We start from the raw sequence: 72,089 nt of genomic DNA on the forward strand, positions 1-72,089 counted from the left end.
GACGTAATTTAATAATAATATATACTGTATGAATTTTTATAATCATCATAGTCTGTTTATAGCGTCTGCTTATTTGTTTCCGCTTATTTACTTTTATTGACAAGTGTTGTGTTAGTGATCGGAAAGATTATAGCACATCATTTAGTATCAGCACTATTAAAATATATATATAAAAAATGATATAGTTTATGGTCCCAGCATAATTATCACCAAATGTGTAATAAAAACAATGCTTATTTATTATAGATTATAAGGCTTGACAGCCCTCTATAGGCCACTTTGAAATTTCATTATATAGAATAGATAAATATGACTGAACTGTTAAAATAATAGGCATGAGAGTAAATAATGACTTATTGTTTGGGTCAACTATTCCTTTAGAGTTGTTTAATAGCGTACAGTTTTTATATACAGTAATACATTTATGTGCCATGGTTCCTTTTGTATGTATTTCTATATTCTTCAAAGATATTGAGAACTTGTCTTTGAGATAAATAAGAAAACAACGATGTTAGAAATATGTTAAGAACTGATGTTTGAATCATAATCCCTCCCAGGCTTTCATGTGAGCCCACATATAGTGATTAGACGGTCCAATCTTCAAACACTGCTTATTTAGTCCTCTTTTTACTCATAGTCAGGAGTAACTCGATACAGATCCTTGAGCTTGATTGTGCCGAGAGCCCTGTGAACACACAGCCATCAGGCATGTATTATTAAATGGGATGAATTCGAATAATTGTTGTCTGCCTCAAAAATTAAACCACTGCGATTTATGTGTCCATTTGAATTAGGAATTGATAACGTCACATATTTTGTTTGGCATATCATGTTTGCCCCACAAATTGGGACTCACCGCAAGACTGACAAGAGCGTGAGGAGGCCGATGACTGGTGTGCCAGGCGGGAAATGCAAGGAAAATTACTTGCACTGGAAACTCATGAGTGGCTATAATATCTGCACTCCAACAGAGAAGGTAAAAACTCCTGCATTTCTTTTTAGAACCATCAGCCTGGTGAAGTAGACTTTTTAAGTGTGATTCCAATTGTTAATGGACAGAAACCCGTTTAGGCTTGATTTAATTGCCCAACTTGATTTTGCACATGCCAAATGATCATTGATGGAGCCTCAATCACATACGCCTGAAGTGTCATCGATATCTGTAAGATAAGCCGTAATATTCCACCCACTGCCTAAAAAGAAACCACAGCTCACTATGGATAGATGCTGTGATTGCTAATAAAATGCAGCTGTGACCATGAAATCAGGACTTAGTGTAATGAGCTACTTTGAAGTCGAGACTTGATACTAAAATCTGCTACAAAATACAGGGGGAACTTGTGCTACTTGATGATAATCTGATATCCAAACCCTTCATCTATATATTTTTCCTTTTAAGAAGGCCAGATTTTCACCAAGAGGCAACCTGGGATAGATTTGGACTGTCTATTTTCTGTCTAGGCAAATATACGCAGTGAAATTCCTGCCGGCTGAGCTTAACACAACACATGTATTCTTTAGGAAAAGAAAAATAAGCCAATATATGAAATTACAGTATTATTAGAGGGCATATTCTCTTACTGTACGTAAAGTGCTCGACGAAGGCATGTCTGAGGACAGAGCTTGAATTGATTTTGTATGCTTGCAATGCTCGAGAATGTAAGGCTGGTATGTAGCTTAAATAAACCAACGGGGCCGACAATTAGCCAGATCTGTCATGGGGCGAGTATAATCGATGTGTTTTGTGGATGATGGAATCAGAAGAACTGTGACATGCATGTCAGAAATATGGGCTAGACAAAAAAAAACTAAAGAAAAAACATTTCGGCTTGGACATGCTGCTGTTAAACCAATTTTTATACTTAAATGTGTTTTGCTAAATGTAATGTCTGCCACTACGCATGAACGTCAAAATGGTTTTAGCAATACTCCGGGTTCAGTACAAGTTAAGCTCACCGAACAGCACTTACAAAATAAGGTTGATTATATTATTACATCCACTTGTCCCTCATTTTCTCAAAAAAAGCATAAATATGTATAGTGATGCACTTACAATGGAAGTATAAAGGGCCCATGGATTCATGTTAAAATACCCATTAAGATAATATAGCTACAAGATGTAAACACTAAAATGATCATAAAACCTCACAGCTCAAATAACGGAATAATTCAGTTAAATGCCTGTGTAAAATAGTTTTTCACCTTTTAATCCTGGAAAAATGATCCCCATTCACTTTCATCGAAAGTGACTCACTGTAATATCCTTTTATATAAGGAAACAAGTGACAAGTCAAAGATTTTTTTTTTTTCACTAATCAACATTATGCCACATATGCAGTAATTGAGCTCAAGTTGTTATGAAACTGGACTATTCCTTTAAGACCTACTTGGCCATCAGGAGTATTTCACTAACCGGTGCTTTTCAAAATGAACCAGAGGGCTGATTCAGACGAAGTAATCCCTCTAAACTAGCAATTGGTTGTTTATACAATTATCCTAAAAGCCATCAAAGCTGATTTAAATGGCTTTTGCCTCTCAGATAACATTTGAGTTAAGACCGCAACAGCTGATGATGATACACAAACACAACCCTGTTAGGCCCCACCACAACAAACTCACCATGTCAACTGCTTAATGCCTGCGCTTGGAACAGCGGGGCATAGTTTTGGGAGCCCTAATTAAGTGGTTTCATATGTAAGGCCCTTTCAGACCAGGCCTTTTTCCCCATAGCACTGCACAAGAGCATTTAGGGTTTGCTGAGTGTTGGGAGGTTGAATCATTTATTTTCTGGTGTACGTTACCGCAGTGTCCAGATTTAATGAAGCTATGATATATTTATGGCTTGCCAAATCCTACCCTAATCCTACCCTTGATAATAAGCGGAGTATATTAAGCTCAGTGACTGTTTTGTTAAACACGCTTCATAGGGTCGGCTAGGACCCGAGGGCCACTGCTCTGTGTACACTACTGGGTAACCTAATTTTCACTTGGTGTGTAATGTGTACCTATAAATAGCAGGGGAGCTGGTTCTCTGGGTCAACTCTGAGGTTCCCCAGTGATGTGTGTAGCTCGGCGAGTAATGTTGTTTTAGAGTCATGAAGTGGGCATCCATTTAGGCACACCTGAGAGGGTACTTGGGAGTTTTTAATGAGGTGTTTCTGGGCCAGGCTCTCAGTTTAAATTACACAGATGTTAGGTATGTCACTTCAAGAGTGCAAACTGAAAACTGAATAAAGAAATGGATAAAGGTAAGTTGGCTTTATTTTTGGAATCTCATGACTTCTTAACTCAAATACGATTTTATATTTTACATTTGCAACTTAATTTTTTTTTTGTAATTGCTACTTTGTTACAATCTGATTTTTACATCTCACAATTATGACTCATAATTGCAACTTTAGATCTTGAAATTGTGACTTTATATCTAAAAATTGAAACTATTTCTCAGAATTGTGATTTTGTGTTTAACAATTGTGACTATTTGTAATCATTGTGACTTTATATCTCATAGTTGCAACTATTTATTACAAATTAGATCGTGCAATTGTGACGATTTCTAAAAGTCGTGAATTTATCTCAGTTGCAACATGATATCTTGCAATTATGACCTTTATAAATTGACAACTGTTTCTCAGAATATCTGTAGCAATTGCAACTTTACATACTAATTGCAATTTAATATTTAACCCTTGCAACTTTATATCTCTAAATTGTGACTTTATATCTCAAAATTATTATACATTTTATTATTGCTCAGAAATGTGATCATATTTCACATGCAATTTATTTTTAATTTTTTTTCCAATTTCATCTCACATTTACATGATTATTTTTATACTCAATTCTCTAAATCTCTAAAATCAAGGAAAGTACACAAATTAATACTAGATTAAATAGTATAAAATAGTTCCAGTGTCTTTGTACTTTTAGAAATCACTTACGATTACAAGTTTTTGCACGAGATGGGTCTTTCACACCTGGTTGAGGACGGGAAGTGTGATCTGAGCTGCAGTCACGTTGGGAGGCTCTTGGTCTGAGAAAGAGCAGAGGCCGTCCTGCAAATTGTTGATGCCAGCCTCAGCACACTGTTTATTTTCAGCATCTCACACAGGAATTTTAATTTATTTCTTCATTCTTTCATTTTTTTTTCTTTGCAAAGGCTTTGACCGTTGTTTAAGGATACCTCGTTCCCCTGTGCACAGCCCTGGGCAATTACTGTGTCAAAAGACTTAAACAACCACAATGGAGTGAAAGGGAGCTTTACATTTGGATTTTATGTGCCGCCTCTTAATGCAGCTTGTGTGAGTCCACCTCCCCGAAGCCCCAGAAACTGTTATAATCCCTGAAATAAAATCCTGATGTATTTTCATCACTGCTAGACGTTATGATAATATCAAACAAGACACTTTTGAATCCCAATCCCTCAAACGTGCAAGAAACTCAACTGCAAATATTAGCGAACTCAAAACAGCCTGTACACTTGGATGTGAACTGCATTAGAAAATTGCTGTGTGTTTATGCGTTTTGTGTGATCCTTATAATCAAAACCTTAAAACCAAGCCCTTTGGCTCATGATTCGTCCTTTTTTTTTTCCTTCTTCTTTTCACAGCTGTGAGAGAATATCCTGCTGGCATTTTTGCGGAGCCATAGTCGTGGCTAAAAGATGGATTAGCATTCTTTTACCAGAAATGTGCCTCTGTTAGCTCATTATCTTTTGACAATTTTAGGAGATATGCCTTTAGAGTCTGTCTTTGTTTAAGCTAGGAGCTTTCCTATAAGAGCCAGTCAGCTGGATGTATATGGCCAGTGTCAGGCATAATTAACTCTGACAGGGGCATTTAGTGGTTGTAATTCAAATCTAATTCAGAACATCTTAACCTTCAATCTGTCAGAAGTTGAAATGTGCTGGAAAACCCACGGCCCCAATCATGGCCTTGTGTAGCGGTACAATGATGTGTCAACATGCTTGCTTAGAAAAACAGCTTCCCCTGAGCACAGAAAACTCCCTTACAGTACACATGAAGGAAAACAAAGGCCTCAGATAGTCATGGCCAGGTTTGTGCGAATTGAGCTCGTAATTGGCTGACGCTGTTTAAAGTCACAAGAACAGAATAATGTAAATACAAGAAATCTGCTTCAGATTTTCCCATTCCCAGTGTGATTGGCTTTAACGTCTCATCGCCACATGCCGTACGTTCTGTACTTGCTGCTGCGCTCTTTTGAAGTAAACTCATAAGAACATCAGCGGGAGTGAGCTTAGCTTTGCCAAAAGGACAAAGATAAGGAAGAAAATGAAAGGTTGTGATGCTCAAACAAATGGCATGTTTCAATAAATAAAATTATACCATAACGTTTTTATTTATTTTTATTCAATATCAAATTTTCTTTTGGAAGATGTTCGTGACTCTACCTCAACAGAGGAAAAATACATGTTTTGAAATAAACTCATAAGAAGATCAGCGGGAGTGACCTTAACTTTGCCAAAGGGATGAAGACATAATATATTGATATCTTAACTATAAGAATGCCATTTTGATTAAAGCACAGATTGCCTAAATGGAAATACAGGAATATAAAGGTGAAGTGTGTCACTTATGCACAAAGCCATGCCAAAATAATGACTGCTTTCAAACAGGTTTCTAATTATTTATTTATCAGTATTCTTTGAGGACTGCCAACAGTGATGTTCACACAGCACTAATACATATCAGAGCTTAGCTTTGCCAAAAGAATGAAGATGAAGAAGTTTATCACATTTCTTTTAAAATGAAGAATACACAGAATAGCATGGCACCTAATATTGTAATATGAAATGTAGGTGTATCATTGTAATTAAAGCATTTATTATCTGAGTTGAAAACAGGAATGTAAAGAGTGTAATTAATGCTTAAAATCATTTGGATATAACTACTGTTTTCAAACAGGTTTCCCAAGCTCTCTTTATACTTTCCATTGGATGTCAAACCCATGTCCTTGCCTCAAATGTATACCGCTGGATGAGTCTGTGTTACATTGACATGCTGGTCGTTATGCTCAAACAAGAATAATGTTTTAAAAATAAAACCAAAAAAATGTTTATTTCCATTTCATTTTTTAAATAATATAAATTCTCATTAAACTGATCATATTAAACACAATGAACCAATATAACTCTTCTATTAATATTTTTGAGGACAGCTGTGATTTACCCACATCACTGCTCAGTATCATCTTTTCTTTTAGAAAATGTATTTGACTCAATTACATCGACAGGAGAAAAAAACCTCTTCTGCCGAAGGACAAATAATGTACCAGAAGACTTCTTGTAATTATCCTTACAGTAAAAACAGTGTGAATGCATTCAAAGAGAGGAAGTGAGCTGTCTGACAGTATTCATTCAGCTCAGCACACTTCACCCGCGTGCACGCTATTGCCCCGGCACTCAGTGACGGATGATTGATGATGCTAAGACCGGTGGCTTTTCTAACCCTGTTAAGTGCTCTGAAAACAAATTACACCTTTCATCCTGACAACATGTCAATTACTAGATTTGGTAATAGCTGTCGGTCTATCAAATATTTTTTGTGTGTCTGAATAATTCGTAGAAATTAAACTATTAATCATCCTGGAAAGAAGTTGGTGAAAGATCGTGCATTATGGCCATCTGAGAATGTGACCCCGGCTGCAATTCACTTAGAGGTGTTTATGGCTCATTCTTTGAAATAGTTTTAATTGCCACATTGCTGCTCGTTCTAGCTCTGGGAGTGAGGCTCTGAATTATCAAAAGTAAAACCAAATGCTGTTTCTGGAGTGTGTTAGCAAAATCAATCACTGTTTTTATTTTTTTTCCACCCCACCCATCCTTAATTTTGCAATAATAATATTAGAGGTGGCTTGTTTATCTCAGTAATGACCTCCTCTGTGTTCTTGAGAAGGAGGATTGCATTGGAAAGCAAAAAAAGTCTTCGCAGATGGTGGCAGGCCGAAGCGCCAAAGCCTGTGCCCTCGGCAAGCCATAGATATTCACTTAGACCACTCAGACTTCTTTTTGTTATAAAGCAGGTCCAATAAAAATACAAAGGGATACTGTTTTTTGTATGAGTAATGCATTAACCTGCTCGGGGAAAAGTTCACGTTGAAAGTATGGTCTCGGACAGCACAAGATTTATGGCGATGGCTGCAGAAATTATGCTTTTTTTTCCCCCATAGGCACTTTAATTATGTAATTATTAGCAGCTGGTTTTCATTTGTGGTGGGTTGTTAATTAGGGGTAGGGGTCTCCAGTTCAAGTGCTCTGACTCTTGCGATAAGTTGAGAATTGTCCGGGGGGCTTCAAGGCCTGGGATGATTAGCCAAATCTGCAGCAAACTCATTTGTTATTCAGGCTTTACCCAGAAGCCTCCCGCCAGGTCCACGGAAAAGACTTGGGTGTACCATTTCCTCTGAGTGGTACCTTCCTTATCAGCCGCTCTCATCAGCTACAATTGTCTGTAGATAAGATCCAAAGATATCGCTGTTTGTTTTACTTATTAAGCCTGAAGGTGGAGTAATCAGATTGGGTTTGGCTAATGGCGCTGATAATCTAAATTAATCTCTCAATCTTGGGTTATGGAATGTCTTCTAGAAGAACCGCAGGGGGGGTGTGGGGCTTGGAGCCGTCCCTTCCAGTGATCCCTCTGTCTAATTATTGGATTGAGAGTCAAGTCAAGGGCAGTCTACTTGAGAAGCTGCAGGGCTATTCAATCGGCTGTCTTAGAGCGCAGCCTCTGAGCAAACACAGATATATGTCAAAGAATTTGAAACAAATAAAAAGTTTTTCCCAGTATATATATATATATATATATATATATATATATATATATATATATATATATATATATATACATACATTTCCTGAACAAACAAATTTCTTTAATGAGCTAGTTCTTTTTAGTGAATTAAAACATACATGATCAATTTATTTTGATTCCTATGAACCCTTTTTTTTTTTTTTTTATCTAACACATATGGCTTATAAAGTGCATACAGATTCGAATGACAACATGTTAAAGATAGTTAAAGATGCATACCAAAACAGAATATTTTGAAAATATCAGTTTTTCTTTTTTTACATTTTTTTTTTTTGATATTATTTTAATTTAAACTTAAGCTGGACTGCATTTGATGCTGCCTCTAAAAAGACAGTCATTAAAAAGTCAATGTAAATACTGTCTACAAAATCATATTAGGGATGTTTTTTCTTCATTTAGCAACAGAATAAAGAAAAAGTAAAAAAAAAATGTTTATCCCTTTAAAGTATTTTAAATTAGCAATGGAGCTGTTGAAGAATTGGAATTGTTAAATTCTTTATGATAATCGCCATACATAGATAAACACAAATAATCCCTTCTACAGTATATTAGGTAATTGAACCATCCTGTTAGAGAAGCCTCTTGCTCAAATAATGCATTTGATACTCTCACAGATTTGAGAACAGACTTCTGTTGTCTGATAAATTGTCATTTTTATTCCCTGGCTGCACTTTTGCAGCACAAATGTGTTTTGTCTGTCAGCAATGATTATGAATTTAGTGCACTTATGGTCTGGTAGGAACAGTCAAAACATTTTCTGTGTGTATAGCTAATTCAATGAAAAATGAACACGAACAAAGTGCATTACTATTCGGTAAACACTTCTCCGATTTGTTTTCAAAGATCTATTTTGAACAAACTTCACAAATACATTTGAAAACGACCTCCAGGGACTTGGAGAGGAAAGCGTAGTGCATCAAAGTGCAGCAGACAAATGGCCGTTTACGCGAAACAGTCGGTGTGCTCGGAGAGTATTCACAGACATCTGAATCACAGATGATGTAGTGCACTCCGTGGCCTGACAACACGTGTTATCTGATACGTAGAAACAGTGAAATTGCGCAAAACAACATGAGAAAGTTATTTCAAAATTAGCTATAGTTGTCTCTTTGCTCTCTAATACATTATTTCAGTATTCTGGCAAGCGCGTTGAGAACATCTCGCTGGATGTGTTACTCTCCACCGCAAGAAAAAGAGTGAGGGATATTTATTAACTCTGGGACTGATACCCATCTGCTATCAATGATTTTTACAGGCGTCTTCATTATAGAACATGACATTTATAGTACACGCCATGACCAATGGATGTTAACATTCACCAGTATATTTTCTAAATCACAGTAGGATATGAAACATAGCTCTTTTTTGCTTTTTCATCTAACTCATAAGATTCAACATGGAAAGCGAGGGATGAGAAAGAAAAATAGTCCATAAAAACAAAAAGATGGAGGTAAATTGGTTTTTCAGCCCTCTCCAGCATCAGGCCATCAGATGTCAGTGTGTAGTGGAAAATGGACGAGAAATGACTTGCAGTGGGCTGAGTGCAGGCGGTTTTTCTCAACCAGCCGGGCCTGTAATAAAAGTGACACTTAGAAAGGACATGTCCACTGTGCATCCTGCGGCTCCTGCTGATATTTGGCATATGTGAATGAAATACTTCCCCCGTGTGCATTACTATTCATCTCTGCGTGGGCACTCAGCATCAGAAAGAAGCGCTGCCTTGATAAGTCTCTGCCAGTCAGCACGTGTCTGACTTTTACAAGGTTACACAGAAATGTTTTTGTTGTCATCACTATCAATAACATCACCTAATAATCACGAATCACCACCTAAAAAGAGAGATATCTGCCTTAATACTGTTATCGGGGAGTTAAAAAAAGTGATAAAGAAATATTATTATATGAGAAATGTTTCAAACAATTTGCCAAATAAGTTCTCATTGTATTGCTTGTTTAGTTTAATAAACCTGGGAAATAATCATGGTTATTTTGCTGCTGATTAAAATTAGCTAGATGTCAGCTGATCAAATAAAATTTATTTTATTAACTTTATTTCTTGAAATCGTTAATTTTGCTGCTTTGCAGCTTTGTTTTTTTCAGAACTGAGACTATCATAAGTCGTAATCCTTTTCTCTTAATCTTTTAAATGTTTTTGCTTTTATTTCTATAAGTCATGACTTTATATCTCGTAATTTGAGCTTTTTCTCAGAAATGAGATGGTATATCATAATTTTACTTTCACTTTTAAATCACTTTCTCTCACATCTTATAAATATTTCTATGAATGGAAACTTTACATCTCATAATTGCAACTTTGTTTCTCACAGTTTTGACCCTTTCTCTTAAATAATCTCTAAATATTTTTAATATGTCATATATATATATATATATATGTCATAATTTCAACTTTGTTCTTTTCAGAATTGAGAATCTCACAATTTCGACTGTTTTCACTTAATTGCAACTTAATTTTATTTTTTATCTTATTTGAAACTTGAATCTTGTGTTTTTATGAATAATAATACAAGTCTGGAAGTGAAAGACCAAGCACATTGCATTGTGGGATACGGTATTCCACGTTTCTTTTTGTAAATATTATAGGCAATTTTTTATGCATACAGAAAATTAGAATACTGTGCTCAGAATCCATATGTGGCAACAACAGTAGGACTACGATGTTATTATGCTATACTGAACATATAGCCAATGTCATATTATTAATGTAACAGTGCTAGCATTACTCTCCGAAAATAACATGATATAGTAAAGATATGTCTTGCCTCAGAATGTACCTCATTAACATTTGATGGGCAAGCATTCGTTTACATTTAGATCAGACCTGGGGTTTCATTGTTTTCTGTGTTTCTGTTTTATTATGTTTTCTTTTAATTTAAAATAAGACTGTTGGAAACTAATCTGCCAAACAAAACACATATAACTTAGGAACCAGGGCCTGATTCTTACAAAATCCAGACCCCAAAGCTAAAAGTAAAGGGAAATGCCCTTGATACTTTACTTTACGAGGGTCTGAGGTCCCTCATCATATAATAATATATAATGCCTGTTATAGTTGCCTGTGCCAAAGCTACAGCCTTGACCCTGGCGATTACACACAGGCATCAGAAAGCCTCCCTCTTAGTCAGCTCTACCTCAAATCCTCTGACAATGCATATTAACATTCTGCCAGCACGACGCAACCAGAGGGCTTACTCAAAAGCCTATAACTAGCTAAGTCTTGACATTCGATCATATTTGGAGAAACACTACATTCTGTGATGTTGTCACATACCAAAACCTGTGTCTATTCCTCAGGCTTAAGCAAGAAAGGTGATGAATTTGGAACCAGAACCAGCTATGACTGCAAGTTTTTATTGGCTTGTCTATTCAAAAACAAATGAATACGGCATGTTCATACACAGCAGATATGCCACGTGGCATATTATACTGTTGCCCTGTTCTTTTTTTCCCATAATCACGTATCTCATTTTCCTATTAAAGTTAGAGACATCTGAATTAAGTTATTTCATACTCGTTACTGTACATAAGGTGGTCCAGACATTCACAAGACTGAATACAGGGACTATGAAAAAGTCAATAAAAAATTGGTTTAATTGGTAAAAATGCTGCTGCACATCAGTTAAATCATAGTCGCTTTATCTATCGTCTTGTTTTACACATTGATATGTCTGTTTCCTTCTGAACCCGAGCAGGACCTCATAATGGTTTTATAGGGTTCAGCAGCTGTTTATGGGCAGCAGCTGCCAGAACCAGTATATTTTTATGAGTTGTCAGAATCTTCCAATTCAGAGCAGACGAGTAGTGAGTGTGGTGAAACCTAGAGGGGCGGGGCTTACCTGTCAGCACTCTGTCAATCACTACGGTTCAGTGAGAACATAAAAAATAGAAGGTTTTTTATTTATTGCTGCCATCTTGCATGACACACATCTGTTTTTTGTTGTTTTAATCATCTGATTATTCAATCATGTGCATGGTCTTATCAAATATTTAACATATTTCTGGTATGTGAATAATAGCAATTTGTTGATTAAATGTTTAAATTAATTGGAATTGACAGGCTTAATATCTTACACTTAAGATTTGTTGGTTGGTTGTGAGTGACTGGGTGATTTTTTGTTTTTCTTATTAGATAATTTACATAAATACAACACATTTAAATATAATAATAATGTTAACTTATATTTACATTTGTTATATTTATAATATATATATATATATATATATATATATATATATATATATATAGTTTAATTTTAACAAATGACATTTTTTAATAAATCATAATTTGCAATTTTTGAATGAATAAAACATTTATAAGTAATTTTTTATGTTATTTAATATCATTTATTATAACACAATTGATATAAATATAACAAATGAAATAATAATTACAACAATAAATTATAGGTGGGTTTAATAAATTACTTTTATTCTAAATAAATACAGATGCACCAAATGGCATAACAGGAATACTGCATACATTTAGTTACATTTTCTAAAAGCATTTTTTAATGCATGTTTTTTTTTTTAATCAAAGTTTTCATAAACATACAAAGACAGACATGAATAAGGTTTTTGTGTCTTGAAGTTTATTTATAAAATTATTATTTTTTCTTTTCTTTCTAAAAATGTGACTGTGTTGGATCACATGTTTGCTAATCCTGTGCTTAAACTGTTTTTGTTTTAGAATGAGAGCCCTTGATCTTCAGATGTCACTCTTCATGTCCTCTGCGACTTTTGCCCCGCGGCTGCGCCTCTCCCGCCGTCGCCGGCCCAGTGTTTACGCGACCGTTAACTTCTTCAACCCTTCGATGATGAGGGCTAATCACATTTGAAATGCAGGCTCTGCTCTGTGAGTTAGTGAGTCTGGAGTAAAACAGTTTGACTTTAGGTGTCTGTCAGAGCCCTGCTGTGTTTAGACAGAACTCAAACAAGTGTGTCTGCTCCTTGCGTGATCTCACCCCCTCCACCCCACCCCCGAGAACAGCCGCTCGGATACGTCTCCGCGATGCCTCCGAGGTGCTAATGAGTCCGTTCGCTCGGCTGATCATCCGCCGTCACTCCCCCGAAAATCAAATACGCAAATTCTGACCTTATCCATCCCCTCCCATCACCATCATCTTGATTTGTAAGTAAATCATGCCTGTCAGTATAGTAGCAACCCTGATTAAAGTTCAGGGGTTTAATAGATCATTTTAAATAACCCCAAATTACTCCCCTCTCCCTTGCCGATCCACCTGGACCTCTGCCCTGGATGCATGGCTGTTTTCAAGCAGCGCAGCTCAGGCCAAGTCCAAGCTCGTGGTTCCTGCCTATTCCCAGAGGGTCCCACGCTGCAGGCCTACACCAACATTCTCAGCTGCATTTAATCTGCCTTCAGACAAACTGGCTATGAGAAAATGCAAAGGAAAAGGCGCACCAGTGGAGACATGGAAAATCCTGGACAGTTGGTGTGCTTTGTTCACTTGGTGAACTGGAGGCCGTCCAGGAACACCCCCCTCCGCCCGCCTCGGCTCCCCTGGCGATACGAGTCCGTTCCAATTAATCGTGTTTAACCATTCTAATCACACTTTAGCACATTAATCCTATTTTCAATCCAAAACACATCTGAAACGGGCAGCATGTGGAGGGATTTTTCCACCCCCCTGCACCTTTATTGCCACCGCAAATCAGATGAAACCCAGAGACTACGGGGCCCTGGTTCAGCCTGCACTCTGACTGAACTTGGACTTCATAAAACACATGCTCCACACTTTTTTAAAGGTGGAATTTATTGTGAGATGGTGATTCCACAGCAAAAAAAAAAAAAAACAGATTCCCTTAAGACTTTTCGAAATTGCCTATGATAAAGTGGCAGTTAGGAAAATGCTATTATGAGGAGGGATCAGGGGCTTTTCCGGCCCCTGTGTTATTGCTATGTATCCCATAAACACTTACAGTCGCTGTGTCTTATCGTTTGCGCATCCAAAGTCGCAGAGAGAGTCGTGATCTTTAAACCCAATTCGTCTGTTAACGGACAGTTCCCCAGGCAGCCGGGAGTATCCAAATTCTTCTGTTTACTTAAAAAAGTACTAATAATTTAAAGCAAACGTCTCTCTTTCTGACATTGCAATGTATCTCTAGAGTCGATTAAATAAAAAGGAAACAAAGAGTTTCTCAAGGAGCTTTGCGTTGGCTTCTGCGAAGTGTCAAATTCTCCTCCAGGCTCTTCTAGCGAAAGCCTGCATTCGGTATATGGGGAGGTACTTAAATTTTACAAGCAGTAATGTAATAAATGGCTCTGCATTGTTAATTAAGGCCCGCAGAGCAAACAGAGAATAAAACGGTGCCCTAATTGCAGCTCTAAAAAGCACTCAACAGGCAAATAATAAAGTGGTGCATGTTAAACTGTGGCTCAGAGCAAAAAAGAGAGAGAGAGAAAGAGAGTGCATTGGCTTGATTAAATTTCAGGGGCATGTAAAACAGCCGGCTAATGATATTAGGAATTAGTGAAACAAACAGTAGATTTACTCATACAATAAACCCATTGCAGAAATGTTGGAAGCTGCTCAGACTTAATGACATCATTGACCTCAACCAGTAATGCAAAGCAATGATGTAATTACAGAGTGAAGCAGAGTCTCACCGCAACAGCCTCTTAACATCAAGGCCCTGGTTTAGATTCCGAACTTTATGACCCCCCACCCCCTTTTTTTTTGTTAAAAAAAAATCTGTATCTTATAAATATTTGTTAATTAGAATAGTAATAATATTATTATTATATATCATTTAATAATAATAATTAGTATTTTTAATAATTCACAAAAAAAATGAAGTTTATTTATTTTACAATAATCAAATGTTACAAATATTTTATAAAGTGACTAACATTTGTATTTATCAATGACGCATTGAATTGCATTCTTAATAAAATGGATCACATTTCTATTTCAAATTAATACTATTCCTTTAAACCTCCTCAAAATATCCTGAACAAATCTTAAGGAGCCCAACTGTTTTACACTGATAATAATAAAATGTTTCTTAAGCTGAACATCATATTAGATTGATTTCTGATAGATCACCAGACAGCAAGCAGTTTCAGCCCGCATCCGGCGCATCTGGACAGGATCTGGGCCGGATCTGGACCGAAACTGCTTGCTGTCTGGATGTCTTTGCCATCATAGGAATAAATTACATTTTAAAATATATTAAAATAGAAAAGTCATTTTAAATTTTAACACTATTTCACTATATTACTTGTATTGGTCACAAAAAAAAATTATTTAAACCTGAGTTTCTCCTCAATATATTATATCAGCTGTCAATATTCTCAAGCCCAAAGCAGGAATGACTTTCGGCAGAGCTTTGCTTTTCACAGTGGCTCCTCGAGAGGTGGGACTTATGTGTGGTTATGGAATTCTGATGACCCGTTTTTCCTTGGGTTTGCACTTATTATGTGACATCCAAATGGAGACCCGCTTTGCTTGGTTTGACAAGGCATTTTCCAGTTGGTAAAAGCAGTAACTCACAAAAGAGCTTTTTGAAACGCTGCTAGGCTTCGGGATGGGAATCATTTCTCTGATGTGTTTGAAAATATTCCACATGATATCTAAATATAAAATCTTGAGGTGACCATGTGTTGGCCTTTTTGTGGTTCACTGGTGGGGGGGACGAAGGGAAAAAATGCATTCCTTTTCTTTAGCGGTACTTGGGTAAACTATTAGACATCGTAGACAAACCAATGTGGACTGTGAAATAACATTTAAAGCCATGATCTGCAATTATTTTCTACTTTGGATGAACACTGTTGATCCAATTTATGATGTAACAACAAAAGATGCAAAATAAAACGTAAGAATATTACTGTCGGTACGAACCACACTCTCTAACTGCAGCACTAACAATAATTTAATGATAGTCCAAACTGTATTAGGGTGACAGATTGATGGGCTGGATTGTGCTTGGCCATCATTCTCAGTTATGACATTCCACTAAAGAAGGTCATTGGATATTGTCCTGGAAATTCAGACATGAAACAACTTTGGTTGACTATTTGGTTTCTTATGCCTGTAATACCTTGGTGAAAGCTATAGTTATGGTTTTAGCTCAGTCACAATGATCTATTTTCAGTAAATTATTTGGCCCGAAATGAAGATTTTTTTTGTTTTGTTTTTTTGCAACCATTTCAGTTCTGTACACTATACATACTCTGTTGAAAATCCCACAATTATAAACATTGTATTCAAGATATTACATGTTTCTTTGGATAACAAAAAGCCTGTTTTAAGTAATAGCTCTCTGTCCGGTTAAATTGTTGCCACGTAGCTATTATATTAGGTATATAACATGGTGGAGCGGTAGCACCAAAGTTAGACGATAAGAATGCAGAATCTAAAACAATATGATGTAAAAGCACATCTAAAAAAAAAATTTTCTACTTCGAGTTGTTGTTGTTGTTGTTTTTTCTCAAAGGAAACTGTTTCTACACAAAATAAAAATTCAGTGCATGTCTTCTCTTTTCCTAAAGCTAAATGAAATATGATCATGTTAAAAAGGAGAAAAGCCGACTTTTCTCCACTCACCGGAAATATGGAAAATGAAACTGTATTAACATTACACAAGCTTGCAGAATGACTCTTTGTTCCTCGACTCTCTTCTCAGCCACCACTTAGAAAGTGAAAAATAAATAGGTTGGCAACAGCCGAAAACAACGAGACAGAGAATGTGTACTCTGGTGGCTTTCCACCGCCCGGTTGCTGATGTGTTTGTAAGTAGGCCGCAAGTGTGAGCAATCACTGGAAATTATACGCTTTTAGAGGGATTTGATATAAGGTATTAAGCCCGGCTGAGATGTTTGGCAGTTCAAATCATGGAGAATTAGAATCAGGGACATGATGGGCACCACAAGCTGAGCTTTCGTGGGTCTCATCAAATCACATATTTTCCAACTGTTTGCCGAGATGAATTGGATCCTGGTAGATTTGGGTAATAGGATAAATGCAGACATAGAGGGACTTGCGTAGAGACGGGGCACCACATGGTAGGTGGGATGGAAACTTTATTCTAAAGCTGTCTCCCCTGAAAGAGACCTCTTCGACAGAAACATCACAGGAAATTTAAGACATTTCCAAGGGGCAGAGGTGGAGGATCGACAAGTAACGTACATCTGGTGCTTCTTATTCAGCCTATTCTTAAATTTAAATGCAGGGAGAATCCAAGGAGAGAACGGGTGATGTCTTTAGCGTCTAAAGCGGGGAGAGGGGGCATTTCTCATTCTACCATCAACTTGCACTGTGGTGAATTGCAGTGTGGGCGCAGGGCCGCGCAATCAGCTTCAAATTTCAGGCTTGGTTTACAGTAATGTCTGACATGGTCTTTCAGAGAGCGTGAAGACAGTAACTCATACGAAATCATTATATTACTGTATGGCTTTATCGAATTCTGTCAAGGGGCCTCTTGTTACCTACTGATGAAACAAATGTGTATGTATGTATGTGCTTTCTAGGAAATTACTGAGCTGCCGCAATTTTATTTTGTAACCAATCTTCGTATTTTGGAAATCCAGAAATGTCCAGTCCAAGATATATTTGATACACCCTCCTTTACTTTCACATGTTTTATGCATGAACATTTTTATGGCTACTCGAATTTCCCAAGGCATTTAATTCGAAATGTTTCCTGACCCCAGGAAAATCTTTGCGGTTTAAAAAATAGATAAATAAATACATCAATATCAGAGTCTTATATTATGAAGGTTTTTTTTTGTTCGTTTTAATCACTGAAATGCCAACGTGTTTTTTATTTGTTGGAATAAATATTTTTTCACGAGAAAGACTTAATGAGAAAGACTTGGCTAAATGAATTGCAGTTGAACACCTGGGCAGGTTTGGTTTCAGATGCACTCGAATCTGTGGTAATGAGAAACAACAGACATAGCAAATCGGCAAATAAAGTAATCAGGAACATATGTAATGAAAACCGAAAACAAATGAAGGGTTATGGCATGAGGAACTCCATTTAATTTCTATCTCTAAATACATCTTCCCTATCAATATAATCTAATCTAGGCTGCGCCCAGCCAAGAACAACATTCGCAAAGACAAGAAATTGCCTATTTGGACAAACAACTGTGTAAGTTAAGAGGTACAGTGAATAAAAAAAAAAAGAAAAAGAAACATTATGGGAAGGTTTCTTCATCAGTGAAGAGTAGCTATTAAATTCTTATGTTTGTAATGTGACTCAGCCAAAAGAAAGTGGAAAAAGGAGGTTGTGTGTGTGTGTGTATTGTGATGAAGCCAGGAGCTCGGAGCTCAAATGCATTTGTGAGTCTATACTGCAGAAAACATTACACTGAGCACTCTAAAAAATGATGTGTGTCTGACGTTCAGCCTAGCTTGTATTTTCAAAGAGGGAAAAAATTGTTCGGCAAACATCGGGTAGTGTTTAAAACTTTTCTATTGCCAGTCTTGACATATGGACGTGCTAAAATGTTGTGATTGTGTAGGACTATTTCCTTGTCAGACATTTTTGTGTCTGAGTAAAAAGGTATTTACGGTGCCATTACATATGTGGCATTTCTGCAGCCGTTCAAATCAGTTTCAGCGTTTAATGCATGGGCTGCCACTGTTGATGGAGAATTTTGTCATCTTAATTCATAAGCTTTTAATTAACACCTATTTATGAAGAGAGACTGAGACATCTTGTATCAATTTATCTATCTATCTATCTATCTATCTATCTATCTATCTATCTATCTATCTATCTATAGATAGATAGATCTATATATATATATATCTATATATAGATCTATATATATATACACACACACACACTTAATATTATACTAATATTAAATTATGTAATTATATATTATGTAATAATTTATGTATACTTATATAATTCTAAGTATGAGTATTATAATTTATATTTATATATGCATATGTGTGTGTGTGTGTGTGTGTGTATATATAAATTCTTATAAATCAATTTAAATACAAGGGGAACGCCATTGTCTTGAACACTAAAAACAAGTTCACCCCTTTGTAACTGAGGACAACATCTACATGGTGGGCCTTCGGTGGTCCAGGATTTGCCTGATTGCTGTTCTAAAACCAAGAAATTTGCCTCGGTGAGTATCTCAGCAGCCAAATGAAAGGGAGAACATTACTACAGAGGGCACGTTAAAAACCGGTCCATATTGTAAGTGATCTTAATCCCCCAATCTAACCACTTGTATTCCCTTTTTTCCCTTGAAATGCTTCCAGTCGCTCTTTGGCAGGGGCAGTCCACAACCCAAGTGTGGTGTGAAGAAGATTTCCAGATCTGTGCAACTGGAATAAAAGGAGGGGTCGAGGGGGACCACCCGTAAAGATCAGATAAGAGCATGGTAAGCCTGGCCTGAATCAGTTTGGCATTGGAAATTACAGTGATGTTTGCATGGGGGGAAAAACATTCCCCTCCGCTCTCCGCATAACCACACTATTCTCCGTAATAGATTTCAGAAGGCTTTTTTGCCCGTGTCGGTGGTTGTTTATTATTGTTCCAAATGATAGAGTGCAGAGCTGGAGGGAGGAGGAGGGGGGGCACTGAAAACAATCATCGTCAAACTCGAGTATGCTGACTGTCACTCTAGAGAAAGGCTTTTGGAACGGCCGGCGAGAAGGAAAGATTTATGGTGTCTTAAAAGACACGCTTCAAAAAGCAATGGTCTCGGTTTATGGATTGAAAACACTTTTGGAGAACAGGCCGTGCTCGTGCAGGACACGGTCTGCTTATGAAAACGTGACTACAGGTGAGGGTTCGCCAGTGACTTGCCTATAAACGCACTTAAACCGATGCTGACAGAAGGTACGGTCAAGTGAGTACGTCTGCACGCTAACGGCTGACCCTTTGTAATGCTGCAGAATAGAGAGGAAAAGAAAACTAAAGAGATTGAATTAGCTTCACAGTTACACACATTTGTTTTCCGGATCACTCCATTGTAAAGATGACTAGAAAAGCGGCAGATTAATGGGGTCAGATGGGTTTCATTCAGAACCGCAGCCTATTGTGCAAACCAAAGGACAGTGAGTCTGGAGATCACCATAAAAGTATTGCTCTCTCCAACCGAGCTGAATCTGACGTCTCGCCCACCCACTGCAAGAGATTTCTGAATGTGCTTCTGGAGTGTTTTTAGTTTTAGCCTACTTGTTTAAGTGCCGTCCACTTGACATGTGAGAATTAATTGAAGAACAAAATAGAACTGATAAGACTGTGGGGGAAAAAATTACATCTGATATAATTGGGAAAATTAATAGAAGCCTGAGGTTATGCATGGAAAAGTGAAATAACTGATTATTTCGTATCGTGACAGTAACTCATAGTAAATTCAATAACTGCAGGTCATTTTGTCTCTAAAGGATGGCGTGCAATCTGAGATGCTGACTTCGGGAACAACTGAATTTTTTTCAACTAGCATCATTCATTGCCGCGAAAGTACACAAGGTCTCTTTAGCTAGATGGAGAAACACTATCCAGATTCTCCATCACCAAACAGGCCGAGTGGTTGCATTTCACCGTTGATTTAATAGAAATAAAACAGGATGGATTTGGGGATATTTCATTAATCTTCCTTGCCTTTCACTTGAGAGGAAATTAAACCAAATGCAGTTCAAATCTCAACTTCACCATTGTGCTCAAGGCTGCCAAAGTCCATTCTCCCTTTGGCAAGGTACTTCTCAATTCGCTACACAAATTCCTTCCTGATCCCCATTTCACTGCGCTGGGTGAGGGCTCTGAACCCTGCATACTGTGCAGGTGCAAACTGTAACGCTGTGCAAGTATACTGATACAAATAGCTCAAAAATAGCTCCAAAAAGTCAATTGACCCCTTATGCTCTACCCCTTTAATTACTGTTGTCAACTGAGACAAGCTTTGAAGAGACTTGGATATTTACCTGAGTAGCAAGGTAAATAATGCTGATAAGGTGGAAATGTTACATTGTAAAACACTTTCTGCTTATTTTAAAGTCATTAAAGTTCCTATAACTAATGTAGGCTAAATGAAAGTATTCACAGTATTACGATATGGTTAATTAAGGTTAGTATTATTAATTTACCTTGGACCAAATGTTTTTGTGAACAAGGACTGATGACATAGCCAGCGTGTGCTCTTCTAAAGTTTTGATATGGGAACAAACAGACTTGCTTGTATCATATTTGTGTACGTTATGAATCTATTAACATTGCTTTATTTCATTTTGGATAATATCCATTTATAATAACTATCCAAAACAGGGTGTACCCAGGGTAAAGGCTTGTGTGGGAACAACATGGTTGTTAATGGTTTCTAACATAGGATTGGCCAATAACATTTTCCAGGCGGGGCTTAATGAAGAGTCAATTCAGGTAAACATCCCTTAACGTCAACCATATTTACTTTCTGAAAAATCCATTCTTTTACCATAAAAATTAACTTTTTTTATGTGCTTAATAGTTGATGACAGATATTATTTTGCATTTCATGTTTTTGTAGTTTAAATATTTTAGATAACTTCTAAACAACACAATTAGTCTGAAAACTGATTCAACTTTTAATCAAATTTTCTCTTGTTTGCTGCTCTGTGGATTGAAAAGGCAAGCTATTCGATGCTCTGACCGCATTAACTCAAACAGCGCTTTAAGCATTGCTGCACCAAAACAAAACTCAAATAGGCCTACACATTGTTTTGATTGAATCAGCTCACGATAAAATCAAAATCACTGCAGAGCCAATAACAATACTCTGAAGCAACCCTAATGCAATATGTTGCATCGGGGGTTGTCTAAAGGTTCCCGACATTAGCCTGTATTTTTAACCTGCACGGTTCAACTGAATAATGGCCGTTTCAGTGACTGGGCGAATCCGACGACCTTTTAAACAAACGGACAGAGCAACAAAACTTTTTATTTGTAGCTACTGAGGCATTGAAAATTACCCTGAAGCTGCACAGCGGACAAACACTCAGTTCATTGAATGGAAATGTGGGAAATGACCGCAGCGAGGAAGGGGAAAATAAATTCAACAGCTCTCCTCCGGGGCAAAACGCTGACAGTTTGAGGGTCGGAGGGCCACATTAATATGTATTTCCAATGATTATTGAATTATGTTTATGATAAATTTCCTTAGCCTACATAGCATTAGTGAAGCTTTATTAGTAAATCTGTCTGCTGCGCGCTCCAGTTACGGCTAATGAGAGTAATTATTGGTTAGCTTAACTGTAATACTGTATTTGATTCTCAGGCTCCTGAATAACCTGCATGACGCATCTCGCGCTCTAACAAAAGGTGCGTTGAGCCCTGGTGAGCGCGCGCTTTGCGCCCCAGGGTCCAGAGGCCAATATACTGATGCCTCAATAGGGTTAATACCGCACTGCATAAAGACGGGATTAGGGCCTAGTTTACACAATGACGAGGAAGAAAATTGAATGTTTGGGAGAAAGTATGCAGCTAATTCCATTCTGTCATCGGTGGATATTAAAGATTATTAGCTGGCACATTCATTTATTTGTAAATCACAATGGCAGCACTGTGTAATTCTCCCCGCACTTCCAAAGCCAAATGAAACAGAGCCACTCTTGTGCAAGGTATCGTAATTCACTATAGCCTCACAAATGACTGTCGTTATCTTAACATTTTACAAGGCTGTTGAGGTAGGCTTTAGCCTATTTAGATGATTCAATTCAGACATTTCTGAAAGAAAAAACATTTTTATTAAGCGCACTATGAAGACAATCTTTTTGTGAGAGTACACATATCAAAGAGGATTTGTATATGTAAACCTATGCAAAGAATGGAAAGTCATTTACAGAAAATATTTCAAATTAAAGGGGGACAAAAGGGAGGAATGACAAACAAATCTCCTCTGGTAGTATCAGCCAGGGCAGGGTCTTTGGCACCTGTAATGGATTAATGGAGACCACCAGCAGTAGCAGGCTGAGGTAAAGCTCCGAGATTGAGTTTCTACTCTAAGTTGCCGTCGTGGGTCCAGGTGCTCTCCCATAATACCTCCCAGATCCAGACAATATGGTTCTGTTTTACTGCCTCTCTTCTTTTCCCTCATCGTCCGGAAGTAGAAACCCCATAATAAATTACTTGTTTTATTAAGGAGGCCTTCATTTGCATGCACTGTGTATTTGTAATTTAGCAGCACTGCAAAGGCTTTCTTCAATATTTTGGCTGTCAATCATCTATCCTCATTGTGTTCATGTGGCATGAAAACACAACTCACTTAGTCTATGTTTTACATGAAATGATGCATCCACAGAAAAAAAAAAAAAAAAGATCTGTGGTATCTGTGGTTGAAGTGTTCTTTGCACACCTGTGCCCTCTAATGGTAAGCATTTCAGAGGCGCCTCTTTGTTGCTGTCCATGGTATTGTCCAGCCTTTAGAGTCATGTTAATGGCACCAACACCTAAGAAAAGTTCTATTTTATATAAACAGCAAAACCTGCAAAAGCAAATCAAAACTCGAACCACAAGTACCAACCTATAGAAGTAAATACCACTTAGAGGCTTTAACCTGTCTTTGAGTCAGGAAAAATTAAAAGAAATTAAAGTGTCACGGGACATTAAGAAGCCTGAGTTAACGTACTAATATGCTGCATTCAATTCATTTGTGTCACTCGCTGGTCTGATGTTTTGATGGATTGATTCTAGGTTCCATTATGATTCTGTCATGTCCTTCAGCACCCATTTGAAATTCTTGTGATTCCTGCATGGGTAAAGTAGCTCTTCACAATGGCTCTCTGACAGGAGAGAGAGTGCAGAGAGGGACGTTTGATTTTAAGATGTGTAAATGTGTCCCTGATTCCCATCTTAACGCTTGGTTAGATAACAGGCCATTGCATACGCTCCTGTCTCAGAGCGGTACAGCCAGAGCACCAGCTGCTTTTAATCAGTAATTACTGAGACTGGCTGATAGTTTCACACTAGAAATAATGATTAATAAGGCTGCCTATAGAGAGAGGTTCTTTTATGCACAATGACAGGTTCTCGGCATAAATTCTTTTGAAAATTGTGTAAAATGTAAGAAATTAACAGAGAGACCAAATTGGCAGTAGAGATATTTCAAAAACTGAATTTCAAAAATGAAATTATTTTGACTCAATTCAAATATTTCTCTTTAATGATAGAAAGGTTCTTTAGATTTATTACGCTATTTTTCATTTTATTTTTTTTAGCTTTGTTCTGTCTTATTGTCTGTATGCATTTGCCTACTAAATGTAATTATTAAAAGCACTAAATTAAAAAAACAGATATTTCTAAAATAAAATGAATATGTGAGATCTGTCTTAGTGTGGATTGTGTTGATAATTGCTTCAATTAACAATTCCATGCAGGCCTAAAATGAATACACAAACAGTTTTTTTAATTAACAAATAAATAAACAAAATGCAAAAATAAATAAATAAATAACTGATCAAATTATGTAGCTAAACTGTTTAATATATATATATATATATAAACATAAGACTTTTTGGAGAGAACTTCTAAATTGTATAGTGTTAACTGAACATACTGAAAAACAAAATCTAGTTGAAATTTAGTATAGAAATAGTGACCTGTTACTGTCTCAGAAATGACACTAAACACTTGTTTCACTCCCAAAATATTCACATTTAATTATGAAATATCATAAGCAGCAGTAAGTGTACCAAAGTTTTAGAGTGAATGATAAAGAGTGTTTTCTGATCTTTATGACAGGCTTTATGTTTCTAAGTCGCTGCATGGCTCTGGTCAACTGTCAGAGGCTCAAGGCGGCTGTTGAACTATTGCGCCAGTGGATGCCTGTGTTTCAGCACTGTAGAACTCAGCTCAGGGGGTCCTACAAAAGACATACTGTAAAACAGGCACCCGCCATATGACAGCTATGACATGAACAATAAATATGGATTTCTCGCCGGCACCAGTATGGAATGAAAGATTAAATGCAAAGAACCCCTTTTAATCCAGTGCCAGGTTCCCCCTTCCCTCTTTGCTGAAATACACAGGAAATAAACATACAGACACACACACACAGTGCTGTCTGGCACTGTTTGTGGCTTTGGCTCTGTCTAGCACTCCAAATTCAACACACATACACACCGCTTGGGTGTTTTATGGAGGTCCACATATATCTATCTACCTGTCTATCTTGACATTCATTCATCCACAGATATTTTCTCTCTGAGGCATGATGACATGTAAAAAAAAAATGAAATGGAGAATTGTGCTTGAGGCGATCTGGAGGTTCTGACAGCCTGTCTCGTCTCTGAGGTTTGTTTATGCTAGTTATATTACAAAGTCCCTTTTGATTTGCTGCATTATGATAGATTTTAGAGATCAAGGCCCTGAAATATATGTTGTGCCGTGAAGATGCCCGTGTGCGGACCCTCTATTGAAGAGGCCTGTCTACAGAGCCACCATTTACTCCCTGTGATTGATGCCAGCTATTCAGAATGTAAGTGGTGGCTTCACACCTCTTTCACGGCTTTTAATTTCAAATGGCCATCTCATTTTTTCAATCCTTTTTACTACCTCCTTTCAATGCCTTTTTAAAGTTGAGATACATGTACAAAAAGAGGAAATAATAATGATAGATGCCCTTTTTTGAATTACAGAGTGCCTAGAGAGCAGAGCCGAAAATGCAAGTATCCTTTCATTCAGTCATAATAGGCTAAAGTGTTTACATATCTAAGGGCTAAGGGCCAATCAGTGTCAAAATCATGCTAGAAGGGAAATGGTGTAATGCACTTTTAGTATTAAAGAAAAGTAAAACTGCTCCCAAAAAAAAACAAATGCAAATTTGTGCACGTTTTGTACACCTGCACCTAGACAGTTTTTATGTAGAACTAAACATCATAATTACGCACCTTTTTAAAGTCAATTTCAAACAATGCAGAATTAAAATATTCTCCGCTTAGGTTTAGTTTTAAGTACTTTGTTCCCGTTTTAATCATGCGATAAACATGCAATTATTTAAACAAAAGGCACCTATTGAAATGTAATCACCGCTCTTAATAAGGTAAACTTCCACGCGTTAATGGTCCTTCCTTTACGCATTAATTCCTGTGATAAGTTTTGACTATTGACAGCCCTTTATCGTGTCATTTGCGTCTATCATATAGCGAATCTTTTTGACTCCCATATCCAAAGTCCACTGCATGTAGGCGAGGATTGTTTTTACTCGTCCTTCTGCTAAAACAGCTTGTTTTAAATATTTTTTTTTTTTCAATAAGACAAAACAGTAGTGTCGATGGGTTAATTCCCGTAATTCAGATTTGAAATGAAATTACAAATTATTAAATTTAAGATGATGGATCAATTAAATAAGAAAATGTTAGGATGCTCAGTGGTTTCTTTCTTTTTTTTTTTTTTTTTTTTTTTTTCAAAATACGTTAAATAAAACATTTTAAATAGGCTATAACAAATTTAAATCATATATTAACAGGCCTTTTATATACACTGAAATAAATCAAATAGCCTATAGGCTACTTACCATTAAAAGTTTGCTGAGGCCCCCTAGTGGGTCCAGGGCCCCTGATTAAGAACTAGTGGTCTGTGGCAGGTTCATGAGACAGTACTATAATTTGATACATATTTGTTCTGGTCAATCATTATATGATTATAGTTTATCATTACTGGAGGTAGCAATTCCATAAATCTAAATCGATTTGTTTATACACTTTGGGTACAATGAGTAGGCTACACACAATATGACTGCGTTATTCATAGTTTAGAAATAATCAGCCGTGCCATGCCACGACTTCACTGCCTGAATATCCTCCGGTTTTCCAATAAACATTCAAACATTACAAAATGTGCGATATTGGTGATAAATTGAATAGCCAATATCACCAAGCAGCATCTTCCTTCATGCAAATTTCATTTGATCAAGGAATGTAATTGCAATAAGTATGTTTTAGAGCTGGAGAATAGGGCCGCTAATGGTCGTTATCTTATCACAGCGAGGGTCATATGTTCTTTGAGCGCGTGCTTATTGGAGGTGTTGTAAGTTAACACGCGCGATTTCCTCCCTACCGGGAATCCGCTCGTGATGGTGTAAACACGCTAATCTGCTCAGCATTATCTCCCGCGGACAGAGCGCGACAGTCGTGTCAGACCGACCGTTCTGCAAATAACATGCACTATTAAGCAATTTAAGATATAGCATAGTCCTTGATAATGCAGCGGAATCTGTGGACATCAGTTCAGGGGCTTTGCACCATGTTATTTAGTCCCTCATTTGAAAGAGAAAAAATAGTAAAATATATAGACGAGGCGTCAGGGATTGTAGTGGCCTAATATTTTGTTTCAGCGTTTTGAATTACGTGTCTCAAACTTTGATATAGACTAGGCCTAATACCGTTATTTACATTTGCTACAAATAGATGTAGTTCAGAAATTGTTTCAATAAACTGTGTAATTTAATTTCAAGTACAACATATAAACACAGACGTTTATTGTTTTCCCTTTTCTATTGAGGCAGTCAGATTGTCGCTTTAAATTGTAAATTTAGAACAATTAAATTCAAAAGATTAACATATAGAAAACATAAATTAATTGAAGTATTTGACTATATAATAACAGAGTGTGACAGTGTGTTATAGTCATTCTAACAGTTGCCAAATATTGCCTAATACACTACCTTTTTGTGCAATTTTGTATATAGCCTATTTGTGAGTCCAGTAAATATATTAGAAAGTGTTAAACGCTCCGCTCACACAAGATGTTTTAAGATTTGTACATAGCCCAGATAAAAAAGCTTTTTTTTTGACAGGCTACCTATCGGCTTTTAACATGATATCAAATTTGAAAAGGAGACAACTAGACATATATTATAAACGAATTAGGCTATACTCTCTTATTTTTCCTGCAAATAATTTATATATTCACACAGAGACTTACGACTACTTCTGTCACCTCAGGAGGGTGGACGGATGATTACCCCTTCGTAGATAACTTCTAATCAGTCACAAATTGGTTTAGCTGTTACAACACTTCCCGGTTTTAGAGATTAAAAAATGGTTTGATAGAAGTGACTGGTGATTTGAGGGCGAATTGTTAGGCTACATCTAAAAAAATCTAAATAAGAACGGAGCTCACCTGCTTGAACTCAAAATCTGAGTTTGGAGAAGCGATGAAGTCGTTGTTCCACTCATCCACACAAACGCATTTTACGCATAAAGACTACTTTACAGCTGTAGGGTATTATACGTAAAAAGCCATATTTTCCTTTAAAAAGAGATAAAAAAAAAACAATACCAATCAATTTACAACCAAATAATAATTGACTTTGTTGACAGGATTAATCTTATTGACTCATGCGAACAGCTCTTTAAAAACGCAGGCTGGAACTAAATTATTTGTTTCAAAAGTCAGCAAATAACTTAATCAAATTAATCCTCAATACACAGATCGGCGGTTTTCACGCCATTGTGTGCTAACCCTAAACCCAGCCAATCTCTTATTGGAGAAGTCATTCACAAATCCTTCAATGACGTCAGCGGGGTATAAAGCTGAGCAGGAGGTTCAGCTCAGCCACAAACGAGTCACTGAATCTGTTGCGCTCGGTCACTCTTTCCAAAGGAAAAAAAAAGCTCTGAGAATTCGCTTTTTTTTGCGACTATGAGGGAAAACTGTGATTTTTAAAAGGACTACAAGAATATTTACGTAGCCTACTGTTGGCACAAAGTCTCAAACATATTTTCGCTTGTGATGCCAGCTGGGATGTTTAGTATCGACAGTATCTTGGCAGGGAGACCCAGCTGCAAGGACTCGGTTCTGCTCCATCGGAATGCTCCGGTTGTGTTCTCCAACTTGACGGAATCCTTGTACACAGCAGCCGGCGATTTTAACGGACTGTATTCACACACCGGACCTCCAGCTCCTAACTTACAGTCGGTAAATGGAAGGATAGGCTACAACAACTACTACTATGGACAACTTCATGTCCAGGGGCCGACTGGACCAGCTTGCTGTGGCGCAATACCAACTCTCGGCTCGCAACAATGCCCGTGCATACCTACAGGTAGGCCTATGTTACTTTTATTTATTTATTTGTATGGTATTTATATTTTCATTGCATATACTGATTATTGTGATGAATGTTTCAGTAAACTGCATAGTGAATTTCGTGCCATTTTATTTTTTTTGTAGCACAACTTAAAAACAAAGATTCCAGTTACAACAAAAATAGGTTTTACTTTTACAGTCTAATGTTATTTTAAAGTTAAAGAAGAGTTAGGTTAATAATCTGATGAAACGATAATGTTACATTTATGCCTACTTTCCAAAATAAGAAAAGAAAAACTTAATTTAATAACATCACAAAACTCAACACACCCCATAATTGTTCTTGATAAGCAGACTCTTAGAAGAACTTTAGAGCCACTAGCTTCTCAGGAGAAATAAATAATAATAATAGGCCTAATACAAATACCGTTTTATACGAGTCCGTTAAATTTAAAATCTGTATGCCGTGCATTGAAATACAATGATTTGATTTTCAGGTTACGACAGCGCCGGTTCAGTACTCATTTCTCCAGTCCCACATCAGATGATGTCGTACATGAACGTAGGCACCTTATCCAGAACCGAACTACAGCTACTCAACCAGTTACACTGCCGGCGCAAGAGACGACACCGAACCATTTTCACCGACGAGCAACTGGAGGCACTGGAGAACCTTTTCCAAGAAACCAAATACCCTGATGTTGGCACACGAGAGCAGCTGGCACGAAAGGTGCACCTACGCGAAGAGAAAGTAGAGGTGAGTGAAATCAATTTATCGTTCACACTGTAAATGACAGAGTACACGTTATTTTATATTTACAAAAGGATGGTTAAAGTTTAAAGTAATAATGCAATCCGTGTAGGCCTGCTTAACCTATAGGCCTAATTATTTTTTTAAGCTGCCTATAATTTCAAAGTGCCATTGCCATTACTATGTTAATTATTTAGGGTAGCCCAAGACGTTTGTATGTGGACTTTTCATTCCATTATTTTTGTTGAACAAATTATTTATCGAAGGCCACACAGTTAATATAAATGGTATTTTAGGAAGATACAATATCGTTGAAAAAATAAATCCATAACTTTGTGATGAATTTCTTAAAAATAAATGACTTTGACTAATAGTAGAAATTTCAGAAAAATGTTACAAGTTAAACATATAAATAACTTGCCTATAAATAAATATAGGCAACACGAAAAACCTTTTAGCATGCAGCTACAAAAGTTACACTTGATGCGCTTAGAAGCCATGTTCCATTGGAGGTAACACTAGCAACAGTTCCATCTTCCATCAAATCAATTTTGGCACTGTCATTATTTATCACTTTATTTTTAGACGTAGACTACATATTAAAAAATCGTTAAGTGTGATGTCTATAACGTAGCTATTTAAGATATCTGACAAGTAGGTCACGGTGGCGAGCGCCAAATTACAATTTGGGCTGCGTCAGACGAACCCTGAACAGAAAATTACTGACAGTTAATTCTAACAACCTAAAAGTCAATGAAAAATTAGCACACTGCTTAAAATCAACTCGACCTTTCACGTGACGTGTTTTTTTCCTTTCATACCCTTGAAATTAAGCAGTTTCAATTTTCTTCGCTTAGGTTTGGTTCAAAAACAGACGAGCAAAATGGAGAAGACAGAAAAGGTCGTCATCAGAGGAATCAGAAAACTCGCAGAAATGGAACAAATCCACGAAAACAACCACAGAGAAAACCGAGGAGGGCAAAAGTGACGTGGATTCTGACAGCTGATAAATAGAATATGAGACGGGAAAATCTTGCACAAATAGCATATGATTCGGACTTTATGTACATAGTGTAAAGTACCATGTGAGTAGGAGTGAAAATGTGTTGTCATGCTGTTGCACAGATGTATAGTAAATGTTACCTTTAACAATGATATTGTTATTTATATTAATTTAAATGTACACAAAGTAACGTGGATTCTGGCCATAGTAATATTACCTGATATTTACAGAAAACATTTTTGAAGTCTTGTCGTATTAAGATATATCTAAATAAGATGTTCTGGAGTGGGCTGTAACTGAAGACATGTACGATGGCAGGACGATACATTTTGACATTGATTAAACAAACGTTTTATGCCGCCTGAAAAAAAAAGAACATAAGCAAATATTAAAGTAATATCTAAAATGTTCGATTTTTTTTTTGTATTTATTTAAAATACTGCAAATATTCTGTAAGAGCATTTCTATTCGTCGAGTCTTCTTAGAATTCCGGGGTTATCAGCATTTGTTGAACCGAGGAACGTTGTAATTTAGTTGTGTAGTATAAAATACCTTAATTACATTTTCACAGTATGTGGGGATTTATGTCATAATTTGTGAACTCAAAGAGTAGTTCGAGCTAATTGTCTATTTAGGCCTATTCCATATTGTCTGTCTATAATTTACCATTAGGTAAATATGGCACTTTGAATGGGAACAAGTTTATTAGAAAATTTAGCTTCACATGAAAATGCCAAAGGATATCTCTTTTTATCTCTTCTATCAAGTTTAAGATTTTATATAATATTAAGTCACACCAGGTCATGCTGGTTTAATAACCATCAGAGGATTCACAAGAAAAGTATTTAATGGTCTATGTCTTTTTAATTACCCAAGCAGAACCACTTTTTTTGTTGTTGTTGAAAGAATTTCCCTTTTTGATATTTAAATAAGCTACTTAAGCTACGTCTATCCTTATTTATAACTGCCGAAAAAAATGTTGAAAAGTAAAATCGCTATATCAAACCCGACATCTCTGAGAAAATAAATAAAGACATCATTGGCCACATTATCTATTGTTATTGTTCCTGGTGTTCAACGCTAATTATTAGCCTATAATAAAATGTGGTTAATTGAATTATTTAAGCTAGCATAATAGTTTGTTTTACATTCTAAATACGAATGATTAAAAGTAACATTGTTTCACGACATTTTGACGCATGCAGTGTTGTCAATATGCTCACACTTCCACTGTGTAGCACTGAGTACGCCTGTACACACACACACACACACACACACACACAACATATTTTTTCCTTTCTTTTTCTTAGAGCTATTTAATCACACCGAAGGCAACTGAAACGATGCAAAATTTCAACTGTGGCAGTGTGATAACAAGTTGATAAAATGTTTACGATGACCTATATGTCTGCCATTTGTAAATAGATGATTTTTAATTTAAGCCAAGTGGCGGGATCACGGTCCATTATTTTACCGAATGTCTCACACTTCTGTCCAGTGGCACTTGCTTTTTACAGTTTAATGTCGAGATATCTTTTCCCCCAAAGTCATTTTTATTTGTTAGCAAAGAAAGAAAAAAACCTTGTCAGTGCCTTTTTTATGTTTTAATGATAATAATAGTAGTAGTATTAGTAGTAATAATGTTAATGCTCTCAAACGATTAATCGCATCCAAAATTAATAAGTTTACGTAAGTTTACTATGTATATTTATGTATATATACATACACACGCATGTATATATAAAAAATCGTTTATATATTAAATATATTTTTATTATTATACAATTTATGTGAATATATATGCATGTAAATATTTTCTAAATATATGATGTATGTCTTTAAATATACATATTAAATATATACAGTACACACTTATACATTATGTAAATAAAAACTTTTATTTTGGATGTGATTAATCATTTGACAGCACTAAATAATATATAACAATATTAATTATTCCTATTATAATTATTGCCAGTATCAAAATGCATTTTTCTGACCCGAAAACAAGCTAAAATGTTTTCCATGAAACAAGAGAAGTCAAAATTCATTAACTGGACAAGCATTTCAGTTTCTGTGCTCTCTCTCTGCTAATGGGCCATAACATCTATCCACATGAGGGTGTGCAAGAGGAATTAAATAAAAAATACAGATGTGTGTGTTTTCCTGTGTGTGAGGAATGGACAGGTAAACTGCATACATATTTAAATGAATAATTTCAGCTTAGTCTCTTTTAAGCTTAAATATGATTTGTGAGGCTGGCAACATGCCAGTGTCTTGCCTGTAAGAGCACTCTTTTTTGGTTATATTGAAAATTTTCTCTTGATGAAACACAGATCTCGAGTCTTGAAGGGCAACAGTGTGAGCCGAATATTTATTTGTGTTTATGTGCTTATGCATCTGGGCTATTTATCATCAAATATAAACATCTATACCCAGTCTGTAAGTATATTGACTCAGGCCAGCGTGTTTTTCCAGACATGAAGCTGATTAAGTGAGATGTTTTTTACTAAACACTCCAGCCATCGAAGACATTGGTAGTTTCTTTACAATTTGTTATTCCTTCACAGTAAATAGTTAGTGGAGTGATTTTTAAACCATAGTCTGCCTCTCTGTGTACATTCAGTCTCCAGTTTTTTCTCCTCTCTTCTTCTTCATCTTTTTAATATTTTATTTTTTAAATTTTTTTAAACAGCGCACCATTCTAAAACCACACTGAAAAAATAATACTATTAAACATCTTCGGTGGCTTTTTAAAACAGATTATAAAGTAGGGTAGTGTAGGTACTTAAAGATTTGGCAATAACACAAACCAAGAAACAAAGCATGTTGCACTAATAATCCTTCACATGTCTAGTGTGATTTATAAAGTGTTTCTTCACTGAGTGCCAGTGAGATATACAAAGCACAGGACTGAGTCCATTAATCTCTGCTTTTCGTATTTTCCCCTTTTTTAGGCTGTAATTTAGTATTACAAAAATTTAATACACACAGTTTTTTTTTTCAAACCATTATTTCTTTGACCTTTTTATGCATAGTTCCCGGCACTTGGAAAAACACAAGTGGAGTCCAAGAAAAATCAAGCAGCCAGAAGTAGATAAATCTTTAGCCTTGTGCTTGTTTTCTAAGAAATGTTGCATATTTGCAGTTGTACATATGCTTTATGTTTCTCCTTGTTTTTCCCTCTTATATAATTAAAATCAGTAAAAAAAAAAAAATAATAATCTTTGTTGTTTACTATTTCATTGAGACAATTGCTGATGTTCTCAATTCTGTGTAAATTTAGGTATTAATTGAACTAGACCGTGCTCTCTCACGTACCTTTTTTTCTTAGAGATTTGACCACATGAGTGACAGCTTTGGGTGGATTCCCCCATCTAAAGATAGAAACGGGTGTTGGCCATCCTCTGTGGTGCATTTTAAGAAACTTATAAAATGGCCTCCTAACACAGGAAGGAACGAAAGAAAGACAAATAATACATATTTTTACAGTCATAAACATTTTCCTGTATCATTACCAGATATTTCAGTGGGATGGTATGTGGTTCGTACTCTGCAAAGCCCTACAATGCAACATCATGTTTTTTAAAATTACAAGTTAAAGAAACAAGCACACTTCGCCAAATTTTTTTTTTTCTTTTTGCGAGCTTAGCACCTGAATAGGCTTTAGCAATTGCGGCCCTTCATTCTGTGGGTAATTACTAGCCCTGTCACCACATTCATTCCAGCACGCTAGCTACCAGTTGCATTCGGTTAGCGTCCCTCCTCACCGAAACCACACGGCCGCTGAAAAGCAAGGGGGACCCCAGGTCAGGAACGCCAACTAGCAGCAGACTCTTATCTCTCTGAGGTAAACCAGGTAATTGTACACTAAAGCCAAATTTTCTTCAGTTTTACAGGGCTCAGATCACATTTTTATGTTCTTGGGGCCCTTAAGGTTTAGCTCTTTAGACAAGGCATAACGTTTTCCCTGACGCGTCCTGCCAAAGCAAACAAACACGAGCAATATGAATGAGCTGTATCTATGGAGAATGTATGCATATGTGTGTGTGTGTACAGTTATTTCTATGGCTCTGCTCTGGGGAACCGCGCTCGTTTGCTGGGAAATCAGGAAGGGCCCATCATACGGCACTGCCCTGGCTTCAGTGCTGATTAGCGGTGTGCGTTAACCTCAGTCCTCCAGCAGGGTCTGCCTCTGGTGTGGGGTGAGCAGGGTACCCGCCTGTGGGTTAGTGGGAGGAGGAGTGCACACTTTTGACCCGCTGCAAAACTTTTGGCCCTGGTTCAAAACGGCCCCTGGGGAATGGCAGGAGTGCAAGTCCACACTGAACAGGCATAGGGCAGGTTCGCAGCACACCGGGACCACACGGCCTACGACACTCTCCAGATAGTTTAAGACCTCTAATGCACTTGCAAGGACGCTCAGATTAGCATGCGTGTTGTTCTGCGACCTTCGGGCAATTCGCTCCCTCCAAAGTACACCGCAAATGACAAGCTGTTGCTGAGACCCAACAGGGAAGTCGTTGTTTTGTGACCTCATAATGCGCCCTTTGTCTTCCAGTTGGTGAGAGCAGAAAGTAAATAAAACAATTTGGGGATTAATGGTGGAATGATTCAAGCGCTCTGCTCATCCACGACAGGGGAATTCGCAGGCGTTTACAAGAGATAAATCAGAATTATTTGCTGTATCAACAACACGGGCAGCTCGGATTCTGGATGATAGATCATGACTGAAAATGAAAAGCTAAGCTTGGGCTTAAAATGTCATTTTCGATGACATGACAAAATAAAATAAGGCATAACCAAACATGCTGTTTGGGATATATTAAATAGGTCTCTCCCAGTACAGTATAAACATATTGAACACATCGAGGACAAATGACTGAAGAAATGATTTCCTAGACTTGTTCTTTCTGGCCAGAAAATTACATATAGCGCATATCATTTTACATCTGAAAAGAAAGGCAGTTTCAGAGGACAATTCCTGTATATAATAAAACTTAAGAATATGTGCCTTGAATACAAGGGATATATAATCTTCTATCTTTAGTTTTCAAGCCGCAAGGAATTTAAACAAGTATATCAAGAACTGTTTGAAATAACACGAGGAAACATGAATTTAGCAGAAAACCCAAAGGCACAATGATGTACGACACTCTGATAGATGAAGCGCAAACAAAGATTTAAAGCAAAGCATTTTCACAACAAATGAATTATCAATAAATCACAATGACAGATTTACATTACCGTGACAAATGAACTGCTCTGCGAGCGTTTGCTAACTTTTCGAGCCCCGTGTGCTTTTCCCAGAGACGGTCCTATAATAAAACCAAGAAAAGCAATATGTTATCTATCAAAAGCAATTTGTTATCTAACATGCAGAGGGTATTAAAAACCAGAAGATTAGTTCCACAAGATCTGCAAAACAAATAAAATGTGCAATGAAAATAATACCTAATATTGCAGATCATGTATCACCGTTTCAATGAAAGAAACCATTGATTTAAGGTTCAGGGGGATAAGATTCAAAACATTCAATCAACACATCTCAAAGACCTAGCATAATTATGAACACATTTGAACACGTGTGAACACATTTAAACCCGAGTCCCGAGCTGCCCTCTAGTGGATACAAAGGATGCAAAACTTATATGTACATTGGGGACACAATGACAACATATATGCAAATTAATAATCAACAGGTCTGTAAATTGATAAAAAAAACACTGAATTAATAATTAATGATCTTGGCCAATCATTAGAAAGTGGACTCAGCTGTAAAAATATTAAATATGTCAAAAAGTATTATTGCATGAAATGTTACATTTTATAAAGTTGACATTCTATGACAGCCCTAAAGATACATTTTGTAAGATTCCATCAAATTTTCCACAGACCCCCTTCTGGCTCCCAGGGGTTCCCATGCAGGCCCCTTGCTCTATTTTACTACAAAATCAAACTGTGATATGTAAGATTCATAACTGCAGCTTTATCTAATAAAAAATCATTCGTTTTTGAAACACAAACTACCCAGGTATTCTGTGCACCGTAAATAGCCTATGATTAAAGAAGCCCGGTGATGATTGTCATCTGATGCCAATTACAAATAGTGAATTTACAGTCAATGACTACAATGAAACAAAACACCAGGAGGCAGAGATAGTGTCCCTGCTCCCTCCCCCAAGTTCTGCTATTTTCCCCAATTAATTCCCTGACAGACGATATCCACCAAGCACCGTACTTTCCACAAAACATATCTTAGGTTAAACATGCAATCAAAGCACCAGCGCCACGAGAGAAGGATAGACCTCTTTTGGCAGCCTTACCCAGAATCCCTTCAGTCATAACAAATCTGCCCTGTGGCCGCTGATGGACAGCTGGTTTACAGCCAATGTCAGGCATTAACAGATTTGATCCGTATTCGAAAAAGGAGGCCTGGGAGCAGCAGAGGAATGGTGGGTGGCGGGCGTCTCACGCCAGGGCCTCTGCGTGATTCATGGCCCATGGAGGGTTTCCACTCATATCCACTGATTTAGTGAACCTGCTTTATTTTTTTCTCTTTCTCTGTAGCATCAATAAACATTATATGTTGTAACATATGCAAATGCAAATAATTAATTCTGACAGATAAAAGCAGGGGGACATCCACTTAGTAGAAAATTGCACATGAAATTTCACATGCAAATGTTGTCCATTTCCATTGTATAGCTTAGTCAGGTTAGACGCCATATTGAATTTTATGTGAAAAAAAAAAAGAGAGACTGTGAGCTTACAATGTCACGCACTATATACAATTTGAACATTCAAAGTCTTCAATTTTTTATGGAGTTTTTGCGAATTTATTATTATTTATATTTTTTTTTTCCCCAGAAAGACCCTTTGCCAATCGATGTTGTTAAATAACAGTACAATCCATTAAACGCACAACACTTCTTACCCCTCACAGCCCCGTTTTCATTCCTGTCAAAAATAAATATAATGCTTCCATGACTACGGTTATATCGATACCATAGAGTTGTATGAAGCACCTCTGGCACTTACGTGACTTTAGAAACAAAAAATTGCGAGTGACCAACGTGAATATGACCGTGGTGGACTTCTTCATCCTCAGACTGAACAAGCAACGCGGAATGACTGGATTTTTCCCGCGAAATTTCGCCGTATTTGACTACGAGTCAAAGTGAGTCGCTGGGTGGGATTCAGTGCGGATGGCTTTACACTTCTCTGCCTTGAATTTAACACACACAATCTGAGACTCGCGAGGGCCCTGTAGCAGAAGCGGGAAGTTCTCATTAAAGAACCCGTGTGATGTTTTATGAACTATGAAATTCACTTAAGACCCAAGGGAAAAAAAGAACTGCTCTAGAGTAAATATTTATCAGCGTTATGGGTTGACTCGAGCGGTAGGGTCAGGAGAGCGGGCTGCAGGAGAGGGAGTGAAAGAGAAGGCGATACACTAGCGGTTCTCAAACTGCTATGATTACAGTCTCACTCTCTTGACCCCGCGAAGGCAACGGTGTTGGCAGCTCCCGCAAACTAATCTTTCGTTGCTAAGTGAGTAATTGAATGTGAGAGCTTATGTATTTTTGTAATGAGCTGACAGCATATTTCCACTCTCTGCCCAAAAGGTTACCCTAATCAACATGGTCACGCTGTTTCTCTCGGAGTGACAGCACCGCGCCAACAACATGACAAAGCGTCCAGCCGCGCGGCTCGCGCAGATGTCGGCCGTGAGAGACTCTCTGTTCCCGTGCAGAGCGTGGACTCTTGGCATGGAACCAATGTCAGTGCACACTATTTTTCTCGCGACAGAAATTAATAGTATGTCTTAATTTCTGTCTGAGTGGAGCACATGGAGCTAGGAATAGGGGATTGTTGTGTGACAGTGACACCCACAATTTTTTTTTTTTTACTTTTTTTTTCTGGTCCCAAAATACAATCAACTCATGCATTTATTTTTGAATATTGATGGAGCAACATAACTGGTGTATATTAAAATGGTAAGATATGCACCACAGGCAAAAACCTCTAAAAGGGGCTTATGATTTCTCACTACAAATAATTGTAGGCCAAAATAGTTTTAAGGAGCATACGTGCATTCTCAAAATAAGAAAATGGTTTCCCAACCCACTAAATATTTCATAAGAATGCCTGTATTCTTCTGGTTTTATCAAAGAAACAATGAACATCTTTGAGCTGTAAGGTTAGTACGGGTAGGCTATATTTTAAAAATTTCCACTGGAGTACTAAATATAAGCCAATTTTATTCACATCCTTAATGAAGATAATTTACTTATCCTAATGGAAAACGTGAGGAAACAATTTATAGTAACAATTTTAAAGTACAGGCATTCTTCTTTGTGTGTTTTTCTTAGGGTTTTTAACCAAAATAACATAAAGGGACATGTAACAAAAGTGGAAATCATAAACTTTTTACTTATTGATCGATCAATAAGTAAAAAGTTTATGATTTCCACAAAACATACTATAACACACTTTCAAAACTCATGGTGAATTGGTGGCAAATTGTAATGAATTTGCATGTGTTCATACAACCTACTAACGGCTCACAGATTATACATTTTTTAAACTAGATTTTTGTATAAAATATGAATTTACCCAAAATTCACTAAAATGTAAATAGTTGAATTTTCACAAGATTTAGTTTGATTTTGGACTGATTCTGGGATTCTCAAATTTGCAATATTTAAAAAATGTTTAATTATAAAAAATTATATATATATATATATATATATATATATATATATATATATATATATATGTGTGTGTGTGTGTGTGTGTGTGTGTGTGTTTTTATTTTAATTTTTGAGTTTACTTTTCCCCCCAAATGCATACAACCTCATACATCATAATTTTGCAGTGCACAGTTACAAATGGGCAAAAGCAGCAACCTGATTTTATTTTCTCCCATAATACTACAGTACATAGCAGCAAACACCACTACAGGTGTTTGTTGTTATTTAGTGTTGTGTGTGAAAATAAAACCTAAGTGCCTTTTACCCCAGGGGGCTTTTAGCCTTGTTGTACCCTGTTGAAGGAGAGAGCACACATATTTCACTGCAACAGTAATAAGAGAGTGTATTGCTTGTGGGATTAACGGATACTTTGACCGAATGTGGAATCTGTGAGTGAAAACACACATGATATAAGCTGGATTCTGTCTTTTGCATCTGTAACTTTAGCTGACGGGTTGTGGGAAATCAGCACAGACCGTGGAGATCTGCATTGAAGGGCTATCTGGTGCTCTCACTTCGAGCGGGCCTTTAACCACAAATCCTTGTCCTTTCATTGTCCACTGTAGGATATAAGAGCATATGGAAGATTATTTTCAGTGACATACGGAGGTGTTCCATTTAAAATGCCAAGACAATTTCATTACGACTTTTGAGGTTGTATTTTGAACCCTTCTGAACTACTTCTTTACCCATAACAAATTCCAAACATGTGACATGGAAGAACTTGCATTATCCGGTGTTAGGATGGACACTAATGACTCAGTTGCACATGTAGGGGATATTCATTACAGGAACCTAATGAAAAAGAAAAGCATGTAGGTTCCTGAGTGTACACCACTGTTTTTTTTCCCTGGATAAATGCAATCAAATGCATATTGTGGAACTGACCTTGTGTCACGAAGCCTTTCCCTGGGACTCTTTCCTTCTATCTGCAGCGCACGAATCATCCACACATAACAATATGTAATGTAATCAAAGTCAGTGCTGTGTTTTATACAACTAATCAGCCTCAAACGATCTGCGAGCGAGGGAGACGGCCTGAGTGGTGTGGTACTCATCAGCTTCAATGTATTCGTTGTTTGGATTGCTGTGTTTGTATAAACCAGATTGGTTTGCACTTAACCCTGTAATATATGCAAAACAATCCTCTAGATAGTACTCTTAAGCTTTGCCAGTTACCACTCTGGCAGCTGCAGTAAACTTGGCTGTGTAAGAAAAATAGTGTGTAATAAATTATGACATGAACCAGCACACGTCACTCTGGCAGGCCGGCCTTCAGCTCTGATCAGCAGTCAGGATATTAAAAATGGCACTGCAATGCACAGATGCAGGTCAAAGGGTCGCGGTCTTTGGGGGACACAGAAGGACTGAGCTCTCATAAAAACGTATTTAAATAAACAGAGAGAGGAGGTGTGGCTAAGGGGCTTCGGCACTGATGATATATATTCAGTATGAAAACTCACATATACAAATGACTGGGGGTGAAGAACAGTGTATTAGAAATCAGATACTTTATGAGCTCTGTGGCAAGAAACAAAAACAGTTGGTCAAGAATCTTCACCGAATTACTCGCTTTGTAGTGAGGCTCAATTGTATGTAAAACAGATGTAAAAAGGGGCCTATTTTTTGTTTTATTTATTTTTGCAGTTATACTTGATATACAAAATAAACATGACCTGTTTCTTTATTCATCAGCCGATATGCTTCATTTCGGATGGGACACTGCCCAGTCACACAGCCTAACATTAGATGGGATCTCTGTTTTGGAACAAGTAGCCCTGTGGTTTTCACAGTCCACTGACACAGAGAAATTTTGGATTCCCTTGTGGTCCCTCATATTTTCTTCACTGAAATGTAAGAAGGGGCTGACCCAGAGAACATGCAAATGAATTCATAATCAAATCTGTCTGTTTCACAGAGTTCAGGTCCACCCTCGAGCAAACTCTGTCAGCGGGCCCTCAGTAAACCAAAGGTAATCCATGGTCTTTACACCCAACCGTCACTTATTAACTGGCATTTTTTTCCCTCTGAATAATGGCCACAGCTGGAAGCAATACAAACAGTCTTAAGATATTACTCAATCACTTGTCTTAACCAGTCAGCCATGCACCAAAAGATCCATCCATCTATCTATCTCTTAATTAATAAACACACATTATATATATGTGTGTGTGTGTGTGTGTGTGTGTGTGTCTCACAGGTCATAGTTGTAGCCAAACGCACATAAAGAAGCAGTAAACATAGAGATACTTTAATAAATATCAACACCCTTGGAGCATTCAAAATGACATTAATCTGAGACAAGAAACTCAGGAGAACACAGGCCTTGAATGGAGAGGAGACAAAAGGGATAATTAAACATGACAGGTGAACAGAATGAACCATGTTTAACTAATGACTAGAACAGGAACTAAACCAAATAAGGGCAAAAAGGAACAAAATGGGAACATACATATGACAAAATGCTCCTGAGACCCAGAAAATGTGTTTTTTTTTTTTGTTTTTTTTGTCATTACATTGTTTGGAGCATTTTTTTAATGACATTTCATTCATAAGTTTTGCCAATACTTCACCAATCACCAATACTTTTTTTTTTTTTTTCAGGATACATACATGTATCATGTACACAAAATTTGTATAAAGATGATAATCAACTATGTCATAACAGAATGATTTAATATGCCATTTATCCTTATGAAAAATGTGTGTAAACTGGCCATAAATGGGTTTCCTCATTATGTACAATGTATCTATAAACTAAATCTAATTTGCATATTAATGCATTTTTGAGACAACATGTAATGAAAGAAGAGGTGTTATAATGGGAGTAGTAACTCACAGGATTTTCATAATAAGGTCTTATATTTTATATGAATATTGAAATATAATTTCTTTCCTATTCATTTGTTGTGTCTCCTAAAATGCTTAATAAACATTCTTTTAGTCAAGGTGTCCTTACACGAGGACATCAATGAAGTCAATGTCCTGTTTCAGAAAGTCATATTTTGTAATAAATAAATAAATAAATAAATACACATACATGCACATACATGAATAAATTCCATCTAAGCTCTATATCATGCATATACAAAGGCATAAATCGCAATGCAAGGTTCTATTATAATGTGGAAGCAAAGGGACTGGTTTGTTTTAGCTTTCAAATTACACAAATTTTAATACAAAATTCAAACTATATGTATATATAATATATATGAAGCTTTATAATGTGATATTACAGATCTTACAGTAGAGAAAACTGTAATACTGATTACAGCTCTCGACCACCAGATGGCAGCAGTAAAAAGTGAGTAAAAAAGCATCTGTGGCCCAAGCTAGTTTATCAGATTCACTACTTTAATTAAGCTCTTATGCGGTGCTAGCTTGTCACTAATCACTGCTAATTGTACTGAAACTATATCACTTAGGAATTAAGCTGTGATCACAACTTGTATCATGTTGCACTGTTCCTAGTTCCAACACTTACATGAAGCACTTTAAGAACCCCCAATACTGAGAGTTAAGATACTCACCAACATCTGTCTGCTTGCTCATACTTGAAATAAACAAACATGTCACTGAATAAAACATACACAGCAGGGCTGTTGCTAGTGAGGTGAAAGGTGGTGACGATTATAGGGCCAGTGGCTGAGGGGGTCCCCCGGCTATTTCAACCGACTGGCTGAAGCCAGTTTAAAAAGAAGCTCATGACAGATGACGGCCACTTCTGCGGATCGTCTCAAAAGCGTATCATTTGCACCTGTTTTTAAGCCTTGCCAATTTAAACAGTCAAAAGAGTTCAAGGCATTCAAACAAAAACTCAACTGAGTACTCGAGTTCTGTGTTCGGGGCGCATGGACAGAGCCGCGACTCACGGACAGCAACACCGAACCGAGCTCTCCTTCATGTCCTCCTGCACCTGAACGAGCAAATACAAATCACAGTTTAAAAATACAAACAGAAAAAAGATGTGAAAGAGCCCAATTCAGTACGTGTAGAGAGAGGTGTATCAAAGCTCTCAAACCAAATATATATATTTACTTGTGGGTGCAGGACACTAATTTATTTATGAAAGTGAATAAAGCAAAATAAAGTAAACTGTGACATATACACAAGAATTCTTCATACAGTGGAGACTACCAGTAAAACTAATAAAAAAAAATTGGGACCAAAAATTATTCAGACACTTTGACCTGACCATGTTTTGCTTTAGTGTTTTTTTTCTTTAATTGCTAATAAGAACTTTTTAAACCACAGACTGAACAAAATTAAGCATTGCTTGGTCACTGGTCAACAAAGTGTAGATAGTTGTACAAATCTTGTCTTAAAAATCGTTGTCTGAATTTTTGGTTGATTGTAATCAATCACATACCCTTCTATCAAAGTTATCTGACATTATCAAGATGTAGAATTCTTGTCATATTTTATCACCATTTTCTAAACTATAGCACATAAACTATGATAATCTGTGAAATGTTGAAGGTGTCTAAATACATTTAGTTTTGACTGTATATTTAATTTTTACAATGAAGACTATGCAGTGCTATTTTGCATTTCATTATTTGGTTTATGTACCTGGACACCTACAAACTTGAAAAAAATATAAACATTGTGTAAACAGCACAAATAAATAAATAGACAAACATACAAATAGACAAATGGTACAACCTGCACCGGGGCCCCACAAGCCCCAGCTACGGCCCTGATACACAGTACCTTGTATCTGTGGACCTAGTGTAGAGTTATGCAATGGGTTTGGCTCTCTGGTTTTTATAAGTGGTGTTATTGGAGTAAGCAATAAATGTCATGTTTATAACAGAAGTTAATTGCTGGACTGGTTGTTTTCATTTAACATCACTGATGTGTTGCACATGTGACTGTTCTGCAGAAGAAGACAGGTTGTGTTACGGATTAGGAGTGGAAGAATATGGATTTGTTGGGTTGCTAGGTAACCTTCAGTCCAAGTGCACAATTAAATAAAATAATTTTAATATTATTATATCTAATTTTTAAATATTATTTATAGCATCTCTATGTCGAGATCATGACTTAAAATGACTTCATTTATATAAATAATAGACAGAATTCTCTTGAAGATTTGTTTTATTATTACTCTTAGTAATAGTTTTATCATTGAGGTTTAATAATTACAGCAAAAATGGAGCACTGTGAATGTTGGGTTTTCTCTTCACACTAGGTGGCACTGTGGAGTCATTCTGTGATTTTATCTCGACCTGTTTATTTCTCTGTCCACTAAGGTCATCACAGAGCTATAGAGGTTCATTCATACTTTTTATTGTACATTTGCTGTGACCTGATGTTCAGTGTAATACTGAAGTCTGCCCAAGGGCAAAAAGATATACAGGCAACCCAGCAAGCGAACAAACAACTAGCATGTACTTCCCGCCCCCTCATTCAGGAACTTTAGCATGACACAGCAGGGCTCCGTCTCTCTGATAGAAGGTTTCTTCACATTCCACTTTCATTCACTTTTAATTGGTGCTGTCTCCGGGTGGGACGGGGGGAGCCACTCTTGTTTAGCCCTGTCACAGAGTTGCAGCACAGCACGCTGTGCTCATTTCCCACACAACACACTTTCAATTAGTGGCCTGCCTTTCATAGCATGGAGAGGAGGCAAGAGCACTAACAAGTAGCCTGCTAGCTAATGAGTAAGCGCGGAAATGCAGTGACATGTGAAGGAGATGCCCATGAGACATCAGTTGCACAAACTCAATAGGACATTGACAGGATGCTGGGCAAAGCAAAATCGGTGTATTGTAATGGTATATCTACATTTAGTTATAGTGACAGATTCATAGGGTTCATGGTAATAGTAGAACATGACAAATGTACACTATGTAAATGTGAAAGGGCCTGATTCTAAGATGCAATCATTTTCAGTGTGCTTAAGTTGGTTTACATCACCTGAAATCTGATTTTAACAGCAGTCTAATTAAAGCTGTATTAAATGTGCTATTAAATGTATGTTAATGATGTACATTTGAATTTAAATCAAATTAAATTATATGCATATAAAATAATTTATAAAAACATTTCAATATTATGGCCATTGCCATGTTGAGATCACATGACCAGCCAAATATAACAATTATGTCAATTATACACAAAATATATCTAAAAGCACCAAATACAAATAATACAATTAAATATATAGATTATATATGCATACACAAATATATATGAAAATCAAATATATGTATAAAATAAAAAAATGGTGCATTAAATTTTTTACACAATATATTTAAAAGCAGCACAACAACCTAATCAAATATAATAATTACAAATAATTATTGTATGTACACACATACACAAAATAAATATTTATAAAAATGTATATTAAAATGAAATATTTTATGTGTGTATTTTATAACATTTTATAGTCATTATCATGCTGAGATTACATGACCAGCCAAAAAGAACAACATTTATTTTTAATTACACCACTGTAAAAAAAAACAACAACAACAAAAAAACACACACCATGCCTTCATTTATATAAAAGTACATACAGAATCCTATATATCTAAAAGCAGCAGATCAAATGTTATATTATCTAATTTACAAAGATGCTTCAGAGTTCAAGGAGAACAAGGCACCACATTTAATTCTTTTCTTAAAGCCGCAGGGGGCAAAAAATATTTTATTTTAGAAATAAAAATGTATTGTGGCATTCTGACTGAATAACTGCAGATATGATTAACCAAGATGTGACAGTCTAACCAGAAGCATGGCTTGAAGTGCGGCTAATCGTAAAGAAATCAGAAAATAAAAAAAGCGATTACTCTGTAAAGTGTCTTGCCTAGAGACATTTCATTATTTAATTAAACTCAGAGCCTCCTTCCGTGTCTCTTTTGGTGCTTACAGGCACACAGATGTTTTCAGACATGTCCTCATTACTGTTTTAGTTTTCAATGATCTGTTGTTGGATATGGGATCACTGATAAAAGGGTAGCGCACCATTTAAAGCGAGGTTTCCCTGACCTCATCCAGGAAAAGCTGTGAAACTGGTGGACATATTTCTGATGTTTCAGCTTTAATTACAGCCCACTGAAATGCACAGAGTAAAAAAGACATGATACAACACTATGAGTAAACAGGGAGACGTTTGTAACTTCAAAAGGGCTCTGATCATACTGGATGCTCCAATGAAGCATCATCGGCTTGCGTATGTTGTCAGTAGCTAGAATTTGTTCATGAAAGACAAAAGAGGTAAAAAAAAAAAGAAACAATCCGAGATGCCAAATTCCGACCAGCAACAGCTCTGCTAACAGTATTATTCAGACAGGCTCATCAGATAAAATGTTTGCTTATTGCATCTGTGCCAGAAGCACGGAGAGCATTTAAAAACATGTCAAAAAATGAATTAGAGAGAATATAAGAACATTGTGGGTGTTATGAGAGCTTTAGCTTGGCCCAATTTAAGGATCTTCCTTCGCCATGGAAAACCACACGCCACAAGTTTTTTCACATGCCTTTTCCCTGTGTTGATTTATATGGGTGTGAGGGTGGATATAGATTCAGAAGCTTAAAAAAAGCAGACCTGCATGCAGGCATTTCCTCCTTCAGGGGTTACACTGTTTTTAAGATGTGGCTGTCTTGGAAGTACGGTGCTGCGTATGTACTACAATGTATGTTTAAGGGTTTTAGATATCTACGGATGTCAGAAGAGAACATATGGCTATTCACAAAAGGGATTTTGGATGATCTTTCTTTGGATTGGAATACTTCAGTGCTGGTGAAATGACTTGCAAACAAAAAGGCACATAAATGCTTTATGCCTTCTGGGCTGTCAGCCTTGAAAAGAGACAAAATAGAGTTCTCATCAGTGCAATCATTTGCTTGCTCTTAGTGCTGTTTGAGTGTAATTAAGGGGCAATAATGGAGACAAAATGTTCTGTGAGATGCCCAAAGCCTTAATGGCAGTCAAACTACTGTTTATGGAGATCTTTTATTCCATATCCGTAGGGGCAAAGTCATTGCAGGTTAAAAGACTGCTGTCCATGCACACAATGCTATTTATCAATTCAAAAGAAGCCTGACACAACATATGCTCAGGGTAAAACTACTGAAGCAGAGAATTCATCATAGAAAGGACACATTGCCTGTCTCCTCTCAGCAGCTAGTCTGGGATTTAGATAGACTGAATGCACTTGGCTGGTGAGAAACAATAGTGTATGCTTGACACTGGTCGTAGTTCAGACTTTAAGCGGATTCGAGCGCAGAACACTGCGTGAATGCAAAAGCACAGCATGCCAAATGTCTGATATCTTCTGATGAAGTCTTACAAATTTGGTTGCAAGGGTTTCTGGGGCAGAACTGTCTTCTCTCTAATGAGCGTTTGCTAAATGAAGGCTCATTAATCTCTGCTCAAACAACAATGCAATTTTTTTCTTCCTGTCTCTTACTGAGTAGAGTTAACTCAGAGTTAAGTTGGCAGATTCTGCTCAACTTCATGGCTCTGCTTCTGATCTATTGTTATTAATTGTTTATTTGGGATTCATGCCACTATTCAATAAGTCTCAAATCCTTCCCAGAGTCTTCCCAGAGCACACTTCTCTAGCCAAGAGTAAACAAAACAAAAAGACACAAATCCATTTTCTGAATATGACAGAATGTATTTGTATCTATATCCTACAAAAAAAAAAGAAAGAGATAGAGAGAGAGAGAGAGATGTTGATTTAATTTTCCAATAAAGCTATTGTAATTCAAGTCTTTTTGGTCCTGTGAATAAAAATAAAATGCCAACTGATAATTATTAAAGGACACAGGGAACTCCAAGCTTAAAAAAGAAGAAGAAAAAAATATAGTTATAACTTTCATTTTATAAGTATTCTAAAAGTAGTTTTACGTTTATGCTCTAATATTGCAGGGAAATGATCACAAATCAAAAACAACAAATAAAGGCAGCAATCAGAAAAAGACCAGATGTATGCCAGATGAAACACTATACATATAAGCTTTCACTAAGCAGTAGAGCACTTGACCAAAACAGTGTAAAAGATTATAAGTAAATTTAGATGCACCATTTGTGCACATTTATATTCAGTTTTCTCAAATACCATCTCAGCTGCTCTCTATTCAGGGACTGCATCCTTCGAAGGACACAGACTTGAAAGGCTATTTCTTTGAAGGTTACAAAGGTCACACTGAGTGTTACATGGGATGGCCTAGCCTATGGAGGGTTACTTTTGTCGCGTATGACAGCTTCTTTTTTTATGAGCAGCAGTAATGTTTGTATTTGACTTTCTTAGAAGTTATATTCAACCACCTGAAAACAAAACAGGATTCAAGCTAAATATACATAATTATATCGAAACATACTCACCTTGGACCATTTAAGTGCCTAATAAAAAGTATCAACCACATTGAAATTATATCTTAGTAAGGTATTACACAGTATTACAATTATAAAATTTTTTTTTTTTTTTTTTTTTTACATTTGTATTGTTAGACATTTGAGCAAGTAGAGTAACTTACATTTAAAATGTAAATTGGCATTTTCTCTCTTAAGAAAAATGGTATCTCACCAGTGTACAATGAATCTTGGGATAGTCTGGGCCAGTTAGGATTCATTTGTTGCATCCTTTAAGGCCCAGGAAACAAAGGATGTGGGTTAGTTCACTCAAAAATAAAAATTACACCATGTTTTAATCACCATCAAGACATTCTAGGTATATATTTAGTATAATATTATAATATATTTATAAATTTTATTCACCCCCTAGAGCCGTGTGATGCACATTTTATTATGGATGCACTTGCTTTATTTAACTACTTTTGGACTGTTGAGCAAAAACACTCTTCTACCCCCATTCTAACACTTGGAAGAGCCAGCACAATTTTTTATATAACTCTGATTGGATTCTTCTGAAAGGAGAAAGTCATATACTTTTAGGACTCCTTGAGTGTGAGTAAAACATTGTGTGATTTTTTTAATTTTTGGGAGTACTAACCCTTTAAGGAGCCTTTGAAATGGGACAGTCTTTGTCACACTGCTGTTACACGTTCAGTCTTCGAATGCAGTCTTCGAAGGATGCAGCCTCTGTATTGGGACACAGCTAGACTCATTCTAATGGGTTCTATTGTTTTTTTTTGTCACAATGTGAGCTGTTTTCAGTTGTGTTCAAGCTGTAATTTTGCTCTACTGTAAAATTTGACATAACTAAAAAAAAAAAAAAAAAACATCAAAGAAGAGATGTTATTTCAAAACAGTGATATTTATGACATCAATACAATTAGGATCAATAGAGTGACAGAACTTTGTTGAAAAAAAAAAAAAAACATATACTAAATAAACATTAGTGTAGAATAACCATTAAAGGTTCATATAGCCAAACACAGCTCAATATATAATTTATTTAAAATTAATAATATAATAATGTAATTATGAGTAATTATGAGTATGTCAGGACAATAAGCAATGACACTGACCTTCAGCATGCTAGTCTAATATTTCAATGCTCATCTATTGTTTCATCGGTCTTTCCTTCTTTCTCTTTAATATCAGTGTTTTGCAAGGTTGTGCCATTGTGTACTTGCTAGTCCAGATATTTCAGCTGCCCACCTCTGTGATGACACAGGTAGAAAAAGATTAGTTCCCATTTACTAAGTCCCTCCAATCTGACTTTGATGAATGACCAGTACTTACCCAATCCTTACTGGTTCAAATTGAATGTAATCAAGATGAATGTTTCTTGTGGGTCCAATTATGTTCATGGTCTCTTGCTGGTTAAGATCCTCTTGCTTTACTATGAAAAAAGATCAATAAGTTATTTATTGTTTTCATACCACTTTCCAGAGGATGTAAGGGTCTACAGTACAGATGCCCCCTCAAAAATATCCCTTATTCAGGCCTCCGATCAAATCACGCCTCTGCATAATGATTCAACATTCCACTTCATTAGGTACTGCTAAAAGCATAATAGCCTGGGAAAAAACCCAATCTTAAAATGGATGACTAAGCTCAAAATCACATATTAGAGAGGAAAATCCTATAAACATCTGATAATATCGCTATACTGTACAAATCAAAGCCTTTTAAATCTGTAATAGGCCCATGGATAGGCTTAAACTTAACAAAAAATAAATACAAGCTCATGTTACTCACTATTTTTCCTATGCTAAATCCAACCATGTCAGCAGCAATCTAATTAAAGGCTAGATTTACTGTTAAAGGCACACTCAAAAGTTTGTCTCACTGGCACTTTTTTATCGTCATTGTCTTGGACTTCATTTAGGTATTTATTTTTGTTTCTTTCTTTTCATCTGTTCCATTTCCATGTTTCCATTTTTTTTAAATAATCAAATACTTTTACAGTTTAAAATAACTGTTTTTAATTGTAATATATTTTAAAATGTAATTTATTTATGTGATAATTTAATTTCCAGCAACTCCATGATATTGATTTTGGCAGAAATTGTTATACTTTTTTTTTTTTTCTCAGGGCTCTCTGAATGGTCAAAGAACAGCATTTATTTGAAATTGAAATCTTTTGTAACATTATAAACGTCTTAATTGTCACTTTGGATTAATTTAATACACACTTTCTGAACATTATTCCAGATTTTTGAATATAATTGTAGTCATATAGTTATATTTTACAGATTCAATTGTTTTTTATTATTATCCATGTGGTTTCTATAGTAGTAGTAATATGTTTTTGTATTTTCAGTCAATTGACTAGACATGTGAGCTCAACATGGACTTCTCCAGGAAAAATAAAACAGCTTTTTCTAGAAGATTAATGTGATCTCATAATAAATGTGCATAATTTGAATCATATTTCTCTAAAATACTTTCTAGTTAACAATACACCTGTCCAGGATACATTATTATTATTATATATACAGTATTAGAACAATATAAGAAGCTTAATATCTTATGGGCAATATATTGCTATTTTGGGAGGCTCAGAGTAAATGTCAGGAAAACAGACCTGGCCTCTGACACTCACCTGTGTTGTCTGTGAAGCGTGTGACGTTATCTCACTTTCACTTGTCTATGGCTCAGTCCATGGTGGCTCAGGCACTTGGTTGCGAACAGCAGCTTTGAATCAGGCGCTGTGCCTCTGCATTCAAATGGAGAGCTTGTCTCACGCTGGATCCCCGGACTGCATGCGCAGGGAATAATATAATGCTGTGGGGCAGACTGCTGGTGGTTGTTGATAACCAGTCAGACAAATGGCTGATTGTGTCTGTGTGTTATATGCACACTGAGGCAGGTGGGTGTTAGCAGCATTCAATAGGCTTGCAATTTTACCCTCTAGCACAAACACTAGACAAGCACGTACCCACAAGACATGGCTGGAACGTGGAGATATACACACAGAAACACATCCATATATGCAGAGCTCGGGAACATGTTACCTGACTTCAAGAGAAAATGACCATTAAATAAGCTATGCATTGTCAGCTGTATGGATGAGACGGCCGAGCTAGGTTTGGGGAGTGGACAGCGTACTGTCAGGAATGCTCCAGTCTCTCTCTGGCATGGTGTCAGTACCCATTCCTGGAGCAGTGATGTCTCACTGTCGTCGACAGACTGGAGGGGGGAGACGGGCCTTTCAAGCAGGTAGCAGGTAATCAGGAAGACGAGGTTCGAATAGCTGCAGCCAAAGAGGAAAGGATGAGAAGAGATAGAAAGCAGAGGAGAAATAATGAGCATCGCTAGATTATTTCCTCTGTCATTCAAACCAAGAATCAAACAACATGCAATCTACACTCTTGTCAAATGTTTTCAGAGGACTTTGAGTGCTGATGCTACAGTAAAAAATAAATAAATAAAATCAAAATGCAGTTTCTACCTGATTTTACCCTTATGGAGACTTTTGTTAGTTTAATAAAAATAATGGAGGCATCAAAAGTATGCAGTCCTGTTGATTCAGTCATGTTAAATCACATTTGAACTTCAATAAAACATCAAAGTAAATAGTTACATTAGATATTACTACTTTCATGTGCATTGTCGATCTATTATTTTTCAAGCAATAAGACATACATTTTTGCCTGGCAGAAAAAAAATAAAAGAAGAAGAAGAAAAAACTGATTTTGCTCCTTGTTTGACCTGATGAACTGATTAAACAACCACCCAAACAACCTAGCAAAAAACATTCCGATTTCCATTGCAACAGCACACAACGCCCAGCAGCTACACAAAATAGCTTAGCAATTGCATATCAACATGCAAAAAAAAAACTCAGAAAACCCTAACAACCTCACATCAATGCGCTATCAAACAATAATAAAATCTTAGCAACCACAAAGTAATGCCTGGCAACCACATAGAACACCCTACCAACCTCATACCAACAGGTTAACAACCATCCAAAACACTTCACTAATCTCATAGCAATGTGTTAAAAACCATTCAAACCATTCACAGAATCTTAGCAATGCTCCGACAACCACCGGGAACACCTTCGCTAGCTCATATTAATGTGCTTACAACTACAGACTCCTTAGCAACCATATACCTGTACCAACATGCTAAAATCCGAGAGTTTTCCATAGACATTGTTAAAAAGTGACGTCAGGTGTTTGGTTCAACCAAAGCTATGAGAATACTTTTTGTGCATAAATAAAACAAAAATAATGACTTCATTCAACAATTGTTCTCTTCTGTTTCAGTCAGTCATTATTCTCGTAGCTTCATAAAGTTAAGGTTGGACCCAGGGCCGTTTCTATCAACATGAATGGGATCTCATAATCCATGTGTATCATTTTAATCATATTTCTCTAAAATACTTTTTAGTTAACAATACACCTGTACAGGATAAAAAGTAATCAATGCAGCTACTTAATCCTTTTCTACTCATTAAAGCGTGAACTTCTCCTTTAAATAATATGATGCTCTGTCCTCTATGTCAAAGGCGCTGTTCCCATTCACAAGTGCTTTTAGAAGTGATTTAACCGATTCAACATTTCGACACCTCTGTTAGGATGCATTAAAGCAACAAAGCAGTTTAATAAAGGATGTATTGATCTTGTGAATTAGAGAATTTTACTATACCAATATTTTTTAATTGGCTGTTAAAGTTTATATGGGAATATTACATGGGACACTGATCCTTTACCAATGCATTGGCGCAAAAATGCACACCATTTGGACAAATCTCGCAGCATGATTTATCAACTGCCACAAATACTTGGTAAAAGAAATATTGATTTTGTGAACTTTATTTAAGGCTGGTTCACACGGCAGGATAATTAGGCCGATTTTAGCCCCGATTCACCCCTTCCGACAATCTTAGGATGCTCCGATTATCGTAAAATAATCTGATCAAATATTCCTGCCGTGTGTGGTGTGTTAAGACTGCTCTCCTCTGCTCGGAAGAATGTCGGGACCGCTCCGATCTCAAATCGGGGATATCCAACATGTTGGATTTATTTGGCCCGATTTCGTCTCGTGTGTGGTGTCCCCCGAGGACAAACAATCACGCAGCCTGTGGACTGTGGCGTGTAGCCAATCAGAAAGTGAGGTGACGAGGCAGTGATAGTACCGGGAAACAAAATCAAAACAGCCGGCGTATATAATATAACAAATACAAATAAAGTCGATGAGCATAACTACATCCACAACTGCAGTCCACCAGAGTACATGGAAACGAATATATGAACGTTTATTTCAACGGTTATTAATCTGTGTAGTACGTAACAACATTTCTATGAGAGAAAACAACAACTTATCTCCATATTATGATATAGCAAGTATAGTCCATGCTCGCGTTGTCTCCACCTCTTTGACCATCGCCTTTTCTTGTTTTTCTTATGTTTTTTTTTCGTTAAAAAACAAAGCACAAACTATGGCCACTGCATCCTCTTCGTCCGCCATGATTGTTTACTCTGAAGTCACGTTTGATCTCGAGGGATTTTGCGAGATTTCCCGTCTGACCTGGGAATGCTCGGGAGTCAAATCGGTTCGTGTGTGATGAGTTGATATTGCCGTGTGGCTGCACACCACACACGGAACGACCAAAACTGTTAAACCCGTGATTTTTTATCACTGTGTGTGGGGTCTCTCATATTTGGAAAATCGGCCGACAATTTTAAAATCGTCCCGTGTGAACCAGGCCTTACTGTACCAATATTTTAAACTGGCCTTTGAACTTAGTTTTGTTACATTCCAAAAAAAATAAAACAACAACAACAACAACAAAAAGCACTGACAGAGCCCATTGATCTAATGGCGTTGATGAATGCTCCAAATGGAAACTTTGCGCACAACAATCAGGCAGCAATTGACAACGCTCTGGTCCGGTCTTAGGCCCCGTCCACAAGTAGACGGAGCTTACCCCAATCCGATCTTTTTTTTCCTCATCTCAAGAAATATCTGTGTCCACACGAAACCGCCAAATGATATAGTATACATGCCAGACCAGTATGTGGCGCTGTAATTATGCCACAGAGATACACTAAAAACAGAGAAGAAGACTTGGACTATGCTCATAAACCTTGCGCGTGGTACACAAACGAACATGGAACAATACATTTATTAATCAGTGTTAATGTTAGTTAATAAAAAGACAATCGTTCAGCATCCACATCTCCGTGTGGACGGGGCCTTAGAGACCACCTGCAACACGCTACCTCCAGCTTAAACCATCTTAAGTCCGGACAACCAGCTGATTTTAGCATGCTGTTTTTTTTCAACAGGGTTAGCAATCACAAAGCAACGTTAGCAATCATAGTTATGTCTACAGAAATGGTAAAAATCATCATCTCTGGCTTGAAGATGCTCAGATATTATATAGGTTATCAGTCAAAAATTAACAAACTTGTAAACAAAATAATAAATTGAAATGCAGAGATACCAGAACCCAAAATATAACTAGTAACATATGACCCTACAGCAAGAGAAAACGCTAGCTTATTTGCTTTACTATGGGTATAAAATATTTACACATAATGCCTGAGGTGTTACAGCAATATGTTGCTTAAAGGCTGACCTCAGGCTAATGTTTCTCACCTTAATTGCCCAGGATAACTTAACGCACACAATCACACACATGCACACATAGTTTCTCATTCTCACAGCATGGAAAATAATTTCCTTAAAGAAAGTACCTTGAATTATTGATACGCTGTTTGAATGCCTATCTCTTATTGTTTTCGAAACATTGAGATTATCTATTATTAATAATGCTCCCATGTGAGTGATCTGTCTCACTGCAGTTCTGAATTAATGAAACATGAGATGGTCCACAGAAAACGCCTACACTCCCATCCTGTACTGTAAACCTACTGTAGCGTAAAATTGCATGCTATCAATAGAATGCTCGATTTTAATTGATGTAAAAAAATGTAACAATAAAAAATAAAACATGCATTATTCTATACTTCCATATATTTATTCAGATTTCGATGTCTGATAATAAGACTTACTGGCTCCGATGTTTCTGCCTGCCTTCATTTCGAATTCTCTTTCATTGAAACACAGCTCCCCATAGGACATAATTACTCACCAAACACCCAGCACCTATTGCCCCAAATGAGCTTGTGTTCTCTCTATATATGGTAGAATGTTATATTATTCTGATCTGGGGAATAGAGCGATTCACACTGAGTCAGAAACTAGACACATCATTAAGAAATGCTGTCTATATGACATCTTTTCAATTACGTTTGCGCTTGACTCACATAGCGGCATTATCTGATTAAGAACAGAAGGATGCATACTGTAACCAACAACAACAACAACAACAATTAATTTGACGAGCATAGAGATAGTCCAAATTAAACTTTTTAAGAAGTTCTTTCAAAGCCGGACAGAAATGGGCCCTCAGGCTCATGGCGGGAAACGTCTGCAATCAGATCAAACCAAGAGAGATTAATATTCAAAGCTCCCGTGTAACCAGACAATACGTCTCTTTACTAAAATGCAACCTCACTTGGTTTAGAAGCAGGCCAAGGGACATAATCTGGCCTAGTTCCCCTGATTTATGATGAGGTGTCAAACAAACTTTGGTAGACTTCTCCCCAGCTGACTTAAGTATGCAGGACTACTGTTTCTTACGTATAATTAGCATGGATCCGGGGTTGTCATGATGGTGTCACTGCACACGAATGTGGGTGTTTCTTTGTATTTGTGTGTGTGTGTGAGTGTGAGTGTGAAATGAGTAATGACCCTGGAGAATGAGCCGCAAGGCCGTGTCAGGGGCAATGCGACTGTCACATCTGGGACAGAAGCCTTAGAGCCGTGAACCGTATCTGTGCTGAAGGCATCCAGCCCAAGCACACATCAAAACGTAGGATGCATCGTTATCAAAGGAATAACAGTGTTGCAATTAATCATAAATGAAAAAAGACACACAAGAGGGAGCATTTCAGTGCTTCTACCATAGGCTTTAAAGAGATACATAAAAACGTGTGCTCTTAATTTGCTCTTTGCATAGCTTTAAACTGCTCCCAGCTAAGGTTGAAAACTCTCTGATGCATTTTAACCAGGCTTTCCAACAATCGTACGCTCGTTTGGGAGAGGAAAGAGCCATTAAAAAAAACCCTCCACTGGCTCCAAACCTATAAGTGATATTATAGAGATGGCAATCATGAAGAGACTTTTGCTCCAAAGTCCCCAAAAGTCCTGTTACGAAGCGTGGAGGGTAACTCATAGGTCTGACTCTAATGTGAAGCGTGCTCTCTCTCTCATGGTGCACAGCATCTATTTCCCGATCGCTCTTTTGGACACACGCAGCCATGCAGAGAGGCTTATAATAAGTTTCTTCACTGCGGGCTGGTCAACTTGGCACACAAACTCTTGAATCCCCGTGGCTGAGGGGCGCAGATGAAGCCCAGATCTCAGTCTGGTCTTTCAGTTGATCTGAGCTATGCACAACTGGGCAGAAGCCACTGTCAAATCTACATCATTCACTGGATTACAAAGATGAGCCTAAGAGTAAAGGGAAAGCTGCTTGTGGGGAATAACAACAGAACATCTGAGGGACTTGAGTAGGAATTTGGGCTAAAAAATATTTATTGATCAAGAAAACAATGCTGACAATTTTCAGGTTTGTCATGTAGCTCAATGATATAACAATACATTTTGAAATCAAAGCAAGTGTAGCAAGTGAGTTGGAGCATACTTTTTTGTGTGTTGGGTCTAAACTGATAAAATGGTTTTGTGGTTCAGTCCAAAGACTCAAATGTCCATTTTGTTTCAGTGGCACTTGCTCAATCAGCAAAAAATTAAGAAAAACATGTAGCATCACATATTGTGCCTTATGCCATATTATATATATATATATATATATATATATATATATATATATATATATATATATATATATATATATATATATATATATATATATATATATTTCCTAGCATTCTGTGGTGGAAATGACATTTTAACTTGCCATAAAGGCTAAATTACACTAATTATTATTATTTATTTTTTTTATTTTTTTTTATACATACATTTAGTCCAATTTGTAGTCTAGGTGAACTGATTGTAGTTAAGTCAGAGCTAGTCTGCAGATTTTAAGCAGTTGGAGTTTCACAGTATATGATGGGCGCAGACTCTTAGACTATGATTTCATCCAGTCAGAGGATATCAAACGTTAAATATGTTTGGGCAATTTTAAAACATTCTTCATTTGGCAGGTGTCTCCTTTTCTGTTTTGTAGCCTTCAGAAATTTTGCTGTGTTTCGATTTGCCTAGTTACTATACTCTAATTTATGTAAAAGTGCATACTTTTGAGTATGAAGCAGACTTTATTTATTTATTTATTTATTTATTTAAGATTTTAAGATTTTGATATTTTTGAGTATGGAACAGCATCATTTGGGACATACCAGAGGCTCTGCTACATACTGCTTTGTCATCTTTGTGCCTTTTCCTATAATTTTTCCTATCATCCTATAAACATTTAAAATCCGTCACAGTAAACATCATCCACATTTCTATCAATTTAATTTCTTACCATATTGGAGAGAAATGAAGTGGCACGTTCATCTACCAGTTGCACATCTTTCATGCATAATGATGCATTTAAAAGTTAATGACCAAATCTATCTGTATAAAATTTCACAATGTTGTTGCACAAGAAACAGAATGCATATTATATATATATATATATATATATATATATATATATATATATATATATATATATATATATATATATATATATATATATATATATATATATATGTATATATATATATACACGCAGCGGGTAAAACAAGTAATAAACACATCACCATTTTTCTCAGTAAATATATTTATAAAGGTGCTGTTTTCACAAGTTGTCAGTAACATCCCAAGTAATCCATACATAACAAGAAAGCAAAAAAAAAAGTGTGAATAAAGGGAGGTGGAAAAAGGCATGGAGGGCCAAGACACCAAAAATCTATCGTAATTATAAAGCAATCCTGCCCCTTGTCGGTGGAAATTAATATTAGTTGGTTCAGTCCCAACTGATGGCCTTTAAAAAGATGACCAACGTGTCACATAAGAAACGTTTCATGATGGAAAAGCAAAAAGCTTTCTCAAGACCTTCGCAACCTTGTTGTTGCAAAACATACTGCTGGCATTGGTTATAGAAAGATTTCTATACTTCTGAATGTTGCAGTGAGCACTGTTGGGGCCATAATCCTGAAGTGGACAGAACATAATTTCACCATAAACCATCTACGACCAGGTGTTCCTTGCAAGATTTCTGACAGCGGAGTGAAAAGAATTGTCCAAAAGCCTAGGATCACTTGTGGAGAGCTTCAGAAAGACCTGGAATTATCATGTACAATTGTTTCAAAGAAAATAGTAAGTGCAATAAGTAATGCACTCAACCACTGTAGCCTGCACACATTTTCACCATGCAAGGCTCTGTTGCTGAAAAAAAAAACATGTTAAAGCTCATTTTAAGTTTGCTGCACAACATTAAGGCAAGCCTGTGAAATACTGGGAGAATATATTCTGGTCAGATGAGACAAAAATGGTACTCTTTGGATGCCATAATACACACCATGTTTGGAGGCCAAATGGCACATCATTCCAAAACATCATGGTGTGGCACTGGCAAAATTCATATAATTGAAGGAAGGATGAACAGAAAAATGTATCTTGCCATCTACCAGGACGATGAAGATGCAATGAGGGTGCTAGAATGACCCAGCCAATCACCTGATTTGAATCCAATAGAAAATCTATGGAAATAACTAAAGACTTGAATTCATAGAAGAGGCCCATGGAACCTGCAAGATTTAAAGACTGTTTGTGTGGAAGAATGGGCCAAAATCACACCTGAGCAATGCATATGACTAGTTCCTCCAAACAGGAGGTGTCTTGAAGCTGTCATTACCAACAAAGGCTTTTGTACAAAGTATTAAAGGGGTCATATAATGTTGCTAAAAAGAACATTATTTTGTGCATTTGGTGTAATGAAATGTTTATGCAGTTTAAGGAAAAAAAAAACATTATTTTCCACATACTGTACATTATTGTTTCTCCTCTATGCCCCACCTTTCTGAAATGCATTGTTAAAAAAACAATTATAATTACTTATACTGGCTTTTTACGTGTTGCATTGCATTGCGCCGCGTAAACATACTGTGAAACCATGTCTGCATTTGTGATCGGAGAAACGAGAAACAACAAGTGCTACTCTACACTGCTCAAAACTCACGTTTGAATCATCAGAGGCGAATTCTTTAAATATCTAAAAATACTTACAGACAATGAGTCACAACATTGTAGTCTTCTCTCCCAGGATCAGGAAACAGTCCTCCATAAAATGTGCTGCACACATCTGAATATTTGGGTTGAACTGTTCTGGAACAATGTTGTAAATACAACTTAACCACTGATTTCTAGTAGTGTAATCTTTTGGAAGGCTAAACAAAGTAGTGTCCTCACAACATGGCGCTGGCGTTACCAGCAAGAATAAAAGTTATGACTTCTTTCTATGCGTGAACATTTGGGCGTGTTATGTAAATCTTCCAACATCATGACATAGACATGTGGGGAGCGTGTTTAAACGATCCGTTTTAGAAGGATGTGGACGAGTCTTAGCTTTTATAAAGAATATTTCTTTCAGTTTGAGACTTTAGTCTTGGCAACATTAGGGATCTTATCTATTCATAAACAGCTTGTAACACTCCAAAAAGAAAGGAAAATTTAAAATCGCATCATATGACTCCTTTAAATAAATTTCAGTAAGCATGTTCAGTACTTTTTCTCTGGGGTGAACTTTCAGGTTCATCTTTTAGGTTTAATGAACACTCCTTTTTACAGTTCTGACTGTAACCTATTTTCAAAAACTAATTTCTTCTTTTATTTTGTAATACTGCACTATTATGAATGTGAAGATGAATCACATTTTTTTTTTTGTACAAAAGACTCCGTAAGAGTGAGAGTTAGACAAGAGTTAAAGCAAGCATTAGCTTAATGAGGCAGTGCACTTCTCAGAGGAATGGCACATCATAACACAACAGCTTTTGTTAGACGCTAAATTCGTGTATTACAAAGTCAAAAATAGAAAAGAAAAAAAGAGCACGAGTCTGTGGAAAATCATTAAAAGTACTTTGCTTAGGTATAATCAGTTCTCTGTGACTGGCCGATATCCTTTCATCTGGGCGAGACTACGCTAGGTTAATTCCTCACTAGTAGCTCATTTTCGGCACCCCATCCCTCTCATAACACACCATGCATTTTCCACCAAGGAAAAAATAATCACTACAAGCCATGTCCCTGAAACATAAATCAGAGTTATGCAAAAATAATGCTGTCTAAAATGTAATGTTTAAGAGCATCTGAGTTCAGCGATTGCACATTTGTAACAACACAGCCTGTGTTAAATTGCAATTTTAAATACTGATTAATCATACAGATTTCCTGTCGGAATCTTAATGTGTCCTTCATCTTGCAGAAAGGACAGGAAAACATTCTGTGGCCACTCATGATGGGTGAATTAAGGCTCTCTCTGCAGGGCAAGGTGGCACACCTAGTGAACCATTACAAAGTCATTATTACATCTATAAATGATTGATCTTTAAAGAGGCACTGCGCAGAACACCTTAACAATTAACCCACAAGCTATTAAAATTTTGGCAGAGCTGTGAGACTCCAAATAAATCACACAGTTTTACATCTTCTGCATATCGGATGAATGAAAACTGCGGTGTTACAGCATATTGAATCTATTTCAGGCATGGTGAGGATCTTCCTTCAAATGTGTGTCACCCTAACCAGCAATTATATGTGACTCATACATAAAATATATACGACTCACACACAGAGGCCAGTTGTATAGCATTGTTTCCTCTGTAGGGGTTTTCCATATAAATATAGAGCTCATACAGTATGGTGAATGAGTACTTAAATATTTTCATTAAAACAACATGGAATATTTGATAATATATTTAAAAATAATATTTAGAATATTATTAACTTTGCAATATCTATCTATCTATCTATGTAGACCCCCTCTCTCTATAATTCATCCAATTTACATAATGTATTAATGTAAATTATAGAATTAAATTTATGTTATATATACATATATGTTTTAAATGTATATATATTTTATAATATATATATAAATAAAATAAATATATAATTTACATAATATACAGTCATTGAATATTTTAAAATATACATTTATATAATTAATATATAAATGTATATATTATGTAATATTTATATATTATAAAATGTATATACATTTTAAAATAGATGCTTGCCCTTTTCAGATTAATTTTCCTCCTGACACTTTTCATTGGCTGGTAAAGTGAAGGTGATCAACATGGTATATAATTTTATATCAGCACCAAGCAGATGAGCTTTTAGAGGTTCATTGGCAAAATGGGAACCCAACCGTCCCAGTTGCTCTGGTCAATGGGTGATGCTCCTGTGTGAATCTAAAGAGTTCTACTCCACTGACTGGCACTGTGGTTTTAAGAGTTAGTTTAATTACAGTGGTCTAATTGAATTTTAATTGCACAGTTACTCAGGGTCTGCTTGAAAAATAAAATTGCGCATGTACTTAAAATGCAAAAAGAAAGCACACCCATACACACTGTCGATGAGCCTCATATTGTGATTTTATTGTCACCGTGTACATTCTTGTGCATGCTAACAAAATGCTTAATATTGTTCTTAAAGTACCAGCCGGAATACTTGGCAGATGTTTGAGATGGTTAATGAGGGAGTTCATTTTCCACCTCATTAGCCAGCGGTGGTTTTCCAGGAGAAAGTGAATGCTGTCTGTCTTGTAGAAAAGGAAACCATAGTTTGGCAGGATGTCAGATATGTGATGTCAAACCCCCTGTTCTGGCCTAATCGTGCAACTACTAAAATGGTAAAAAGATCCTTTTTGCTACACATTTGAGAAACAAACCGTTAATTTATATGAACAATCTTTGCCAGTCATGAATCTGTTATATTGAATTCTGTTTTATTAAAAAAAAAATCCTATAGTATCTACAAAAAAAATAAAAATAAAAATAAAAATATATATATATATCTTTTTCTTTATGGAAAATGGAAAAATGATGTGCATCCCTGGATATATATATATATATATATATATATATATATATATATATATATATATATATATATATATATATATATATATATATATATATAGCCTGGTTCTTATAAGAGAACCTGGAGATTTGGTTTGGTCCTCACATTGCATATAGCATGACCCATTAAATATAACTATAAATATAAATATAATTAATAATAGTTAATAGTAATAGTTTTTTAAAATTAAATAATAGTAAATAAACTAAATAATATTTTATAATAATAATATTATTAAAAATAAAAGGCAGTCCTAGTATTAAATACAAATACGTTTATTTTAAAGTAAACTTAAAAATAAAATGCTAATATTTACTATTACCACTTTCTTTGTTTGCCTCTTTAAGTGGAATTGCTTTATGTATTCCCCAATTTTAAGTCGCTTTGGATAAAAGCATCTACAAATAAATAAATAAAATCATATTCAAACTTAAAATCAGTAGGCTTTTATTTTGGCAGGTTGCCGGCAAGTAAGTATACGCGCTTCCAGATTTAACACTGCTGATTAAAGTGCGTCAGTAGATGAATGTCACAGTTTTGCATTGTGCTTTGAAAACGGCATGGCATAGATTTATGCTTTCAGGTTGAAAATAAAACTTGTATAGTACAGTTTGTGATCTAAAATGGTAATTGTGTATTAACAGCTGTCAGCCATGACGGTACGCAAATGCACTGTAAGAACATATTTAAATAACGCATTTTTTATTTTGGTCACGTATGCGGACCTGCGGACCACTTATGTGCCCCCTGTTTATATATATATATATATATACATATATATATATATATATATATATATATATATATGAAAATTTTGTAATGAATTACTTACCCTCATGTCGTTCCAAACCTGTAAGAACCCCCCCCCCCCCACCACCACCACCCCCGTTCATCTTCGGAACACAAATTCAGATATTTTTGATGTATTCAGAGAGCTCTCTGACCCTCCCATAGACAGCAATGTAATTAACATGAACAAGGTCCAGAAATGTAGAAAGGACATCAGTAAAATAATCCATGTAACATCAGGTTTTCAACTGTAATTTTAGGAAGCTGCGAGAAAAAAAAGACTTTATTCAACAATTTGTTTCCTCCACGTCAGCATGGTGCCATTTTGGAGAATATCCACTGAATGTAAACAACGTATGCTGTTCTGTGTCAGCTGCGCCATGTAGATATGTTGTTTTCACTCAGATCAAAGAACGAAGGTCTTACAGGTTTGGAAAGACATGAAGGCGAGTAATTAATGACAGAATTTTCATTTTTGGGTGAGCTAATCCTTTAAAGACAAACAGTTCAGGCCAAGTAGAGTTCCTGGAGCTCCGGCTTGGTAAAACAGGTTGCTAGCAACACAAAACTATAGATTACATACTAAACACTATTATGCATGTACTCAAACATATATGGGGATATACAGGTTATTTTGTCTAATAGACTCTCTCACCTGGCTATGTAAAGAAAGCTGCAACAGTTGAGTGCATGCATAATAGTATCCATTCCATACTTTTTAAAATTAAAGTACATGTATCATCTGGGTATTAAAAGAGGACTAAAAAATGTTCTTCAATGTACCTTTCAGTAGTGGAATAATTTGAGGGTAGTGACATTTAATATGTAAATATTAATTTAAATGAATGTAAATGAAATTCATAATAATGTTAAGATTAATAAGCACACACTCATTTTCTCAAAGGTTCTTTTTCCAAAATTGAATAAATAAGCTTTCCATTGATGTATGGTTTATTAGGATCGGATAATATTTGAGCAAGATACAACTATTTGAAAATCTGGAATCTGAGAATGAAAAAAAAAAAAAAAAAATCCAAATACTGAGAATATCACCTTTAAATTTGTCCAAATGAATTCTTGAATGAAAATCAAAAATTAAGTTTTTATATATTTACGGTAGGAGATTTACTAAATATCTTCATGGAACATGATCTCTACTCAATATCCTAATGATTTTGGCATAAAAGAAAAATCAATAAGTTTGACCCACACTATTTTTGGCTAGGGCTTAAAATATACCCCAGCGACTTAGGACTGTTTTTGTGGTCCAGGGTCACATATGAATTAACTAAAACTGACTGTAGATGCTTTAAAACTAGGGGAGAGCAGGGGTGAAAGTACCATTTTTCAGAAAAACTTCATTTTAAAACATAATGTTGTATACAGAGATATATTTCTGCTGTGGCCAGTAACTCAGAAGTGTGGTCTAACAATAGGTGGTATTTTGTAGAAATGTAGAAAGACTTCAGTATAATTTCACTTTGAACATAAGTTGAACATTGTTACTTTCGACCCCATCGGTTGGGACGAAAGTGACACACAGGTGGGTCAAAAGAACACAACAATATAAGCTAGATTTTTTTCTGTTAGTCTTATTTTTCTTAAGTATACCTGATTGTGACCTTGTTAATAAATAACTGCAAACATATTTTGTCCTTTATCTTTGCAAAAAAATTATTAAATTACATTTTCATATTTTCATTTTAAATTTAAGTTTCATCCGATGTCTTAAAACCTGACTGTATTTTTTTAATTGTAAATTTCAATGTATTTTTATATAATAATAAAAAAATTCTACAGAATGCACAATATAAAAATGTAATCACATTAGCATAATGAAAACACTCTAAACATAATGTAACAGTATAGGCCTATTTATGTTTCCACCCAGTTGTTTTTATGCATGACTTGAAAATGTGCATTAAAACATCTGGAAACACTCCAAATTCACAGGTGGAGGTGTAAAGACTAAGATATGGCTAAAACCTAAATATAAATGTGATGTAGCAGCTGCCCAGAGAGTGATGTTCCTCTATGTCCAGAAACGCCCTCTCAAAAACATCTGGATAAAACCAGACCTCCGCCTGTCTTTCTGACCCTCACTAAGACATGTTCTTTTGGTATAATATGACATTAACATTTGTAAGAAATGATGCAAGACACATAAATTCACAATATAGCATGCACTGGAACAAAATAAATACTTTTTGTAACTTGTAACTTGTAGATTGATCATTACTTTGACACATGAAACAAGAAAAACAACACGACTAATAAAAAAAAATGTACCGCTTCAATAATTTACTTTTTGTACTCAAAAACAGTTTTACGGACCTAACTTCGGGAAACGCTGAGGAAATCACATGATATTTCTCAGCTCCGTCAAGGATTGCATGCTGAACATGCTGTCATAGCTGGGAATGCAAATGCAGAAAGAGGCTCGGAGAAAATCGCTTTGTTACTTTCATCCCGTGTTACTTTCGCCCCGGTTCTCCCCTACTTTACTGAGAACCACTTGATGCTGTCTTAAATAAACCAAAAATCTGTGTATCATTTTAGTTTTACTAAAACCTTGTATACTTTGTTTTAAATAACATGATTAGTCACTGCCATGTTACTTGTATTTTATTTGCATTTGATGCTTGGAAAGTGTTAATATTTGGTTGCTGTTGTTTAACTGGCTACTTTTACATTCACTTCAGATTCCCTACTGTATAAATATCCTGGGAACGCACTGATACATGACGCTGTAAGATTGCCAAAAAAGCACTATGTCTGTCTTTTTGAATTAGGAATACAGATATGGATTTGAATTGACTCTAAATTGTCACTAAATAGTTTGGGAGCTGGGAGCATGTGGGCCGTAGTCCCACTGCACTACATGAACAGCATTGCAGCAGCTCAGTCTGGTGGGCCACTGAATATGGAAACTGTGCAGAAGCTGCAGCATCCTCCATATCAAATAAAACTGATCACGTGTCTATGTTTAGAACATGCCATGAGTAACACCAAAGTCATGGGTTCAATTTCCAGGGAATACAACTGATAAAATGCATACAGTACATTGAATGCGAAATATGTTGCCAAATGCATAAATGTAATCGGCAAGTTAATGACAGGTTTTCATTGTGACTATTCTAAAACAGTCATAATTAAAGGAAAAGTTTATCCCAAAATTTAAACTTGCTGTAATTTTACTCTCCCTCAGGCCATCCAAGATGCAGATGATTTTTTTTTTTCACTAATGCATTATTATGGATTAATAGTGATATTATGGGTTCCAAATCTGTTCCAATGAAGAAACAAACTCATCTATATTTTGCATGTCCCGAGGGTAAGCATTTTTGGGAGGACTATTCTTTAACTTTCAACAATCTTGATATATTCAAGGGTTTTTGTAGCTATATCTGTCTATACAGATATTAATTTACTTAACCTATAAGTTATTATTCACCTGAGGAAAATTTGTGACAACATGGCCCAGTATCCCCTTAAATTAGATTACATATAACCTTATTTCACAAATAATTGTACATCCTTGTAATTTTTTTGCATTCATATAAAAATGACCAAATAAAATCAGACCATTTTGTTAAATATTCTGTTTCTCCTTTAGTTTTATTTAATACTGTTATGATTTAATGCATGGGATCTGAGATAATATTAAGTATGTTAAAGGTTTCTTCAGAACTTGAAGAAAACTTATGTCAGTGCCTATGAAAAGGAAAATTTTTCTCTTCTCTTAGGAAGTCATTAACTGATAAAATGTGCGTGACAAAGATTTTTAGAATTTTCTTCATATAAGACACCCAGCTGCTCCTTCCAAAAAGCAGTAAACCCATGCATGTTGAACTGGTGCACTCCATCCGAAAATGACCTTTAGCAAACCTCCAGGAAATGCACAACACTGGTAAGCACATGTACTGCCCTGTTTATTCATGCAGAACGTTGCACGCCATCACATTGTTATTTCAGAATGCTTGTCCATATTAGACGAAGAGTTATGAGCAGGGGACACGAGCGAACTGAATTCACACACGGGCGAGAAAACAAGTGAGTTGTTAATGCACGTATAATTAAACAGTCCTCCAAAGCAACTCAACACTCCGCCAAATAATTTTCTCAGGTTTGGAGGCTCAGTAGTGATGTCCAATTAATTGTTGCCAGCCGCATCTTGCTAGCTGTCAATGCATCTCTATCTAATGAAGCTCATTTTAATGAACCCACAGAAAAGGACGGTTCAGATATGAGGAGCATGAACACAATTGCCAACACACTTACTCATTAAATACATGGAGAGGAACACTAATAAATTAGGTTTCATCAGCATCAGTACACTGTTTGTGTTTACGCTGCCCCCAGGTACTTCATTTATAGTTCGTCATATGTGAAAGATAATATTTCACACAGAAAGTCACACTGCCAGCGGGCCGCTTACATTGCAGCCAGGCACACTATGTTTATTCATCAGCAGAGGGCAGTGAAAGAGTAACTTTAAGACAAACAGAAGTTGAAGAGACTACAGTGAATATGTTTTGCTTGCCTTGTTGTGTTTTAGATGCGGTTTACTGACTATGACCTCTGAGACATCTTAAATGTTGTGAGGATCCTTTGTTCGCTGAATGAGCTTTCAGTTTAAAGAAATATAGCCGCAAGCAGCAATTAGCTGGATCCAGTGCATATAGGAATCAATCCAAAGTTCAAAGTTGTTCATTGTTTTCTCTGACATCTCAGTATAGAACAATTTTTACTCTGTTTACCTGGTTGATTTTTTTAAATCTATAATTCTGTTGCTCAACAATGATGCCTCTAATAGTTCATATTCTTCAATTAATTTTCTTGAACCCCCCCCCCCCCCCAAAAAAAAAAAAAAAACTACTTAAAGGGGTCATGAGCTGTTCTCTGAGGACAATGTATAAGGTTATTATTTTTGACCCCCCTCATCTGAATGCTCTGTTTGAATAGGCTTTGCAGATTTTAGACTCCCACTGTAAATGTCCACTGCTTTTATTCGCTAACACCAATTTGTCAGACAACCTACGTCCTTCACCTTCACAGCTGCTGTGATTCAGGTTAAAAATACGTAAATACTCATATCCCATCCCATCTCCTCCTCAGACGTCAAGCCCTCAGAATGCTGGCATAACATTTGATAAAGCACACAAAATGGGAAACAAAAAAATAGGAGTTCTGAAGTTGTCATCTGATTGGTTACATTTACAGTCTTTCCAGGAGACATGTTTGTTGCATTCTTTAAAGTTCTGCCTGGAAACAAAGCCAATGTGACGCCATACCCCTTCCGGATGAAGAAAGTTGTTGTGTTTACAACTGTGACACTGTCAGTCTTACTTTATGGATTCGAATTAGACCAATCTATATGTTTATGTAATTGACTTCAAAATATTATGAGCAGTCTTTCATGTAAAAAATTAGTCGACTAACTAAGCAGTTTCTGAATACATCCACAGACCTACTGTCAGTCTAAAGTTACGGCTGTTTAAATAAATAAATAACACTGACTCTTGGTACTCTCTTTAGCTCAAACAAGATAATGGGGCTGATGTTCTGAATATTGCAAATTTAACCAGTAGTTGCTGAGCAACCATACTTCTCATCCATCCCAAAATCATCCCAAAGCAATTAGCCCTCAGAGCCTTCATGCATGCAAAGTTCGGTCACTGTTCAAAATGAGGCATAAGAATAATAATAAGCTAAAGGAGAAGCAACTCTTAAAACTATTTCTTTAAATCACTCTTTTCACCCATATGTCTGTAAATGGAGTATATTGTTTTGCCTACTGAAGAAAATCAAAAGTATGTACCAAAATGAAATAAATCACTCTTTCGAAACTCCCATGAGTGAGGCTGGCATATATGGGAAGCAAGTCCGACTGTTGTTGTGTTCTAGCTGTCACTTCACTGCCTCTGTATGACACTATCATTCTCTCAAATCTGTTTCTCTCCCCATTTTTAGCGCATTCTCTTTCAGTCACCTCCATCTTATGTGCACACACATGTACTCACAGACATATAAAGATACCCTTCGCATTCATCAGACAACAGAAGAGCTGAATGACAATGTCTTAGAAGCCAAGTCGAGGTGTCCACCGAGGCGGCATGCATTATGAAGGACGTCTCTGTACAGAGAATGTGAGAGGTAAGGCAGAGGCTGTATCCCTGAGCCGAAACACACAGCAAATGGAAAGATCCTGTGCACCCCCTTTAAGTTTTGGCCTCATTTCATCTCAATGTGCTGTCACGCCAGTCTGCCAGCCCCTCCGATTCATTATCAGCTCCTCTGACAAGCATGTGGAATAATCATGTACAGTAATCCATTATTCCACAGCTATATCTACCAACTGAGAAGGTTGCTTCAGTAAGAGCTCTTTGAAATTAGAACATGCAAATGTCTTAAAAGCATTCATTTATCCATAAAGGGGATAAGAATCTTTTTTTTTCTGTCTCTGTAACTGATTTGAATTGATTCAAATGCCTTATAATGAGAGCTATACATGCCTAGTCATTGGAGGGGAACCCAGCTGCATGGCAGAAACTAGATTTGCATCTTCTAAATGAAATATCAGTGCTCACAAGGCAGAAAAATAAGTTTAGGTATAAGCTTATAGGTTCTTGGCTTTGGTTTTGTACGTATACAAGTGAAAAAACTATAGTAAAAATAAATTGATGTTTAATATATGCAAGAGCACAATACCAATCACCTATCAACACTGCTACTCACACATGCACTCACTCACTCACTCACTCACTCACTCATGCACACATGCACACGCGCACGCACGCACGCACTCAAAAAAAAAAAAAAAAAAAAAAAAAAAAAAAACAATGATTACACATTATTTGCATTCCAATTTTTGTTGTTGTTTTGTTTATATAATATATGTGTGTGTACTGCCTACAGTATATTTTGTCGCCTTGGAATTATAAGGTTCTATTTGACATTTTGTCAAAATGGAATTATTCACATATTCTTATTCTCTGAAAACTTAAATGTATGTCGTGACATTTGCCAAGTTCGATAACCCATACTCAGAGTTGGTGCTCTGCATTTAACCCATCCAAGTGCACACACACAGCAGTGAGAGGTGAACAAACACCCGGAGAAGTGGGCAGCTATATCCAGCACCCAGGGAGCAACTGGGGATTCAGTGCCTTGCTCAAGGGCACTTCAGCCTTGGGTATTGAGGGTGGAAGAGAGCGCTGTTCATTCACTCCCTCCCCTCTACAACTCCTACCAGCACCGAGACTCAAACCTGCAACCTTCTGGTAACTAGTCTGGCTCGCTAACCATTAGGCCACAGCTGCCCCAATAACATCATGTGATGTTTCTTTTGCAAGCTGTGAACATTTTGGGCCTTTTTTAGACAACAAAAAGAGGTCTATCTACAGAATTTTATGGAAGGCAAAAATTTTGAAGCTCAATATCTCAAAACTGCTCAGAATGCAGATAGAATTCCAAGGTGGCAATTTATTACGTACAGTATATATACAGACACATACACTATATATTTTGAAAATATTTACACGTGTGTATTTATATTAATATAATTTATATTATATAAAATATATTTATTATATATATATATATATATATATATATATATATATAAACTTAAATATATACATGCATGTGTGCATATTTATATGTACATAATAAATATACACAGTACACACTCATATATTATGTACACAAAAACTGTGTACATGAATCTCAATCAATCGTTGCCCAGGACTAATATATACATCGCTACCTTAACACAGGTGATGCATTTTTCCAGTTAAATGGTGCTAAAAATATTTAACTCTGTTAATATAATGTTTTAATGCTGTGCCAGAGCTAGGGTTGGCCACCTCACTCACAACTGCTGCTTCTATCTCTATATTCTATTTCTACATGCGCTATTTTTGTTATTATTTTAAAGAGTGCGTTAGTAATATGCGCCTTTAGGCAGCTCCATGCATCATGCATACACACACTTTGCTTATTGCACACACAGGGACACACAAACATGCCAAATATTTCAAATTAAAAGGTTATAATGTAAAATATTATTATTGTGTAGGCTGCATAAATATAAAAAAAGACCATGCACTAAGATCATTAAAATAGGGCTCGGAATGTTGTCTGGCCATATGTCAGTAAAAAAAAAAAAAATCCTGTCGTGTCAGCCATTAGCCTATACTGTGTTCATAGCGCCTCCTCTTTAATGGCATTCACAAATAGGTCATGCAATAGGTTATGTTAAGGCTATATGAAATATAAATCTTTTTTAATCAAAGGACTTAATGTATATTTAGTAATCTTATGCTAAATTTCTCCTTGATCTAAGACTTTGTATTTCATAATTTCAATCAATAAATGATGATTTGATTTAAAAAAATATGAGAAAAATA

At 36.3% G+C, this 72,089-nt stretch overlaps 1 protein-coding gene and 2 long non-coding RNA genes across 5 annotated transcripts; 1 reads left to right on the plus strand and 2 right to left on the minus strand.

The window, feature by feature from the left end:
- The first annotated feature begins 28,363 nt into the window (after nucleotides 1-28,363).
- gsc (goosecoid) lies at nucleotides 28,364-31,004 on the plus strand. Its single transcript, XM_052580914.1, has 3 exons — nucleotides 28,364-28,856; nucleotides 29,338-29,597; nucleotides 30,449-31,004. Exons 1-3 carry the CDS (start codon nucleotides 28,544-28,546, stop codon nucleotides 30,596-30,598), a joined length of 723 nt encoding a protein of 240 aa, XP_052436874.1. The 5' UTR covers nucleotides 28,364-28,543; the 3' UTR covers nucleotides 30,599-31,004.
- On the minus strand, nucleotides 28,954-38,096 carry LOC127976473 (uncharacterized). Of its 3 annotated transcripts, none has more exons than XR_008157809.1 (4): nucleotides 37,636-38,096; nucleotides 35,842-35,912; nucleotides 33,916-34,037; nucleotides 28,954-29,576 (listed from the first exon to the last, which is right to left on the minus strand). It is a non-coding gene; the product is annotated as an uncharacterized LOC127976473 (long non-coding RNA). The 3 variants fall into 3 exon arrangements; XR_008157807.1 differs by lacking the exon at nucleotides 37,636-38,096 and adding an exon at nucleotides 36,921-37,052; XR_008157808.1 differs by lacking the exon at nucleotides 37,636-38,096 and adding an exon at nucleotides 36,049-36,157.
- An 11,608-nt stretch (nucleotides 38,097-49,704) lies between these two features.
- LOC127976018 (uncharacterized) lies at nucleotides 49,705-51,960 on the minus strand. The gene is made up of 3 exons (XR_008157714.1): nucleotides 51,323-51,960; nucleotides 50,017-50,116; nucleotides 49,705-49,934 (listed from the first exon to the last, which is right to left on the minus strand). It is a non-coding gene; the product is annotated as an uncharacterized LOC127976018 (long non-coding RNA).
- Between the last annotated feature and the right edge of the window lie 20,129 nt (nucleotides 51,961-72,089).

This window comes from Carassius gibelio, chromosome B17 (genome assembly GCF_023724105.1).
Source record: "Carassius gibelio isolate Cgi1373 ecotype wild population from Czech Republic chromosome B17, carGib1.2-hapl.c, whole genome shotgun sequence".
NCBI lineage: Eukaryota > Metazoa > Chordata > Actinopteri > Cypriniformes > Cyprinidae > Carassius > Carassius gibelio.

What these genes read in the sequence shown, in the direction of transcription:
- gsc (XM_052580914.1), top strand. Translation starts at nt 28,544, where the DNA reads ATGCCAGCTGGGATGTTTAGTATCGACAGTATCTTGGCAGGGAGACCC. An exon ending in ATGCCCGTGCATACCTACAG is followed by an intron (nt 28,857 to 29,337) that starts GTAGGCCTATGT and finishes TTTGATTTTCAG; the next exon opens with GTTACGACAGCGCCGGTTCA. An exon ending in TACGCGAAGAGAAAGTAGAG is followed by an intron (nt 29,598 to 30,448) that starts GTGAGTGAAATC and finishes TTCTTCGCTTAG; the next exon opens with GTTTGGTTCAAAAACAGACG.